The following is a 72089-nucleotide window of genomic DNA, read 5'->3' on the forward strand; positions in this document are numbered from 1 at the left end:
GGTGTAGAATGCTTGTGTAAGAAGAGAAGGAGCAGGAAAGCTGAGAAGAGTCGAGTGGCCCCTGACTCCCGGGCAAGGTCAAGTTCGGGTAGCCAGAGGGTGGAGGGGGTGGAGGATAGTGTGACAGGAGGAGCTGGTGGCCTAGGCACAGGGGTGAAAGCCAGCCAAGAAAGAGGAAGGAAACCCTTTATCGGAGTTCCTGAGAACAGGGAGGGAAGTCATTTGTATTTCCCAGCCTCAAATGGGCCTCTGGCCAGGCCAGGGCGTGGATGGGCCTTTGGGCAGTGGGTGCAGAGTGGCCAAGCCCTGCAGAGAGCTACTGGTGCATGGATTTGTGCACAGGGCTACTAGTAATAATAATAAATAAAATAAACTATAACTTCAGTACTATGTATTTTGTTTTCCTCATGTTTAATTTTTAAAAAAATTTATATGATTTGCTTTCAAGCTTTTTTTTTCCACTTTCTTTTTTTTTTCTTTTTTTCTTTTATTGATTAAGGTATTACATATGTGTCCTTATCCCCCCATTGCTCCTCCACGCACCTACTCATGCCCTCATCCCGCTGGTTTCTGTGTCCATTGGCTAGGCTTATATGCATGCATACAAGTCCTTTGGTTGATCTCTTCCCCTTACCCCCACCTCCCCTACCTTCCCTCTGAGGTTTGACAATCTGATCGATGCTTCTCTGTCTCTGGATCTGTTTTTGTTCATCAGTTTATGTTGTTCATTATATTCCACAAATGAGTGAGATCATGTGATATTTATCTTTCTCTGAAATGCTTATTTTGCTTAGCATAATGCTCTCCAGTTTCATCCATGCTGTTGCAAATGGTAAGAATTCCTTCTTTTTTTACCACAGCGTAGTATCCCATGCAGTGGGCTTTCTTGTTGTTTTGTTGATGGTTTCTTTTTCTGTACAGAAGCTTTTTATTTTAATGTAGTCCCATTTGTTTATTTTCTCTTTAGTTTCCATTGCCCTAGGAGCTGTATCAGTAAATATATAGCTTCAGCATATGCCTGAGAGTTTGCTTTCTATAGATTCCTCTAACATTTTTATGGTTTCCCGTCTTATGTTTAAGTTCTTTATCCATTTTGAGTTTATTTTTTGTAAGGTGTAAGTTGGTGGTCTAGTTTCATTTTTTTTTTTTTTGCATGTATCTGTCCAATTTCCCCAACACCATTTATTAAAGACACTGTCTTTTTTTTTTTTTTTTTAATATATTTTATTGATTTTTTACAGAGAGGAAGGGAGAGAGATAGAGAGTTAGAAACATCGATGAGAGAGGAACATCGATCAGCTGCCTCCTGCACATCTCCCACTGGGGATGTGCCCGCAACCCAGGTACATGCCCTTGACCGGAATCGAACCTGGGACCTTTCAGTCCGCAGGCCGACGCTCTATCCACTGAGCCAAACCGGTTTTGGCTAAAGACACTGTCTTAACTCCATTGTATGTTCTTGCCTCCTTTATCAAATATTAATTGAGCATAGTGGTTTGGGTCAATTTCTGGGTTCTCTGTTCTATTTCATTGGTCTATATATCTGTTCTGTGTTAGTACCAGGCAGTTTTGAGAACAGTGGCTTTGTAATACAGCTTGATATCTGGTATTGAGATAGTCTCCTTTTCTGTTTTGTTTTTGTTGTTGTTTTAGAAATAAATATTCTGAAGCCTTGAAACTCTGTTATATTTAAATAATTTTAGATTTTATAGACATTTATTTTCCTATTGAAAGGACAACAAAACAGTATTAAAAATAAGCCAATAATGAGACAATATAATGACAATTTTAAGTATTTTATTCACCTCAGTAATAATTTTCTCCAGACTAAAAGTTTTATATTTTTGAAACTATATCAATTTTTCATATCAGAACAAAGACAATGTGGAAGCATTTTTATAAAAACATTTGAGAGTTAGCCCTGATAGTTTGTCTCTGAAGCATTTGATTTCCCCTAATAGGGCATAGTTCATAGGTCTGAAGTAGATAAAGATATAAGGAATAAAAAGAAGTATATCTCCTCACCTCTGACTCTTCTGTCTTCCCAAGGTTTAAATTTCCCAATGAACAATTTTAGACAAGAGTGTCCCTGCTGTGGTCACTTCTGAGCTGGGGATTGCCATTTTCTCCTGTGGACAATGGCAGTAATGAGTGTGAATGTTCCCTGGCGCTCTCTGCATAGCCTCCACCTATGCTCCTCTAGGCACTGAAATGCTCTACTCCTTGCTCAATCTCCTTACTCTGTTTCCTGCTCCTGCCTCCTGTGATGATGTGAAACTCCTCTCCTTCAGGTTGCACTTCTCACTCACCTGGGAAATTCTCCCTACAATTTGTGGAAACTTTCATAGACTGCCTGGATGGTTTTTGATACATGTCACAGACAAGAAAATTGCAGAATTGATCCCATAGTGTGACACCTTGAAGTGAAACCTGAGGGAGATCAATGGCTTCCCCTCACAAGAGAAGTTGTAGATATGCAGTCTCAGAACATCACACTTCCTTCTCTCCTAGAGGAGCTGGCAGAAACCCTGAGAAAAGAGCTCAGTCTTCTGTATATTTTTGCATTTTGGCAATTCCTGCTGTTGCCCTCCAATATGCAGGATGATGAGGTGATGGACTTCCAGCATATGCTCCTACTGTTTTGCCCCCAAACTTTCCTAATTAATGAACATACCTGTCTAAACCCTGCAATTCAGTCATTTTTGTCAGGGAGGGAGAATTCCACCTAGTTCAGGGGCTTAGGGTGCATATTAAAGGCATATTAATATGTCAGCTCATTGCCCCATCACCCTGTGCTTTGTTGCAAAACAACCATTTTATTCCAACCCCTCAGCACTTGAAGGTTTTACAAGATCCAGGGTTTCATTTGCTTTTGATTTCTAACTTATAATTACTTTATACATGTGTGTGTTCTGTTAAAAACCTGCATCAAATAACTTGTTTCAGAAGCTTTAGCCCAACAGAACTACTTCCTGACTACTATTGTTCTTCATTTATAAACATCTGTTATCAAGCAAGTAATGCAAGCAGGGCAGCATTGAACGCACAGCATGCAAAGTGTTTATTTGGGCACTCCCTTAAAAGCTAGGCTGCATGGGGTAGAGTGTGGAATGGCCACAGCTCTTGCTGTCCAACATTCAAGAAGTGTGAGCTGATGCATTCCCATTGAACTTGATTGCATAAGTCTGTAACATTTCACAGTATGTAGGGATGTGTTAAATATCTTTAATTTAAAGTGGAGTCAGGCTGTCCCTAGAAACAGTGGATTCTGGGCAAGGAGCAATCTGTGTGTGACCTGGATTTCAGAGTTGAGGGCCTCCTACTCCAGACAAGCTATTAACAGTGCCTCCAGGGGAAACACAAAGGAGAAACACCAGAGGTTCAAACACAGGCAATGAGAAGTACATCCCAGATTTCTTTATTTTAAAAGACCTTTTATAGAAAAGTGTTAAAGGTAAATGTCCTGGCCTCTGTACAAGAGAGGGTCCATTAGCACTTTCAAAGGGACATCAGGCACCCGATGGGAAGAAGGAAACAGAATTAAATTCTCACACCAGCATTTTCTAATGTGTCACCACTGTGCGTGCATACAGCCACAGAGAGAAAATTCATATTTACCTTTCCTCGCTAATTTGAGAAGCAAAGAAGAGTCACACACAAAAAAGTGTTGGCTAAGTTTCTTGTGGCAATTGACATTTCTATTTCTCTGAGAACAGGATGAGGAAGGCAGAGGGTGTATAATAAATCTAGTCCTGCTCTGTCAGCGGGGAGACAGCATTGCTATGCTCAGAGTTCTGGGGGCATAATCCCATAACTCAGTGGTTTCACTCCAATGCGTGTTCCACTTCTTTTTCTGCTGAGCTCATTTACAGTCCCAAACAGTTTCTTCCTGTCACTTCCCATTTGTGCCACTGATTTCCATGTTTTCTTTCTTTCCTTTAGAGATCATACTTGTCACAACCCATCTTACTTCTGGTTTTTTGTCATCTTTCCTTGACTTTTTCCAACTCCTTTTTTCTGCTGTCTCCCTCAGTTGGTATGACCTGAAGGTTAATGAGGCAGACCTTCTCCCAGGTGAGAATACTGTGTGGACTTTTTATACCTTGCGACTCATGACCATCCTTTTTCAGTGTTTATGGCCTATCTCAGTTTCAGGAGTTGTGAGCTGTTCTGATTTTTCTTTAGTTATGTTGATCAAAATAATAGCGTTAGCCTTTGAAAAACCTAACATACTCAGAGACCTTTTGTGACTCTCTCCTTTTATTTATTTTGCTGTTTTACTGTAATGGAATTGGTGATGGCCTGTGTGTGCTTGTGTGTGCAGGAGGCATGAAAGGTTAGAGGTCATAGTTGTTCCTGTCATAGTCACGTGTGTCATGGATTTTAGCCAACCATACTTTTTAATTTGAAATGCAAATTTCTCACATTCTGACTTGTTCTCAATCTAGCAGGCTTTTAATGAAACCATGAAATTGTCCTCTCATAAATGTGGACAGGATTATAGTTGGTATTATATACTGCAGTCTCTAGAAGCTTGGTAAGACTTACCATTTAATTTCATTCAAGATAGTTTTTCCTAAATCCAAACTGATCAGTTACATTTATGATTAAAAAGTAAAACATGTAGTTCTGGCCAGTGAGCTCAGTAGATTGAGTGTCATCTGGTGCAACAAAGGATTGCTGGTTTGATTCCTGGTCGAGGCATATGTGTGAGGCAACTGATCAATGTTTCTCACATCTCTCTCTCTCTCTCTCTCTCTCTCTCTCTCTCTCCCTTTACCTTACTCTCACTCTAGAAACCAGGAAAAACATATTCTCGAGTGAGGATTTAAGAAGAAAAGAAAAGAAAAAAAGTAATACATGCATATGCATTCTAAAAACAGACATAGATGAATATAAAGACCAAATAAAAACAAAAATATTCTGTAATAGGTATTGTTTAAGATATATGTTTTACCACTAAGTAATTAAGTGAGTGTGGTACATACACTTATATAAGTAAATAGTATTAAAAATTTACTTTTTAAAAATGTGTGCTAAGATATTTTAGAATGCTATATAGAAGTAATGCATTATTTACTGTAATCATTTTCTTCTACCATTAATATTATCATTTGAGTTGTTACCCTGCTCATATAACATTGTGTTAAGAACTAAGCTATATATAGTATTATTTTATTTGTAAAGACATACAAATGTTTTACTTTAAGGCAGTGGTTCTCAACCTTCCTAATGCCGCAACATTTTAATACAGTTCCTCATGTTGTGGTGACCCTATATTTCATTGTTACAAATTGAACATAATTAAAGAATAGTGGTTAATCACAAAAACAATATGTAATTATATGTGTTTTCCAATGGTCTTAGGTGACCCCTGTGAAAGGCTCATTCAACCCCCAAAGGGGTCGCGACCCACAGGTTGAGAACCACTGCTTTAAGGACTACTGTATGAATACATTAAGAGTGTGAATCACAGAGCTAGATTTTCTGGGTTCAAATCTTAGCTTCTTCAATTATTAGCTCTGTTACCTTTGTCAAGTTACTCAGTTCCTCAGATTTCTTATCTTAAAGTAATGAGAATAGAAATTATAACTACCTCTTAAGGTTATTATGAAATTTAAATGTGTTAGCACTTATTAAATCCCAAAGCCTAGTATGTAGCAGAGAGTAATGTTTAGTACATTTTAGTTATTATCATTTTTATAATTACAGCTTCTCTAAGTAAGCCTACTTAGTATTTTTCAAGGTCTCATTTATTGCTTTTAACCTTTGCATAAGGCTCCATATTTCCTTTTGCTTGCTAGTTAAAAAACAAGATTTACTGTCATCATTTATTATGAAATCAATGGCATGGATTTGAAAGTGATATCGAATATCTCTCTTAGACTTTCCTCTTAACATAGAACATTTAAATCTTATGTAATCCTCCCATATAGCACTCTGAAAGCCCATCACCATACTGTAACGGTAAAATTTCTCCAGATGTTATGCTATAATAATTGTACTCACTGTCAGTAGAGTTTGAGCAACTAACAAATAGTGATTTTGTATTTACTTGCAATGTAGAGAATCAGGGTAGGAAGGTGAGACAGATTCTTAGTTCATTGAAAGGATGGCATTATCCCTAAAGGTGTTTATGAACAAATTCTCTGATATGATTTTTGCTTTTAAAAGTAGATGCAACTAATTTTGGAAGATTGGGTTATGAAATGCCAGTGGGGCTTCAGAAAAGTTCTGTAATGCGAAGAGGCTAAGAGGAAAAGAATTTCATTTTCTTATAATGGTCTTTGTTTATTCAAGTCTCAACCCCTGCCTTTTCAAATCTCTTGAAAATAAGCTTTAGAAAAAAAGTTTGAGCCAAATGAAAATAGGCTCTTTAATTCTGCCTTTTGATAATTCTGAAGCTACAACTGACCCTCCTCAATCTGGTCTTCCCTTTTAACATTAATTACCTTGTTATCTGAGAGATGCAGCAGCTCTCCCCTGTTTGCTTAGGAAGAATGCCAGCAGGGCAACAGTTGGAAGTGAATTACCATGATTGTTTGGGGCTTTAGAAAGCCCTCTCTGCTGTCTATTCTTCTTAGATTCCTGGTAGAGTCACTTGGGCATGTTTTCTAATTCAGTATTCCTATGACCACTGTCCAGTAAAGTATGTTTATACTCTATGTATATAACCAATTATACAGTGGCTAGGGGCAATGTCTGTTCTGGATCCTTCACATGCCAATGATTAGAAAACCAGGTGTAGAACTCCTGGGCATGCCCTCAGTCAAGAGGTAGGAGGGAAGGTTTATTCCAATTGCCGACATGTTTTGCTCATTCAGTTGATTGGTTATGACCACTGGGGTAAGCAAGCATATTGCTTTGTGTTCCCCCATGCTAACATTTTCCCACGCAGCAGAGACTAGTGCTTATTAGCAAAAATGTTAAGATTCAGAACCATCGTAAGGATATTGACGTGAACACACCCAGTCTATTTACTTAGTTTGATGATTTTGACTGCATCCATTTGTCACTTCAGCTTAAAGCCCGTTTGGGCAATTTGATTAAATTGACTGGTTCTTTCACTGAAGTGACCAGTCAATGCTAACAAATTGCTTGTGTTTGAAGAAACTCATTAGGTTTTATCTCTTGCATTGTGTCTGCAACAGATATAAAATCAAGAATTTGACACAGACTTTGTTTTTAGCTCTTAGAGCAAGGGGGGTGGGGGAAAGGATCATGTCTGGAATTTTATAGATTTGAGATGGGAAAAATAACCGTTATTGATTTAGGCTACAAGTTAGCCCTAAGGTATTAATGATTATCAAGGCAATCATGTCATTTTATTACATTGTGCTATCTTGAAAGGTTTTTTTAATAAGCATTTGTGTTACTCTCCTTACTCAGAGCACCTGGGTAGTCAATTAACGTATGACCAGGAGGAAAGTAATGTATACAGCAGTGTCATGCAAATTGTTTCTTGGAAGAGAAGAAACTGCTTTCTTGCCAAGAGGAGCAGTGCTGACCATCAACAGGATTCTAGTATTTGAGTTTCATTTATTTCAAATTTCTTGTTTGCTGTCTCAAGGGCCACATATCTTCAAGGCTTCTGCATGTCAGCTGTGTAATTGCTATAATAATAATCTGGGGGGGGGAAACAAAACACAAACACACCAAAACAAAACAAAAAAACAGTCAATATCTTTATACTATCCAGCAAAATAATTTCTATTCTGTGTCCAAGCAACAAATTTAGCTACTAGCTACATTAATCACATGGAATAATTCATAAGAATAAATTAGAAGATGAGTCTAACACCATCTTTTTGTGCTATTTCACTTTCATTTAAGTAAAATGTACTCATCTTAGTGCTTGTTTTTCGACACTACAGTATTAGGCAGGGAGAGCCATCAGTGCCTCTGGTGTGTATTAGGAATCTTGGACTGTAAAAAAGAAAAACTGAAACTAAAGCCAAGCGACATTTCATGGAGTGATTTATGGAGCTCACAGGCATAATCAGATTCTGAAAACACTGGGAAGCAACCAGGGAAGAACCTGGGGTCTTGGTAGCAAGAAAAAATGGGTATTTACTTAGGTCATCATTGGAGTAGTGAATCTGTGACCAGCTTGTCCTGTCTTTTTTCCAATCTTGATTGACCATATCATCAGAATATCCAGTAGGAAATTGTTTGTTCCCTAGCACAACATTGGAATGGTAATAGGAAGTATAGGAAATGGCTGTTGGAAAACAAACATAATAAATCTCCTCTTTATAGGGTCATGGGGTAGTCATTTGAAATAAGAGTGGAAAGTTTGTGTCATCAATTTCCAAATGGAGATTGAGACTCTGGCATTCCATCACATACAAACATTTATTTCTGGATGAACAAAATGGAACAATATGTATTGTTCTTAGGTGGGCAATGGTAACTTTACTCTTTTATTTAACAACTAGAGTCCTAACGCACGAAATTCGTGTGAGAGTAGGCCTTCGCAGCCATGGAGGCTGCCTTGATCCCTTCCTCGAAGCCACTGTGGCTTCCTCAATCCCGTGGCTGCAGCCCCACCCACATCGGGTTTGCCCAGAAGGACATCCAGTCTAATTAGTATAGTATGCTTTTATTATTAGAGATGATTCAAGTATTTAGACTAAAGAAAAAGAATTAAATGTACCCTTGCTTGAGAAGAGGGATTTTTGTTTGTTTTGTTTATTGTCATGTCCACTAAATATAGTACAGTGCCTGGAAGATATATATATAATTTTCCAATAAGCAACTCTGGAAATCTTGCTTACTTATTTGTTGATATTCCTGGCTTCTTAAAAAAGTAAGAAGTAACTACCTTTGCATATAAAAATGGAAGTTTTAATTAATTTATTTGTTTTTTATTATACCAACATTTTGCTATGCCCACAACACCTTGGTCTCAGGGAGAGTAATACTGAGAACATGCTTTCTTGGAAGTTCAACCTCTCCTGAGTTTGGTTGATAAAGTGAGAGCAACACCATTCTGCCCTCCATCTGCCACAGCCTAGGACTGTTCATATGACAGAATATGCCCACTTTTATAGAAGCATGTATCTAATATATGACATTACCTACACATTGCATTTGATAGCTTCTATCTCTTGGGGTTCTGAACATTCCATCTCATTAAGAAAAAAATCCATGTAGATTCTAGCCTCCCAAAAGGAACACATTAATTGGTAATTCTAAAACATACTTAATGGGATGTCCAACAAAATGGTCAACCCACATTTTAGTATTAGCATATAGTAATAGGAGGGTAGCATGCGTGTGAAGCTTTTATTGGTGTTGAGCAAGGCTTTAGGGATATGAGGAAGAAGGCTAGCAAAAGAGGTAAAAGTTATTTCAGGGCTTAGCTTGGGTTATGAGGTAGTGGAACTGATCACTAAGATGGAGACTCCATGAGGAAGACTCAAGACAAAGAATCTGATGACCACTCAGAGTGACCATCCCTATCAAATAATTAATCGTCGTCAGGTATCGTGCCTTTTTAGACAATTCTGACTTAATCATTTAAATGCCCATTTTAAATACCTTGTGTTTGTTTATCGCCACTTTAATTCTCAAGCAGTCTGCATTTCTGCTGGGATTTGTCCTATTTCCGTTTTACCGTGAGGTGTTGGGAGTGAAGCAGACCTGCCAGAGCCCCTGTGCTTCCATAGCCCAGCAGTTGCTACTTCCATCACATCAGGATATCACAGTGCCCTAGTTCAGAATTCATTGACTTAATGACACATTCTGGCAGTTCTACATCATAATTTTTTCATTCAGGTATGGAAATTATAAATCAATGCTTGGCATGATCTGGAAAAGTCTGTTTAATATTAAAGCCATTGTAATTTGAGAAATACACAATTTACTGAGGAAAAATAGTCTTACTAGAATGGGAAGTTTCATTTTAAAAACATGTTCTATAGTCAGCCTGCTTGTTTTCTAAAACAAGACGAGTTTTTTTCAGTATAAATACATTACATTGTGTGTTTTTTGTTTTCTTTTTCTGAATTATTGGTGCCTATAAGGCATATTTTGTTTCAAAGACCATCTGAGACAAATTCATTCTTTATTGTATTCACAAAAAATAAAAGTTTATTCCAAACAAAGTCTTAGTAACTTATTTGTATATGGGTGTTTGTTTTAGAGAGGCCTTCTCTAAAATTATCGCAAATATATATATTTTCCTAATGCTGAGTGGTCATTCTCATGTTTATCTGTTGAAAAAAAATGTATCTAATCCATCTGCTAGTGCTTATTGTTTCTACGTACCCAACACTGAAGCAGACAAAGTAGAATAAAGAAATCAGACTTAACCCTGGCCTTTGAATGATTCACAGATCTCCATTTTCTGGGTCTTCCAACCCAGTACCTTCTACTAATAAAGAACTTCCCCGGGGATGGCATGGACTGCAGAGTCTAGGTTGTCCTTATTTTTATCCTTAGTCATTTTTATTACAGCCCAAATTAACTATTGGAAACTAAAGAATAAGGGTAAAGTCCTTTTAGATTATTGTAGGTAGAATGATCACATAGTTTATCTTGGAAACCAGAACACTTTGAGAGTGAAAGCAGACAATAATAAAAGCAATAGGAGCCTAATTAGTCATAAGTAGATCATCCTAGGCAAACTAGGACATATGTGGACCCAATTTTTAGGTGGTATGTTTTTGGACAACCTGGCCAAGTATTTTTGACAACCTAATGTAGGTCACTGTACTTACTAGTAGCTATTGAACTGATATTTTTTTCAATCTAAAATAAGCATATAAAGTAGGAAGTCTTATGATGCATAGTCAGAAATTACAAAAGCCAAGGTTTTCCAAATGGTCAGTTTAAGGCAAAGTTCCTTCAAATATGCAATATTTTATTAAACTCTTCTGAATTCACCTACGCAAGTTTTCTAGTCTAGTACTTGAAGGTCATTATGTTACCCCTAGGTAAACATACACATGACAATTAGGACTGTTGCTTCTGCAACTTTAGTAACTATAGTTTTATTCATATAACATTCCAAATTTTATCTCTGCAGAATATATAATGCCAGCAAAAATTTAATGAAAAAACTAGTTTTTTTATGACCTTAACCTGAAATTATAGAAGAAAACTAGGAAATCACATTATAATAAAGCCCATAGTGTCTGAAAACTTATTCTAAATATATTTTAAAGCATGAAAATTTAGGATAATGTATTAACAAAAATGTTTCAATAAACTTTTTTATTTTATTTTAAAAGCCTAAGGAAGTAAAGTTCACTAACCAGAAATTCAGTAATTATAAATCTTGACATTAAATTCAGGTCTCAGATATCTTCCATGAGTTTAAGAAGGCAGATTTATATGGCACACTTTTTAATAAGAATGCCTATTACTAATACATGTAGAGTACCTATAAAAATATATTCAACTTTTATCAACAAAGTATTTAAGTATAACTCTGGAAATATAATCAAGATTTTTTGCATGAAAAGATTTACATTTTTTTAAGAAAGTCTACTTTTAAGGATTGATATTTCATGACTTCTATTCTTCTCAGAAATGATGTCCCAGTGGATAAAGGGATAATTTACATGTCTAATGTACTAAAACTCATTTTATCTTGCTGTTTCCCTAAGATTCCATTGAGCTCTTTTATACATATAAGATTTATTATGGAAACTTGGTGATTTATTTTACCATACTTTGTGTGCACAAGCTCTTTCAGGGAGATACGAGCGATTTGGAGAAGGCAGAGAGAATGCAATGATGTTGTCCACTGTCTCTGGAGAGTACTGCAGTCAGCCCCTAGATGTGTGTTAAGTCAGGGTCCTGAACCAGGGGCTGTAACTTCTAAGATAGATGAACAAGCCTCCTTTCTGTAGAGACCGGGTATTGGTATTTCAGTTTGCTGCCTCTATGCTGAGCCCTGGGAAGATAACCATCTAGGTCCTCACAAGCCAGTGAAAAAGCATTTCATAGTTTACTATAGGCTTGTGGGTCTTTTGGGCCCAAGCTCCATTGGCTTTCAGAGCTAAGTGGTTTGGGGGTCTGTCCCTCAGGTGGAAGTCTTAAAAGCTGTGGACCTAGATGTTAGGGCCAAATTCTTTACTCCTCAGGGAGAGATTGTGAGTTGTGAGTTCCTTTCAATTGTATGTTGCCAGGCCATGGGTGTAATTTATGGAGAGATTATATCTCTGCCTCTCCTACCTATTTTCAGGTGTGTATTTTTGTGTGTTTGTTTGCCCAATGTGTAAGGATAACTCAACTAGTTTCTGGATTTCTTTCAGAGGAAATTGTTTCATATGTATCTGCAGGTTCAGTGTATCCATGGGAGGTGAGTTTAGAAGCCTCCCATGTCACCATCTTGAACTGCAACCTGACAAATTATTCTATAAAGATTAAAATAATAAGGAAATGGCCCTAGCTGGTTTGTCCCAGTGTATAGAGCATCGACCTGTGGACTCAAGGGTCCCGGGTTCGATTCCGGTCAAGGGCACATGCCCAGGTTGCGGGCTCAGTCCCCAGTGGGGGGCGTGCAGGAAGCAGTCAATCAATGATTCTCTCTCATCATTGATGTTTCTATCTCTCTCTTTCTCTCCCTTCCTCTCTGAAATCAATAAAAATATATTTAAAAAAATAATAAGGAAATGGAAGAAGTGTGGAATCACCTAGTAAGTTAATACTACAGTGAAATAAATAATCAACTTTAAATCATTTGTCAGTTTTTCTTATTATATTGTCTAAAATCTTGTTTCATTCTTTAAAATGGTTTAAGAGAAGTCTAGTGACATCTTCTTTGTAGTAGTTTTGTTTTTGTAAGTTTTCACTGGACAGAATTAAGAACTCAGATAAAAAACATTTCTATGCATACTGGCAATGAGGAGAACATTGACAAAAGAAGAAATTTCAAAATTTCAGGCAAATAAGAAGACAAATGCAGAGTAAGACAGTTGTACTCAGGATTCTAATGATAATGGTGAGATGAAGTAGAAATCTCAGATTATGTGACTGTTAATTGCATGAATTTCCTCAAACTCAAGAATTAATGAGCAGCATTAAATACTAGAACTATAATTTCTAAGGGGAAAAAAAGGAAATATGATGTTTTTATGGAGTTCTTCATTGAACAGAAGGCATTTTGTCATGCATGTTTTATAATAAGGACCAGAGGCATGTTTTTTTTTTTTTTTTTTCCCCCTGGGAAAACATTCAACATCATATTCTATTTTTTACAATGTTTTTTCAAAAATGCATTCAATATATTTCATAAGTGGACAAAAGCTAAAGGTCAGTATGGATACAAAGAAAATATTGAATGGAAATTGATCACATTGAAGTGGAAAATAATTCATTGGCTTCTTTTATTGGTATTCATAAATCCAAAAATAAATACGTTTTGTAATTACGGAGCATAGATGATGGACATTCTCTCTTTTTTTGTAATTAAAAGTGGTCAAAATATTCAAAGGCATTATAATAAAATTACAAGAACAATGAGCAGTGACAAATTAGAACCCATTAGAGATGTACTTATGATATCACTATTTACAAGATGGTTATGTTTCAGGTCCATCCATAAAAGCTGATGAACAGTTAAATGCATTCAAAGCAGTTGTCCAATTTGGGTATGTACTTTCAAATAATTTTTTTAAAAGGTATAAAAATGTTAGTGTGCTACGTTTAAATAGGTCAGTCAAGAAAAGCTAACAACTAAATGATTTTACTTATATGTGGTATATAAAACTGAAATGCATGAACACAAATAGTAGTGTTGTGTCATTCCTTAAAATGAGAAGCTTGGTGCCACCTTCATTGTAGTACTTTTGTTTGTAAGTTTTCACTGGACAGAATTATAACTCAGATTAAAAAAAAAAAACCAAAAAAACATTTCCATGCATAATGGCAATGGGTAGAAGGAGGTGGGGGGAGAAGGAGGTCCTAATATATGGTGACAGGAGAAGATTTGACTTTGGGTGAGGGGCACAAGGTGCAGTATACAGATATTGTAACCTAGAAACCCATACCTAAAACCTGTATGATCATGTTGACCAATCTCACCCCAATAAATTTAATTTAAATTTTTTTCTAAAAAGCTATTTTTTTATTATACCTTACTCTTACATCTATAATGTATTCACAAAATGACTTAATTTTTTTTTAAGTTAACTGGACTCAGAAAATAAGTGAAGACAACTAATTTTTCTTGTATACTGGAGTTAACTTATTTTTATCCAGGCCCATCATGCTTAAGTATGTGTTATTGATGAAAATAAATCTTTTTAATTTTTATCCTCCTGCCTTTTTTCTCCTCTCCCATATATTAAGTGGAAGAATGTGATTATCAGAGGTAGGAACTGTGAATTCTGTGTTAGTACATTTTGAGAATTTCCATGGTGTTACAGTGTTTGCATTATGGAATTCATAGCTTGAAGTACACAGGTAATTATTCTTGAATTAATCAATTAATTATTGTTATATTTTAGGTATTGAATTGATTGTGAGTATGGCAGTAAATTGGCTCAAAATGTCTGGTATTAATATATGTATATGTAGTAAGAGTTGAGATAAGTGTCAATAGCAATATTTGTGTTAACAGTCTCCTATATAAACTAAAACAACTTGAGCAGTTTCTTCTTTCATTCTGGTGTTATTCAAATCCTTTTCATCTTTCTTTATATAAAATGACTGATTAATGTGACTATTTTCTCATATAACATGAAAATAGATCCATATCAAGATGGTTCATTATTATAGCTATACTGACTAGCACAATTCTCAGCAAACAATAGGAGCACAGTAAATATTGATCAAACTAATATGAGTTAATGAACAAATAAATATAATAACAGAATGCTACACCTTTTAGTTTATCTTGTTTTCTTATCCTTTGCAAATAAAAGAAGAAAAAAGTTTCAGAAATTCAGGTAGCACAGTAAAATATCAACTTCTGGGGACTTCTGACAACTTATAAATATTATTCCTTTCTCTCTGTAAAACTAAATCTATTTCTCATGCTTTCTTGCTTGCTTTCATATCCACACACAAACAATCGGATTTTCTTGATTTCCGACTCCAATAGAATCAGGTCAGCAGTGAGGATAGAAGCAATAAATCTCTTTATCTCTGTTGACTTTTATGGAACTGACATCTCTTAAAATATTTTTCTTGACTTTTTTTTTTTCACTGACTAATTAGGCAGTAGGGCACGAAGTCAATTGAATCTTTCTAAATCTAATATTAAAAGTGGAAAAGAAAAGACCTGAGGGGCAGCAGGATAAGTGAGGAGGACTAGAGAAGGCCCAATAAATCCTTTCCAAAAATTCGGAAATTGTATTTAAGTGTTAGCCTTTCTATCTGCCCGAGTTACTGTCTTTATGGCTCTGACATTCTCTGTTTTCTATCATCAAGACAGCATTCTGCTGTTTATTTTAGTGGTAGCCTTAGCTCTTGAAAATTGATTGATGATAAATGTATTACAAAGTAAAATGTACGTATCTAATGCCAAGTAGGAAGGAAAACATTTATCCATTGTGATGGAATAGACAAGTTATCTAAGATAATGGAATATGCAGAATAAAAATGTAAGTTCCAGGAAATTTTATTTGTGTTTTTAGATGAAGTTTTTGATATGGGCTTTCTGGCATTTGCAAGAATGAATACTAAGAAAAATCTTATTAAACTGCAGAGGAGCGGCACAAGCACCATCTCTTTTAACTTTTAATAAGTATGGATATAGATGACACCAAGGGCAGCAATCGAAAAGTATTCAGATGCTTGAAGACATAATTAAATTTTTGAAAGCCACACAGAGATTTTTGCTAAAGCATTATGTCACTTAGCTGGCTCTTTGTAATTTCCAAAGTTGTTTTATTTAAATCCTATGGACAACATGAAAAGGGAAAACAAACAACAATGAAAACTCATCAATGCCCCTCCCACAAGGAAATAAATATCTTTCTTATCTTAAGAGCTAGTCAATGAAATGCTGCCTGGTATGAGGAAGTATGACAACTTTATTTAAGAGCTTCTAATTTCTTATTCTTTTCATGCAGTTCTTTTTAAAAAATATATATTTTATTGATTTTTTACAGAGAGGAAGAGAGAGGGATAGAGAGTCAGAAACAATGATCAGCTGCCTCCTGCACATTCCCTACTGGGTATGTGCCTGCAACCAAGGTACATGCCCTTGACCAGAATTGAACCTGGGACCTTTCAGTCTGCAGGCCGATGCTCTATCCACTGAGCCAAACCGGTTAGGGCCTTTTCATGCAACTCTTTACTGTGCAGCTCATAGAGAAGACTTAAGTTGTAAGCTGTCATAGCACTTCATAGCTTCTTGTTTATTTGTCCGGAAAAACCCAAGAAGGCTTGGAAAAGGACCATTCAGTTTCACTTTCTGTATCTTTTTTGCTGTAACAGCTTTCCAAAAATATCAGTAGACACCATGAAGAGAGGTAATTAAGAAACATGATTGCATGATAAAAAATAATTAATCTTATATCCTTTATTCTTATCATATAAAGATTTTCATAATTGCAAAATTTGCAGATTCAAATTAAACCTGAATAACTAGAAAGGTTAAAGTCATTTAAAAGATTTCATATAGCCATAGTCAAAACAAAAATTTTGCCAGGGTTCTTGTCCCAGCATCCAGAACGGTTCAGGAATCTGGAAAAGGCTGTGCGTAGATGACATAGGAATCCAGAGACTAATAAAGAATCCAGAGACGAGATATAATTTTGAAAGGCATTGGGGGTCAGCGGACCAGCTGAAGGAATTGAAAACTCCCTCCTTGTCTAGGACCCTTGCTTTTATTTACACAATTTGTCCTAAGGCAAGGCGGAGATAATACACTTCTAAGGGTAAGGTTTCAAAGGGTACAGAACCATTGTCAGTCTGGGGAATAGCCTATGGCTATTCAGGTGTTTGGCCAGTAGGAGGCAATAACATGTAGATTAAGATGCCCTTTAACAGTCTGGCAGCCACAATCAGTTTCCTATTCAGGTTTGGTGAAATGCCTTTAGCCATTCCCAACAGGTGACTACATGTGTGACTCAACCTTGTTGAGTCCCCAAGTCTCATCCACCTTTTGATGAAACTCTTGAAATTATGACATGCTGGAATTGGTTCCCAGCAAAATATAACCATAAGTCCCTAGGTTTGTCAATCTACTTAATCTTAGATAGGTAATCATAGGAATGGGTTTAGCTGATAGAATATTTCTCCTTTTAAGATCTTTTAATAGAAGAGAAAAATATTTACTATTTAATTATTCTAACATTAAAGAGAACTTGGTATGGAAATTATGATTTTTCTTTTTAAATTTAAACGACTTAACTCTGGACCAATTTTGATATAGTTTTGAGGTTGTATAGACATTCCCTAAAGGAAAATTCCAGAAAACCTTAGTATGGAAGTGGTCCAGCAAGACATATCTAAGTTTATATCTTTCCTGGTTCCTGATCAGTGATGCTCTAGGGTGGAACTTAAATTATCTCAAAAATTCCAGCATGTACTACACTCTAACTTGCCTTGGCATAGACTCAAGTTTTATTCCAATAACCTTGAGCTAAGTGCTTTTTTGGTTGTTTGTTTTCTTTTTTAATATCATAGACCTTGTTGAACTCACAAAAGAAAGAAAGGAAGGAAGGAAGGAAGGAAGGAAGGAAGGAAGGAAGGAAGGAAGGAAGGAAGGAAGGAAGGAAGGAAGAAAGAAAGAAAGAAAGAAAGAAAGAAAGAAAGAAAGAAAGAAAGAAAGAAAGAAAGAAAGAGATTTGAAATGGAGAACTTCATTGTCCCTTTCCTCATTGGACTCTGCATGTCCTAGAAGTTAAACACAGACAAAAATTAAGCATAGAACTATGATGAAAATGTTAGGTGGACTACTGATGCCTTGTTTTCATCTCATTTCCTCACTTTCAATTTGTGATGAAGAAATGAGATCTGAAAGAGTTAATATACAAATTTTTAAACTAGTCAATATTTGGTCACAGTAATCCAGCAACTGAAACACAGAAATTATTTAAAATATAGACAATTATATGAAAAGCACTTTTTAAAATGTCTCTGTTTACTCAATCTTTACTTCCAACTTTTTAATTCTTTCATTGCAATTGTACATTGCTACCTTAATTTTTAAATTATTTCCACAAAATGACTTACAATGAAATAGTAATATTAGATGTGTCTAAATATCACACCGTATACTGTAAAATCATTTTGTGCATTTATTTCCATATATATCGTTGCTTCAGAAGCTGCAGGCACTTGATAGTAGCACTTGCCAAGCTCCGAACTCTAAATCTTGGTTGAGGAAGATGTGTACCATTTAAATTGCTAATGTCAACTTAAATTACTTAAACTCATGCTACAGATATTAATGTTGCCATAGGGGAAAGCAGCATTATATTTGCTTCTCAGGTAGTTTTGAGGATTGGCTATAAATGAACCAGAAACATATTAATCCAAGAGGGAAAATATTATTTTTAACTACTTTTATTTATACTTACTCTTAGAAGTAATACAATTTGATGAGGTTCCATAATTCTAAATTGATCCTTACAACCTATTTTACAGTCCACACCATCAAAGTGATGATTCAGCTTCCTTTCCTTGATAGATGAACTGTTTTGTGTGAGGTTCTTCCCCTAGCATTGCTCATGATTGTTATTAATTTTAGCTTGGTGGCAATGAAGAATCCTGGTTTTCTCACCATCTGCTGAAGAATTATTCATTAGGTAGGACACTGTGAGAAACAAATAAGTGTCTAAGTATAGATAATTAAAAGTTGTTGCAATTCCCCTCAAATACTTTGCCCACCTGTCAGGCTCTATGGCATAACAAAATTATTTTTCTGTCAATGTTTAGTTTTCCAATAGCTCAGGAGTTTCTGAGCAAATAGCAACCTCTTTAATTGTTGAAAAAATGTTTTCAGAACATCAGCATTTTCTGTTTCTCAAGGAAAATTATTAATTTGCTAAATATAAATAGAAATCCAATTTGCCTGATACTTTGGAATATCTTAACATAAATATGCAAATTGGAAAATTTCTTTCACTACAGTTGCATTATAATTAGGCCAAGCTTTAAAAGAAAGCAAAACAAAATAGTGAATTTGAAGTCATTTTAATAAGTTTTCTTAGCTCCTTCCCCTCTCTCCACATCTGTATCAACCCCTATCTTTGCTTTTTCTTCTTCCCTTCAACCTTCCTCCCTATGTAGTTCATGGTTTTGAAACACAGTTATTATCTTATCTCTTATCTTTCCTTTCCAGCAGCTGTTTTTCTATTACCCTCTTGTTAGATAGCTAGGGGAATTTGTGTTTTGGGGTGCCCTCTGAGTGGTTTTTGGCTTCAGGGATATATTTCTGTTTTCTTAGCCTGGCTATCTGGGAGAAAGGGCTTGAAAACCTGGTAAGTGAATATTGATCAACTTTGGCTTGGTAATCATTTTTCTCAGGTTCAGTTTAGAAGTATTTTCAGCTATATATGTATATTACTTCACTATAGTCTCTTCTAACTGATAATTTCTCCATTCTTCAATTTATAATTAAGTAGAAAACCAGACCACAGAAACCCCAAACTTTAATTTTAAAATTCCAGCCCAGCATTTTTCTCAAAAATGATACTGTATCTGTCCTTTCTTTTAACTTCTCTCACTTAAACCAAACTGGAGCTTTCACCTGGTCATCTTGGCTGTTTAGCATGTTCTTCTCTGCACATCCGGAGCAGAGGAGGGCTCTAGCTGGGGCATGTCAGTGCTGGGTAGTGGCATGCCTCTCCAACTTTCCCCGTTAATCTAGACCCTGTGCTCAATCAGCAATCCATCACATTAACTTTTTATCATTGACAGTTCATTTTTAACCTTGTAGTCAACCATATTTCCAGATAGACCCATCCTGTAACTTTCACAAGCAATATTTGAACTAAATGTAAGACTTTATTGTATTATTCCTGTTAAGTTTAATGTTGTTTCTTTGAATTAAGTATTCCAGCTTGTTGAGATACTTTTTTATAGGATTCTTTCATTCATCAGCTTTCTCAACTATATGTCATTGTAAATTTGATAGGCATATCTTCTGTGTCCTATCCTAGTTATATATTTTTTTTCCAAACAAAAGAAGATCAAAGACAGAATCTTCCATCAAACTAGAAGGACCTTCCAGTCAGGTTGACATTAATCAATTATGTTCTATATATTCCTCCACCAGTTATTTCTGACCCCAAGAATATTAAGAAACACATGTCAAATATCTCAACAAAATTAAAATATACTACATGGTATTTTCCAAATCAATATTATCAGTTAAAACTTCTAAAAAATAAGTAAGTTAATTCTGGTGTTACTTCTTTAATAAATCATTGCTATTTCCAATTATTTTATTTTCAAAATGCCAATAAACTTATTATTTAATAATTCTTCCTAGTCCAGCATTTCATGTGGCCATTGTATTAATCACTTCCACATTAGAGATGATTAACACAGTCTGTAAAGGCCTAGTTTTACATGTAATATTATAATGGAGGTCATCCAGGAAAGGGAATACATATTATAATTAGTTTTCCTGAGATGCATCTAATTTGTTAAGCAATGATAAATGAATAAATGTACTAGAATGCAATGTGTATTTTAAAAATTATAGATTAGGTTTTTTAATCACTTTATGATTAAATCCATCAGATGATTATTGTGTATTCAATGCTATATAGTAGAGAATATGAAGTAAAGGTATGTGGTTTGTTTTTCTTTTATAAATTCAGTACCCTTAAGGGTTGTAAAATCTAAATAAGATCAAAATAGCAAATTAGCAATAATGCATAAATAAAATAATGTTTTACATTCTTGCTATTTGGCTGGATGAAGACAATAAGAAAGCTATACTGGACACGGAAAATAACATCTTAGGTTAGTATATTAATTAAAACATCATAACTGTGTATTTTAAAAGATAAGACATAACTATGGAGTAAGGCCATTAAATGTGCTGCTGTGACTTTCTGCAAGTCCCCTCTGTACTCTGCTCCTGCCCAAACATGGTTCTCTAGCCAAACAACCCTCCTCATTAAAGGGACCAGGTACATTTCTTGCATATTCCTGAGTAGCAGGTTTAAGTTCCCTGCCAGCCCATGGAATTACTTCCAACAGCCAACCATATCCTTCCTTTGGAACCAGGGAACACCTCACTCTCACCCTCTTGATAATACAGAATCCACCTCCCACAGCCTCTGGATGTTCACACCATTCCTAAAGGCCACACCTGAGTTGCCCTGCATGGCACGTGGTACTCCCAGTCCCTGTTGGTGAGCATACCTGGTACATGATTAACCTGCTGCTGTCACTGATCCAAAGTTGGGTGTTGTGTGTTCAGTCATTCCCTTAACCTTCTGGTGAGAGCCCTTCCTCACCACTGGGTTAATAGGAAGTATTTTAAGCATGAAGCCAGATCTTGAAGAATGCAGATATTAGCCCAAACAGAAAAGGAAGAAGGCATTCTAAATGGGTAAGTGGAGGCTGGAGTATGGGGGTTGGAGATAGGCACAAGGTGAAGACTGTCCTGGCTAGAATGGAAGGTAATTTTGAAGGATAAATGCATTTAAATAGAGATCACAAACCATAAAAAAATTCAAAGGGACTTGATTTAATATGGTTTAAATTAATGAGCCTTTGCCAAAGGAAGTTCCTGATGAAAACAGTCTTTGAGGACAATTAGAAATATGGAAACCGGAAAGTCATAAATCTCAGGATTAGTAGAAATTCTAGTCCTATATTCATTACATTTCTTGGGTTTCCTCTACCAGATTCCATTCCAGCCATGTGATTTTTTAGTATGAACTTAAATATATATATATATATATATATATATATATATATATATATATATATATATATTTGCCTGCTTCCCATGCCATCTTTGGGCACCTCTAACTTGTTAAAAGTTCTATCTTAAATTTAATGCTTATACATGTTAGTCCTACTTACAACTACTGGGATCCAGAGAAATAAATTTAATTACTCTTCCACGGGATAATTTTTTAATGAACCGTTTCTTGTACTGCAGCTAGGATCCAGAGAAGCTAAGTGAACTTTCTATCACTTTGAGCAGTAAGCTACAAAACAAGAGTTAAATCCAGTTTTTCCAATTAGGAGTCTTTCATTACACTACTGTTGTCTGAAAACATCTATCTATCAATTAATTTACCTTTGCAATTGAAAAAGCATGATCTAATTTTATGGTGAAAAGCTTAAAATAAAATGACTTTTTTTTTTTAACACATCGGTATTCAGATTTTTTTCTTATGAGGATTACTAACTTTATCAGCCTAGAAGTATATAAAATAACAAGAGTAATTATTGTTTGTTTTTTCAATATAATTAGCTAAAGAAAATTCCTATTCTTTTGTTTTGAAATAATTAACATAGAGAATCCTTTGCATAGATGAATATTCTCCAAAGGGAATGTACCAGCAATAATGATTCTATAATCCACCTTTGCATTAGTCAAATTCCCACATGGGACATATGCATTCAAATGTTTTCAAATACTTTAGATTCCCAAACTACAGAAAATGATGCTTTCTTTTTGTTTTTTTATTTTTTAATTTTTTAAAATATATTTTATTAAGTTTTTACAGAGAGGAAGGGAGAGGGATAGAGAGTTAGAAACATCAATGACAGAGAAACATCAATCAGCTGCCTCCTGCACACCCCCTACTGGGAATGTGCCCGCAACCAAGGTACATGCCCTTGACTGGAATCGAACCTGGGACCCTTGAGTCCGCAGGCCAAGACTCTATCCACTGAGCCAAACCGGTTAGGGCTCTTTTTGTTTTTTAATTAATGACCAGCATAATTAAATTAAAGGTACAGGTCAAAACTTAGGAGGTGTAGCTTTCTTACGTGAGAAGTAGTGATGGCTCTACATTTTGTGTTAGGCACTTTGGCATTGATAAACACAGACATTGTCAAACAATGAGTATTTCTGGTATGTGAAAAGGCATCTACCTTTTTTGTTTCCATGTGAAAGATTACTTTATAGGTTGAAATGTCAAATATATTTGGGATGTGTTCAAGTGTAATTCACCTACTTTTCTCTGTCTAAACTGCAGTCATGAAGTTGAATATCACATTAAGGTCTGCATTAGTTATTCAGGGATAATATTTTTTTATACAGAAATGCCCTGGAGCATTATCTATTTTGTACTCATTTTTGTAACTAGAAAAAGGACTTTGTAGTGATTGCTTGAAAATGAAAGCTGCTGGGAAATGAGGGAGAGGAGATGTATGCAGTTCTTTGTCATAAGTCTCAGCTGGTGGGGCACACAATTCTACCAGGAAGAATGAGTTCTGTGGGATTTTTATGCCTTTATTATAGAAAATAGAAGTTTGAACTTGGGGATATTTTCCCCTTTTTTATGACATTGTAATGTTCTGGACAGATAAATTCCAAACCCTAAGGAGCTATCTGAAACCTTTGAAACATAAAGATGGAAAGTAACAGTAAGTTACAAACAAAAGGAGCTTTGTAAACTACAGTGGGAAGTCAGTTCATCACATTACCTTTCATATTTCTCTTCAAAGCAGACTAACCTTCCCAGTCTGAGTATATTGTTAAAAAAATATAACACCAATTCCCATGACAGTTTCTTGATCTACACTCACCTCTATAATTATCAAAAGAGTTTTCAGAAAACTTCAAGACTTGGTGCAACATGATGATGGGGATGGAGGTGGGAATTGGAATAAATGGAAATATGTAGGAAGTAATAAAAGCTCTGAACAAGGACATGACTTATCTTATTCATAAGTTAATATTGCTCAAATGAGCAAATTATAGGTCTAACAGAATATATTGAGAAGCATCTTGGTACAACATACCTCTACTGGTATTAAAGGATGTGTCAAGTTTCTCTTTGGAAGTAAGATGAGAAATTGGTATAGGCATAAACAGATCTACTACAGGCATAAACAGAGGTAACAGACAAATGTTTCACATATTTGGGAAAAGGGCAATTTTCAGGGATATTTTAGCCCCTCAATTATGGATAACTTTGGGAATGGCTAGAAAGCATCTTTGGCAACAAACCAGCATTCAAGAAATGAGAGATAGAAACATCAATGATGAGAGAGAATCACTTATCAGCTGCCTTCTGCATGCCCCACAATGGGGATTGAGCTGCAACCGAGGCTTGTGCCCTGACCAGAAATCGAACAGTGACCTCCTGGTTCATAGGTCAGCACTCAACCACTGAGCCACGCTGGCTGGCACAGATAACAGGTTCTTGACCTGATATATTAGGAATAGAAAGCATCCTTTTTGGAATTACCAGATTTAATATAATTACAGATTTGCATTTAAGACTTGTAAGAATAGAAGCAGGAAGACCAGTCTGAAGGCCACTGCAATATCCACTTGGAAGAATGTGGTAGCATGATTCAGAAGGGTTGCTGTTGAGATAAAGTCTAAGAAATAGATTTAGGATGAATTTGTACATAAAATTAACATGATTCTCTGATGGATCAATATGTGATGTTAGAGGGACCCAAAATGACCCTCCCACACACACTTTTTTGTATCTGAACAAGTAGGTGAATGGAGGAATCTCACATGGAATTGCACACCACCTGAGGAGGAGCAGATTTGTGAGAGAACATTCAAATATTTGGCTTCAAACATATAAAGTTTGAGATGCCAGTTACACATTTAAGAGAAGATGTGAGCAGGTAGAAAGATGAATGTGGTATCTGGTGATAGGTGGAAGGTAGGTAAATAGTGATAGGTGGAGACTAGAGACAGATATTTGAGTGCCATCAGAAGAAGGATATTTGTAGTCATGAGGCTGAGTGATAACAAGAGAAAGTTTGTGGTAAATACTTTACGTTGTGAGTCAAAATCCTGCCATGAAAATCTGTCACAAACATGAACATTGCTACACTTCCCCAGTACCAGTACCAGGCTGATAAATCTACTACAATTCTATCTTATAATCTTTAATGATGCATTTTGTTTCTCTTAACTAAATACAATTGATAAAAAAATAAAATACAGGTAGTCAAAAACTTTAAAAATTAGCCATCAGTTTTTCAGGTAAAGCCTCATAAGCAGAAGTCAACTTTTTATTGATTTACAGACTTGTAAATCCATATCCATATATGTCTGAGACATGCCTATGTTGCATTACCTTCAGACCTCTAGGCAACTGATGTCTCTCCTAAACAATGAAATGAGACCGGGGCTTTACGGCCCTGTCATTGACTTCATGAAAAGTGAGCTGATTGCCCTGGCAGAGTGGCTTGGTTGGTTGGAGTGTCATCCCACACACCGAAAGGTTGTGGATGTGATTCTGGTCAGGGCACATATCTAGGTTGTGGGTTGGATCCTGGTCGGGGTGCAGACAAGAGGCAACCAGTTGGTTTCTCTCTCATATCTATGTTTCTCTCTCTCTCCCTTCCTCTTTCTCTCTCTAGAAATTAATAAAAACATATCCTTGGGTGAGGATTAAAAAAAAAAAGTGAGCTGCTTGATGTTATTTACTTGTTTCCCACTCTACCTGAGAAGGTTGGAGGCATGGGAATTAGGAAATAATGTGTCTCCCACCAAATCTTGATGGTACGGAAATAATGCATTTCATGAGTCGAATGGGGAGGAAAAGTAATTTCCCCTTTTTCGTTTTAAGTTTATGGATAAAACTCCTATAATAAAAGGCAGATTAATAAGAGAAAAACATAATTTTGTTAATATGTATGCCTCATGTATACATGGGAGACACCCAAGGAAAATAAGCAGCTCTCCACGGTAGTTTAGAATTCAGGATTAAATATCATGTTAATAGGAAAAGCAGAGGGGGGATATAGGACTCTTACAGGAGAGTAAAGAATTTTTAGGAAAAATGAATGGGCTCCTAGAAGCATATATGGGAAATATGATAGTTTGTGACAAAGTTTTTCTGGGTGTGGTGTTGACTTTTAATCTCCTGTCCTGGTATATGAGTCAGTCTCCCTTGTTGATAAAACTCCTACAGAGAGGATTTATGACAATTGAGTTCCTTTTGGAAGATCTGTCTTTAGGTCAATAAGGATAGTTTAGAGAAAGCCTCTCTATATATTTACTGTTTTTTGAGTGATTACAGCTTTAAAAAAATCAGTATAACAAAGCTGTGTATTTTGGGGTGGCATGTCCTGATACCCTTCAAGGTTACCAGAGTTATTCCTTATAAACAGTGTCTGAATATCTTTCCTTGTGTGCCCCATATAGAAAGGACTTCTGGGAGTATCAAGGTTGGTGCTAACACCTACCAGTGTGCTGTATGGTAAATGTGTGGTCTTCAATGTCTGAGCTCCCAGAGGTAAGTGCTCTGAGCATGTGAGCATGAAACACAAGGATGCTTTGCTTCAAGACTGGGCTTGCTCCTATTGTGGAATACATTTTATGGTCCTGTGCTTCTGTTGTTCTAGGAATTGAGACTCCTAGTAAGTTTTCCTGGTTCTCTATTACTATAGAACAAAATGCCACAAAATTTAGCTGCTTAAAATTTAACCCTTTTATTAAATCCTATAAATGCATGGTCAAGAATTTGGGAAGGCTTGGCTGGGTGATTCTTTGGCTCTACATGGCATGAGTAGGTGTCACAGCACTAGCCTGGATAGTCACAGGTCACAGATTGAGAGGTACTAAACAAAAAGCTGATAGTAATGAAAATTCTGGACTTTGAGCTGCTAGGATAATGAGACTTCTGGGGACCTTGAAAGGGGATGTTTACATTTGTAAAGGACACAAATTGTTGGAAGCCTGAGATTAGATTGCAATAGGAAGGCACTTGATATTACTTCCAATGATCTCCCCTTCCTGATATTCCTGCTTTTGTGTAATCTCCCTTTGAATATAAGCTGGAACTAATGATTAGTTTCTAAAAAATAGAATATGGGGAAAAATATGCAATACCATGTCAATGATGAGGTCTTAAAGACTATGACTCTCTGATAGACTGTCTTTGTTGCCTTCTTGGCATCCTGTATAATAAAAGGCTAATATGCAAATCTACCGAATGGTGAAATGACCAATCACTATGACACGCACTGGCCACGAGGGGCAGACGTTCAATGCAGGAGCTGTCCCCTGGCGGTCAGTGTGATCCCACAGGGGGAGCGCTGCTCAGCCAGAAGCGGGGCTCAAAGCAGTCGGACATTCTCTCCCCACCTTCTCCCCAGTGCACGAAATTCATGCACTGGGCTCTTCTAGTGTTTTTATAAAGCAAGCTGTTTTCTGGAGAAGCTCCTGAGGCAAGGAACTAAGGGCAGCCTATAGCCAAGTAATGAGACTGTCAGTTCAATGACCTTTCAGGAATGAAGTTATGCTATCAACCACATGATCCTGGAAACAAATCTTCACCAGCTGAGATCTGAGATGACTGAAGCTCAACTGACATCTTGCTATGCCTATGAGAGATCCTGAAATAGAGGTCTAGGGAAAGTTTCACCAAATAGTTGACCTGCAGCAACTATGAGAGAATTAATGCATGTTCTACCCTTCTAAGATCCGAGGTAATTTGTTATGTAACAATAGATAACTAATACAGAAACTTTACTATCTTCAATATTTGGTTGTCTCCAGTTGATAGCTTAGTTTTTAGAGTGGTTTGGCTTCCTCCACATGGTGGGGGACATCACCTCAAACTACTTTTGAGCTTTACATACCATAGTTTTTGCCACCAGAGGACTAACACATTCTGTCTTTGACTAATGAGAATAAGCATTTGGATATGTAAACCAAGTCATATAACTGACCTTCTAAAATCCCTCATTCCAAGTAGCTTCCCAATTATACTTTGAATGAAATATAAATGTTCCATAGACAGAGACCTTACATGAGCTGGCTGTTGCTTTTCTCACTCCTCACTTCATCTTTTTTTTCCCCACCCCCACTTAATCCTGTGAACTCTTCCCTAACCATTTTCAGTCCATTGTTGTCCTTGTTTTTCCCCCTCAAACATGCACACTCATTTAACCCTCTCTCATCACATTAGACCATCTGAACATTTACATAACTGCTGTTTTTCTCATCTTTGTTCAACTGGATTTTTCCATCCTGGTCTCAACAAAAATGTGGCCTCCTTAAAGAGCTATCCCCACATTCAAGCTAAAGTAGTACACAATTCCAGGACAATCTGAATACATTTTACATGATTTAATTTTCTACATAATATTTAACTGCTATATGAAATCATATTATTTGTACACATATTTGTTAGTTGTTTTTCCCCTATTAGACTGTAAATTCCACAAAACCAGAGGCCTATTTGTCTGAATTTCATTGCTGTGAGTTTAAGATTCATTGAACAATGAATAAATGAATGAATACTGCAAGTAATATTGTGCTTACAATGATATTTACTCTGAGTTCAGAGAGTTATGATTTTTTGCATGAGAAGTGAAAGTTTGAGGAGCCAATGTAGGATTAGAAGTGGCCTGTCATGGAGATTTGTTAAAAGGAATATAATAGAGAGGAATATTGTCTGAAATATATCTTCTATAATGTTCATAGGGATTCTCTTTGTGTTGGATACAATTCCTTTTTTTTACTAATACTCAAGAAATGCTGATTTGCACATCATTTTGCAATCCATTTCCAAAGAAAAAGATCATGAGTTCACTTTTGGACATGGAAGCTTTAAAGGCATTGGAGACATCCATATATATGTGTATATATTTGACAAATAATAGTGGTATGAAGTTTCTCATACACAGAGAAGTGGTTTAGGATAATATTTGGTTGTGTGTTCAGTATAGAGAATGAAACCGAAGCCATGGAATGGATGAGATCTCCTGGGAGAGAGCACAGGGAAAGCAAAAAATAGATAAGGGCCAACCTGTGATGCAAACCATTATTTAAAGGTCTGGAGGAGGGAGAAGGAGACTGAAAAGAAGACAGAACTATCCAAAGAAAATTATAAATGGAAGCTGAGGGAAATAATATTTCAAGAAGAAAGTAGCAGCAACATAAATTCACAGCTGAGATGGCAAATAAGATAAGGAGAAACTGTTCATTTACTTTAAAGTCATAAAGGTTAGTAAAAGAAATTTCTGTAAAATAGGGGCTAAAACCAGACTGAAGCGAATTGAAGAAATGGAAAAATTAGAACTAAAATTTTGTATCTGAAGAAAAATTGAGAAAAGTGGAGATCAATGTGTTGGTGGTGATAACGTTATTGACATGATTTATATGTACCATCCTCCTCTCTCCTTTAGGAGAAAGTCTGGCCATTTTATTTAATCTAGACTCTGAAACATATTTTCACCTCAGTTCTTTATTTGGTTGCGTTTATTAGTCTTTGTTTCCCAGCATCTGTTTCTTCTTCTTTACTCTTTAATAATAGACTGAGAATAGAAATCATCCAGGAAGTGACACAAAATTAAAATAAACCTAGAAGTGAGACTCTACATTCAGCTTTAATATGAAAACACTGTTCCTCTGAAGAAACTACCTGTAAAATAAGCGAGTTTTACAAACTCTCTTAGCATTCTTCATTCTCCCTAATTTCTTGTGAATATTTGAAACCACATTTCACTTATAGACATGCTGAGTAATTTGCATTTTTAGTTGTGAAATACAGGCATAGATAAATAACTATCTAACATTCTAGAAAGCTTTTTAATTCAATTATTAGAAATCTACTCATTTGTTTTCAACTGAAAAATAATAAACAGATGTTATATTTCTCACATAAATTTTAATTTTCTGCAAATAAGTTTGACATTCTGTCTAGGCAAACATCACAGGCATATCAAGATGAATTAATTCAAATAAAACCAGATGAGAGTGTATTCTCTTTTTAACTAAATAATATATAATTAATATTTTATTTTAATATGTCTAAACCTATCACTTTCTACATAGAGAACACTATTAAAAACAAACAACCCTGACATTTTGTTTAAACATAAAAGTTAAGTAACCACAAAGTTGTCCTAACATTCAACAAAGAAGTTTATCCCTAATTATGTTTCATAACAACAATTATTTTCTCCTGTGAGGAATAGAGACAAAGAAAGACTTGTGAAAATACAGTTCAACATTTTTAAAATAAATTTATCAGTATGGGAGAAAAAAGACAATGCAGCCATCTATTTTTCCTGACACCCACTGTGCTTTCCAAATAAGGATTTTTGGCATTTGTGTTGTTGTAGGAAAAAAATAAGTAAAAATAAGGTTCAGATAAGGTCCAGTTCTATGATATTATCTGTAATTTCTAAATGACCAAAATAAGGCAGAAAAATGTCCACATTAATATGTGGCATCTCATAGTTTCTTCTCTAGACTCAATGATGCTATAAAGATGATACATTTTAGAATCAAGTCTTTTTATTACATTTATGACTATTAAGATGATGTTTAAATGTGTTAAAAAACAAAAATCAAGAAATCTTGCTTCCAGAGTAAATGTAGATTATGTTATCTCTTTGATAACTTTAAAAAATCAGTTTATATGATAGTGCCATAGCAGGAGTATTATAGCTCAATAATTTATTATAAAAAAGGTAAAATGTACCTTCAGTAAATACCTAGTTAATCTACCCAAGTTCACCAGTATAAAGGAAAAGCCTAACACTTTTCATAACTTCCTTGGGACCACACAGTTTTCTTGGGGCACATCCAGAAGTTGTTCCAAATCTGAATCTTCACTTGGTCATATTGTGTATTACATATCAACATTAATTATCCAGCAGAAGTTGATGTTATTCTTCAAAATACAAATGTCAGCCGGGGGTGGTGTGGCTCAGTTGGTTGGGCATTGTCCCATGAACCAAGAGGTTTCCAGTTCGAATCCCAGTCAGAGTACATAGCGGATTTCGGGCTCAATCCCCTGTAGGGGATGAGCAGGAGGCAGCCAATTGATGTTTCTCTCTCTATCCCTCTCCCTCTCCCTCTCTCTCTAAAAATGCTTTTATCAAAATGTTAAAATATAAAATTTAAAAATTTAATTTAATTTAAAAATTCTTTTCACAAATTATTTTTGATTTTTGGAGAAAGAGGAAGGGAGATTGATAGATAGAAATATTGATGAGGGATGAACATCACTGATCAGCTGCCTCCTGCAAGCCCCCTACTGGGGATCATGCCTGAAGTCCTGGCATGTGCCCCAACCAGGAATGAAACCAGTGACCACTTGGTTTCTATGCCGATGCTAAACCTGATGAACCACACAGGCTGGACTCTTGTTTTTTATTATTGGCTCTATTACAGCCGTCTCCCATTTCCCCACCTTTGCCTCCCTCCACCCTGCCTCTGCTCCTCTTCCCTAAATTATTATCTGTGTCCATGGGCTATGTATCCTATATAATAAAAGCCTAATATGCTAAGTGTCTGACCACTCATTCAACTGTTCCAACAGTCGCTATGACATGCACTGATAACCAGGGGACAGACAGTGCAACTGGTACATTAGTTTGCTGCTGGGGTCTGGCCGATCCTGGGCAAGACAGGCCAGACAGGACCTGGAGCCTTCCCGCAGTCCCTCCCCGGCCCCGATCATGCACCAGTGTGAGGGACCCCACCAGTACACAAATCCAAGCACCAGGCTTCTAGTATATACATATATATTATTTGGTTAATTTCTTCTCATCCTCTCTACCAGAGGGAGGCCCTCTGAGATCTTTCAGTCTATTCAATTTATCCACGCCTCTGGTCCTATTCTGTTAATCAGTTTATTTTGTTCTTTAGATTCCACATATGACTGAGATCAATGTGATATTTGTCTTTCTCTGACTGGATTATTTCCCTTAACATAATTTCCAAGTCCAAGCATGGTGTCTCAAAGGGTAAGAGTTCCTTCTTTTTTACAGCTTCTTAGTATTCCATTGTGTAAATGTACACAGCTTTTTTATCTCCTCATCTACTGATGGGCATCTGGATTATTTCCAGATCTTAGCTATTGTAATAATGCTGCTATGAACATAGGACTCCATATATTCTGCCTGATTTGTGTGTCTAGATTCTTAGCATATATACCCAAAAGTGGGATTGCTGGGTCAAAAGGCAGTTCCATTTTTAATTTTTTGAGGAAACTCCGTACTGTTTTCCACAGTGGCTGTCCCAGGCTACATTCCAACCAATAGTGCATGGGAGTGTTCCATTTGCCCCATATCCTCGCCAGCACTTGTTGTTTATTGATTTATTGAGGGTAGTTATTCTGACAGGTGTGAGGTGATAGCTCATTGTGTTTTTTATATGCATCTCTCTGATGATTATTAACCCTGAGAATTTTTTTCATATGTCTATTGGCATCTGTATGTCTTGTTTGGAGAAGTGCCTATTTAGGCCATTTGTCCTTTTTTTTTTTTTTTACAGGAATGTCTGCCTTCCTGGTGTTGAGTATAAGTTCTTTATATATTTTGCAGATTAATCCCTTATTTGATGAATTATTGGCAAATATGTTCTCCTATATGGGGGGTTCCCTTTTTGTTTTGTTGATAGCTTCTTTTGCTGTGCAGAAGCTTTTTAGTATATTTTTTCCTCCTCCTTGTGCTTGCCTTTCCATTGGAGACATATTTTCAAAAATATTGCTCCAAGAGATACCTGAGATTTTACTAACTATGTTTTCTTCTAGAATTTTTATGATTTTACAACTTATACTTAAGTCTTTTTATCCATTTTGAGTTTCTTCTTCTGTAAGGTGTAAGTTGGAGGTCTAGCATTTTTTATTTTCCATGTTGTTGTCCAATTTTTTCCACACCATTTATTGAAGAGACTATTTTTACTCCATTGTATGCTGTTACCTCCTTTGTCAAATATTAATTGAGTGTAATGGCTTGGGTCGATTTCTGAGGTCTTTGTTCTCTTCCATTGCGCAATGTACCTGTTCATGTCCCAGTACCAGGCTGTTTTGATTACAGTGGCTTTGTAGTATAGTTTAATATTTGTTATTGTAATCCCTCTTTGTTTTTTGCTGGGAACCGGCCCATGCTTGCTCTTTCAAGGGACCTGGCATATATGGCATACTGTTCTTAATATGTTTGCTCACCTTCTTGGCACTATGTGTTTTAACCAAGGTCTCTGAGAAAGGTTGTTTCCCCAGGTAGGGATTTTCCCCTGAAGTTAGGGAGGGAATAAAACCTCTTAACTAAGTGCCAGGCGGGTAATCAATCACTTTAACTATGAACAATCATGCTTAAGCTACATAATCTTTACTCCCTGGAATGGAGATAAGAAATGCCCTAACCTTTGTAATAGAGATTGATAAGATTGAGTCAACTGGTATAAATACAGATGTAACGAGACAGAAAGAGACAGAACTTAGAACACAGAACTTAGAACACAGAACTTAGAACACAGAACTTAGATTAAGAGAACATGGCAAAAGATCCTGGACTGAACCTGACTACAGAAATTGGCAAGAGAACCTGACTAGAATCTGGTGACTGAACCTGGCTGGAGAACCTGGACAGAACCTGGCTGGAGAACCCAGCGAGGGAACATGGCTACAGAACCTGGCTGGAGAACCTGGAGAACCTAGCAAGAGAACATGGACACAGAACCTGGCTGGAGATCTGAAGCAGAACCTCTCTGGAGATCCATACCAGAACTTGGCTGGAGATCCTGGCTGGAGATCCTGGCTAGGCTGAACCTGGCTGGAGATCCTAAGCAGAACTTCGCTGGAGATCCAGACCAGAACTTGGCTGGAGATCCTGGCTAGAGATCCTGGCTAGGCTGTTGATCAACTGAACGCTGTCTCTGTGTCATTCCTTCTTCGCCGACTCCATCCACACCTTTGGGGACCCCTGGACCTGCTGGGGTTGGACCCCGGCAGTTTTTCTTTCTCAAGATTGCTGAGGCTATTTGGGATCACTTTTGGTTCCATATGAGTTTTTGGAATATATATTCTAGACCTGTGAAATATGCCATGGGCATTTCAATAGGGATTGCACTGATTCTATAGATTGCTTTGGGTAGTATGGACATTTTAATGATGTTAATTCTTCCAACCTATGAACATGGTAAATGCTTCCACTTGTTTGTATCTTCCTTTATTTTTTTTTTCCAGTGGCCTATAGTTTTCTGAATACAGGTCTTTTACCTCCTTCATTAAGTTTATTCCTAGGTACCTTATTATTTTTTGTTGTTGCAATGATAAATGTGATTGTTTTCTCATCTCTTTCTGAGAGCTCATTATCGTAATAATAATAGGCCAAGAGGCATCACAACCAAAACGACCAAATGACTGGACACCAGGAGGTGTATGGAGCACCTCTCGGCCATAGCAACCTAACAACCGGTCACTATAACACCCACTGTGGCCAGCGAACTAGCCCGATCATGGGATGGGGCCAGTGGCCAACCTCATGGCCATGCCCCCTGCCAGCTTGCCCCTGATTGGACTCTCCCACTCAGATCAAGAGCCAGGCCTGCTGGCAAAATGCCTCCCCCCTTCCCCCTCCAGCCATGTCCCCATCATCCTTCCCCACCACCATAGGCCCTCAGCCACTCCCCCTTGCCTCCCCACCCTGATCACAGCTCCACCTCAATAGGAGGTGGGGCTGTCCAGCCACACTCCTGATGGCCTCAACACCCTAATTGGCCTGCATTCCTTCCCCCTGGCCATCCCCACCCCTGATTGTTACCCCACCTCAATAGGGGGTGGGGCTGGCCAGCTAACCTCCTGCAGCCCCTTCCTGCACCTGGCCACACCCCCGATAGGCCCCCACCATCCTGATCAGCTGCAGCCCCTTCCCCTGGATGACCCCAGCAGCCCCTCCCCTGACCTGGCCCCATCCCAGATCGACCTCCCTACCCCAATCAGGGCCAGGGATGGCCTGCCAACCACCCACAACCCCTCCCCATGGCTGGCCCCACCCCCAACCCCAATCGGGGGCAGGGCCCACTGGCCAATTGCCTATGGCCCCTTCCCCCAGCTGGCCCAGCCCTGATTGGGGCCCTGACCAGGTCCTGATCCAGGTGGGCTGGACAGCCAACCTCCTGCCATCTCCTCCTCCCGACAGGCCCAGCCCTGATCTGCCCTGATTGTGGCCGGGCCAGCCAGACCCCACCTGTGCACGAATTCATGCACTGGGCCTCTAATTGTTGTATAAAAAAGCCACTGATTTCTGAATATTAAATTTGTATCCTGCTACTCTGCCAAGTTAATTTATTAAGTCTAGTATTTTTGGTGGATTCTTTAGGGTTTTCTATATATATTATCATCTTATCTGTGAACATTGACAGCTTTACTTCCTCCATTCCAATTTGGGTGCCTTTTATTTCTTCTTGTCTGATCACTGTGGCTAGCACTTCCAATACTATGTTGAACAAGAGTGGTGAAAGCAGACATCTCTGTCTTGTTCCTGTTCCGAAGGGAAATGGTTTTAGTTTTTACTTATTGTGTATGATGTTGGCTGTATGTTTTTCATATATGGCCTTTATTATGTTGAGGTCTGATTGCTCTATTCACACTTTGCTGAGAGTTTTTATCAAATGTGGGTGTCGGATTTTGTTGAGTGCTTTTTCTGCATATATTGATATGATCCTGTGATTTTTATTCTTCACTTCCTTTATGTGATGTATTACATTTATTGATTTGTGGATATTTTACTATCCTTTCATCCCTGAAATAAATATTCGTCCTGGTTTATGAACTTTTAAATGTATTGCTGGATCCAATTTGCTAGTTTTGTTGAGGATTTCAGCATCTGTGTTCTTCAGGAATATTGGCCTATAATTTTGTTTTTGTGTAGTGTCTTTTTCTGGTTTTGGAATTAAGATAATGCTGGCCTTATAACAATAATCTTACCTAATAATAGATAAACATGGTAATTGACCGTACCTTCACTATTCCTTCCATTGGCTAATCAGCACGATATGCAAATTAACCACCATCTTTATTGGTGGTTAATAGGTTCCAAGTGGTGGAGTGAAGTCTGACAGCCCGAGGCTGGAGCAGCGAGGCCACATGGCCCCAGGATCGGCAGAGCAGAGAGGCCACAGGGCTCCGGGATCGGCAGAGCAGTGAGGCCTCACGGCCCCGGGATCGGTGGAGCATAGAGGCATCACGGCCCTGGGGCCTGCCAAGCAGCGAAGCCTGACGGCTCTGGGGTGGCTCCAGCTGGAGCCCTGCCAGAGTGAAGGCCTGGGTCCTGGTTGCAGGAGGAAAACCAGTGCCAGCAGCCAAGGGAAGGGAAGGCCTATTGCACGAATCTCTTCGTGCAACAGGCCTCTAATCTGTTTATATTCTGTTTTGGTTTATTTGGTTATTCCAAATAAATAAAATATAGTTTTTACTTACTTTTTAAGAGTTTAGTTTCTCATAGGTTTAAAAAAAAATTGTCAAAACCTTACAATAGCCCTGACCAGTGTGGCTTAGTTGGTTGGGCATATTCTTGTGCACCAAAAGGTCACCAGTTCAATTTCTGATTAGGGCACATACCTGGGTTGTGGGCTGGATCCCAGTGGGAAGTATGCAGGAGGCAGCTGATAGATGTTTTGCTCTCACATCAATGTTTCTCCCTCTCATCAATGTTTCTCTCTCTGTGTTCCTCCCCCTTCCTCTCTCTCTGAAAGCAATAAAAATTTTTTTTAAAAAATATATTATAATTCTTAATTGTTTAACTCACCGTTTTTTTTTTCCTTGCTGATTTTTTTTCTTGTTATGCTTATTTTGTAATGTGTAGTATATGGTTCTGTGGCTTGCTACTTTAAATTCACTACCCATATGCAAGAAGTTGAAGAGACTGAGTATCTGTAATTAGTAGGTAGCTTCGATCTCTTAGAATATGAATCAGGCTGCATATCCTTTTGAGGTATACCTGACCTATAACTTAAACATGTAGGAATTAACTGGAAATGATAACTCAGGGAGTGTGGGTGAGATTTCAGCATAATCTGAATTATTTATGCCTCATTCACTTCCATGGAGATAAGTTTCCTGATAACTTCCTGTGTATTATTGAGAGTTGCACTAAACTTCTTAAAGAGACATTTCCTTTATAAGCCATATAGTAATTTTAGGGAGAAAAAGAAAAGATAAGCTACTCTACTGAAGTTTGTCTTGTAGGTGCAATTACACACACACACAAATATATCAAAAACAAAACAATGACACACACATATATATTCATTGTGATATATGTTTAAAAAAGAATTAAAGCAGCAAAGATCCATTTCAAGGTTTTATAGAATTTATTTTTAAAATTTTTAAATGAAATGTCAATAAAATTGTTGATATGACAGAGTATATATTTCTACCTCATTGGGAAACTTTAAAAATTCATATACATAGTGTGAAATTATTTTGGATTCAACAATAACTCTATTTGAATTTAGTTGACATTCCTGGTTCTGACCATATTAATGTTAATTTGATATAGTGTTTTAAATGTAGCATTTAGTCTTCCTTAATTCTTAACAGGGAAAGTCTCTTTATTCCCTTCAGAGAAGAACTCTTGTGCCACTTAACCTGTAAAAGAAAGAACATCTTGTAAATCAATGTGTGTCTTTTATCTGTCGAGGAAGCATTTCTGTAGGCTCCATAGGCCTTTAGTGGTAGGGGATTATATAACCATTATGTATAAAAATTTATAGTTGAAGGCTGTATAGCTTGAATCTCTTGAGGTCTTTTTTCTGAAGCCAAACACTGTGACTTAATTTTCTCAGCCCTTTGAAGTGAATATTTCAATGGCTCAATGTGTCCTTGATGGACAATAACATAGTGTTTTAAATCACCCCAATCAAACCTCCTAGGATTAATGGGAAGGCTAAATATGAACACTGACCCATCCAAGCTTTGACCCTTCAACCTTACCTTTCCCCATTCTATGCAACAATACAAATTTGGCTACTGTCTAATTTGATGGCCAGTTAGGTAATTTCCAGCTAGTAAGGTAGCACTTATTCAAAAATTAAATGGTTGGAATGAGTCATTAAAATACATAAAACATATTCTAGAGGCCCCGTGCACGAATTTGTGCACCGGTGGGGTCCTTTCACCTGCCCTGTGGGGATTGGGCTGGGACAAGCTCTCCAATATTTTCTGAGGGGTCCCATATTGTGAGAGGGCACAGGCTAGGCTAAGGGACCCTACCAGTGCATGATCGGGGCTGGGGAGGGACCATGGGAAGGCTCCAGGGCATGTCAGGCTCATCTCGCCCAGTCCTAAATGGCCAGACACCAGCAGCAAGCTAACCTACCATTCGAAGCATCTGATCCCTGGTGGTCAGTGCGCCTCATAGTGACTGGTCAAAAGGTTGAACGAACGGTCAGGCACTTAGCATATTAGGCTTTTATTTTATTGGATATACACTTCTTTGTTCTTATGAATGATCTGAAGATTGAGAGCACACAGAAGACACTGCAAACTCTTTAACTTCTAATTAAGGGAACTTCTGTAGGGGACTGAGTGCATTCTGGAACATACTTCCACTTCTACAAAGCTTCATATCTTTTTAAGCTTCAAACACATAACAATAAAATATTTTAAAAATATATTATTGTCAATGAAAAATTATAGCTTAAAACATAAAAAGAGTAAAGAAAGAGAAATAGTCAGGTGCTGAAAGTGACATTTTAGCTGTGGCAGTAGAGTGGAAGTTGAAGCCATATGACTTACAGAGGTATTGGGGCTGGTACAGATTTGAGAGCCTAGAATGATCATGTACTCAGAAATCCAGAGTTGTAATTTGGTATGGAAGAACTATATATGGTCTTTCCTTATTAAAGCCAGTAGCTTGGAAAGCAATTCATACTCTCTAAAACTTCCAACAGCTGGTTCAATTGTACCTATGAGAAAAATTTGATCTGAGGTATGCCATTCAAGGGAATGAGTACAGTTTTACAATACCTGTGCAACTTGTATTAGGATATTTTTGGTCAGATAGGAAGGCTTCATAACTCATGAATGCCTTCGGAGTTTTGGATTTTTAAATTTTATTTTGTTTTATTTCTGTTTTTATTTTTGTTTTTGTGCTAAATCAAAAGAACACTGCTTAACACTGTGAAGGGACTATCCTAGAAGAGAGGACCACTCAGGGTGCAGTAAGAACACTGAGCCACAATGAGTAGAGAAATATCTGCATCTGCTCATATATTATCTTCTTAGAAAAGATTTTTCTAAAAAAAATTAAAAATTTCTGGCTACATTATATTAACAATGATGTGTCACCTTATATTCTACTCTTCACCATGTGCTGATTTTATGTTCCTGGAATATATCCACCTGATATATTTCACATTTGTTTATTTCTATTCCCTTGTCTTATATAATAAAGAGCTAATATGCTAATTAGACCGAACAGCGGAATGACCATCCAGATATCCTTCTGGAGGACCATACGGATGACTTTCTGGACAAAGCCGGAGCTACGAGAGCTGAGCAAGGCTGCAAGGGGCTTTGAGGGCCAGCTGATCATGCATGGGCCAAGCCCCTTGCATGAATTTTGTGCATTTGGGCCTCTAGTTAGAATATAAGCATCACACATCAGTGTTATTGCTGGTTTTAGACATTGCTACATATTCAGAATCTATGCCTGGCATCCAGCATTCACTCAATAAATATTTGTTGAAATTATTGAATGAAAGTTTGAGCCAAAAACAGTGAATATACAACATGTTGCCAGCTAGTGTGGCTCAGTAGTTGAGTGTCCACCCATGAAACAGAAGGTCACTGTTTAATTCCAGGTCAGGGCACATGCTTGGGTTTCAGGCTTGATCCCCAGCAGGGGCATGCAGGAGGCAGCCAATGAATGATTCTCTCTCATCATTGATATTTCTGTCTCTCTTTCCCTCTCCCTACTTCTATCTGAAATATAATATTGAATCAAAGAACAAGATAATGGCCAACACCTGTAACTCTCTATGTTTTTCAATATATAACAGACTTGCAAAATAGTCAGAGAAAGGAATTGGAAAATTAAATAAATTTGAATTAAAATGAAATTGGCATTTTATTGGATATTTTCAAGTATTAATCACCTAGTCTGAGTTTCCATGTAACATGAGAATTGAGAATAGTCAAAAGAGCAGGTGAGAAGCTTTTGCTATGGAAAAAAAAAAGTGATTTGTCTAACCTAGCATACATGATTAAAAAGATTTGTCTAAGATATTTTTCACCACAAAATGAATTTTTAATCTCAATATGTATTAATAATTTTCATACAATTGAGTTAATAATCACATTATAGTCATGTTCACCATTTACATTATGTATTTTACCTTATTTTTTAAAAGTTATTTTTGTTTTTCAATTACAGTTGAGTTTTGATATTTTGTTAGTTTCAGGTATACAGCATAGTTGTTAGACATTTATAAAACTTTAGAATTGAACCCCCCCACCCAATAAGTCTAGTACCTATCTGGCACCATACATATTTATTACTATATTCCCTGTGCTGTACTTTACATCCTTGTAACTGGCTATTTTTACTTTTTAATCCCTTTACCTTTTTCACCTAGCTCCATATCCCACTCGCATCTGAGAACAGATAGTTTGTTCTCATATCTACGAGTTTATTTCTGTTTAGATTGTTCACTTATTATGTCTTTTAGATTCCACATATGAATAAAATAATATGGTATTTGCCTTTCTCTGACATATTTCATTTAGCATAATATCCTCTACATCCATCCATATTGTTGCAAATGGTAAGATTTTATTCTTTTTGATGGCCCAGTAATATTCCATTGTATAGGAGTACCTCTTCTTCTTTATCCATTTGGGTAATGATAGGCATGCTGATTGCTTCCATATCTTAACTATTGTATCTAAAAAGTCTCTCTTTGTCTCTAGCCTTTGTTTGAAAGTCTATTCATCCAATATAAATATTGCTACCCAGCTTTATAAAAATTTTCACTTGCACGAAATATCTTTTTTCATACTTTTACTTTCAGTTCTTGTGTCTTTCAATCTGAAGTGGGTCTCTTATAGACAGCATATGTAAAGGTCTTCTTTTTACCTCTATTCAACCATCCTATGTCTTTTAATTGGATAATTTAAAACATTTATATTTAAAGTAATTATGGATAGGTATATATTCAGTTATTGGCATTTTTTGTTCATATTTTTATGTTTTTTGTCTTCTTCTTTAAAAAGCCACTTTAACATTTTTCATAATACTGGTTTAGATACTGTTATAATAACTTCGTTATTAAATAACAGGAAGGGAGCAAAGGGAAGACTAAATAATAAAGACATTTCATCTTTGCCAGAAAACTGTAGTTAACATTTTTTAAGTCTGTTCCTTGTGGATTGCTGAGGGAAGGGACTGAACAGTAGAGGCATGCCCAATAAGGTCTTGGTGACATGGGAAGATGTTTATCTGTCAGTCACACCTGGGAGCAAGTCAGTGGCCAGAAGAGGCATGGACACTACTGAAATACTTAACTCCTCAACAAAGGAGCCCTCTCCCTCTCTCTTGCTCCTCATGACTGACTCCTCTTGCAAGGGGCACACTTCCCTACATTGATCGATGTGGCTCATTCCATGTGGAACCCATGTGGACAGAACCTAGCCTTATGCTATACTAGACTCAATTCCACAATGGAACATAAATTCTGGACACTGGCCCTACTTTTGGCTCTGCTGGAGCCCAGCTACATATTGTCCAGGACTGGTTCAGGAACAATGGTGCTTTGCAACCTGAGAAATATAATTCCATACCAATAAAACCATTCATTCTCCCATTGAGTCTTAGAAAATTCTTTTTCTGAAGCTATCATAAGAACCCCACTCTCACTAGCAATGGAGAAATCCACTTCTCTGGCAACAGCTTGGTGATGATGAACTCCTTTAGCTTTTTGCTATCTAGAAAGCTATTTATCTGTCCTTTGATCTAAGTGAAAGCCTATCTGGGTAAACTAATCTTGGGTTTAGGTCATTGCTTTTTATCACTTTGAATATTTTGTGCCAATCACTTCTTAACTGCAAAGTTTCTATTGAGAAATCAACTAACAGTCTTATGGGAGCTCCCTTGTACATGACTAACTGCTTTTCTCTTGCAGCTTTTAAAGTTCTCTCTTTGTCTAATCTCTGGCTTTTTAATTATGGTGTGTCTTGGTGTAAGCCTCTTTGGGTTCATTTTGTTTGGGACCCTCTGTGCTTCTTGGACTTGTATGTATATTTTCTTCAAGTGGTTAGGTATTTTTTAGTCATTATTTATTCAAATAGGTTTTTAATTCCTCATTCTCTCTCTTCTTCTGGTACATCTATGATGTGAGTGTTGTTATGCTTGAAGTTATCCTGGAGGTCTCTTAAACTATCCTTATTTTTTTAAATTATTTTTTATGTTTTGATTGAGTATTTATCAAATTGCTAATTTCATTCTCTGTTTTATCTAATCTACTATTGATTACAACTAATGTATTCCTCATTTAAGTTATTGTATTCCTCATTTCTGACTTTTTTATTTTAATGGTTTCTATTTCTATGTAATAAGTTCTCACTGATTCTATAAATTCACTCCCTAAGTTCATTGAACATTCTTAATAACCAGTGTTTTTAACTCTGTATATGTTAGGTTGATCTCCCCTATTTTGTTTAGTTCTTTTTCTGGACTTTTGTCTTGTTCTTTAGTTTGGAACATGTTTCTCTGTGTTTTTTTTTTTTCATTTTGTTCCCTGAGTGTTTCTATGTATTATGTATATCTCTTACATGTCCTAGTCTTGGCAGAGTGGCCTTATGTAGTAGGTGTCCTAGAAGGCCTAGTGCTGCAGATTTCCTAGTCACCTGGCCAGTTGGTCCAGGGGTGCCCCTTCCATACCCTCCAGTTGTAGTTGAGTCTTGATTGCTATTGGCACAGCACATGGAATTGACCCTAAAGTTGACCGTGACTACAGCAGATGAGCGGTAGTGTAGGGACTGACCCCACATAGTGGGATTTACTCTAGCAGGGCTCCAGAGCCTGTCAAGTCCACCCTTTGGGTGTGCCATTTGTGGAGCCAATTGGGGGTTCTTTGACATAGTCTGAATCCAACCACCAAGTGTATTGGTTCTGGGCCTCTTGAGAGAGGCTCTGGTCAGGCACAGGTCTGCCACTGTCTTTGCCCAGCCCAGAGCCACTGAAGCTACAAAGAGATATAAACTGGTTCCTGCTTGTGCTGGACTTGGAAGTGCCTAGGAGAAGCTATAATGCAAACTGAGTCTGACTACCATTAGTACCAGTAGCAGCTTGGCAAGAGGTGCAGGGAAAGCTGAGGCCATCTGCTGACTAATGTTTGGGGAACTTGGAGAGATTTTTAGGAAAGTCTTGAAAATGGGCTGTGGCCAAAAGCTTTTGAGGAACTGCTGCTAAAATAAGTGTGGGCTAGTGTATGTGTCAGGTAGGGTTGGTTCTCAGGGAATCACCAGGGTGGGCAAGTTTGATGGAGATTCAGAATTGGTGCCCATTTATGACTGCAGGCTAGATGGTGGGAGGGCTCAGCCAAGGAACAATGGAAGTTGCCTGCTCACTGTGTGGGGGATGGATCAAAATGGTACCTGCTGGCAGTTCACCAGAGAGAGCTGCCCCTCAAATCCTCACTCTGAAGCCAGACATTTTAGTTCCTCCCATATGTCTCCTGCACTTTTCAAACTGCTGCCTCAGTGATGGAGCTCAGAGAGAGTCAGTAGCAGCTAAATCTATGTCCAGGTACTTTAAGAGGAGTGCCTGGGAATCCAGCAGCCCTTCTTCTCACCCACCCCAATGGAATCACTGTTGATTTTCATAACTAGATATTGTGGGGACTCCTGTTCCTGGTGCCAGACTGGGGAGCCTGGACTGGGGCTGGGACCCCTTACTCCTCAAAGAAGACCTCTACAGCTAAGATAACCCTCCTGATTCTTAGGTGTGGGACCAGTCTGTTTCACACCTCCACCCTCCTATCAGTTTCAGTGTGGCTTCCTCTTTATATCCTTGGTCAAAGGAGTTCTGTTCAGATAGTCTTCAGGTGGTTCTTAAGAGTGGTTGTTTAATAATTTAGTTGTAATTTTTATGTGTTCTGGGAGGAAGGAAACACAGTGTTTACCTACTCTGCCATCTTGACCAGAAGTCTCCACCATTTATTTATATTTATTTTTTTTCATTATATTAATTGACCCACATTTTTGACTGTTGTTTAATTTTGATATTTTTAGATATCAATGTCCTTAAAGCTGATTTCTATAGATATTTTTGCACCTAATGATCTTCCCCTTCCTGCCCCTTCTTTTTTAAAAATATATTTTATTGATTTTTTACAGAGAGGAAGGGAGACTAATAGAGAGTTAGAAACATCGATGAGAGAGAAACACCGATCAGCTGCCTCCTGCACACCCCCTACTGGGGATGTGCCGGCAACCAAGGTACATGCCCTTGATCAGAATCAAACCTGGGACCCTTCAGTCCGCAGGCAGACACTCTATCCACTGAGCCAAACCAACTAGGGCTTGCCTCTTCTTTATAACTTAAAAGTTTCTTCATTATTGAAATGCATAATCCACTTAGTTTTGCCAGCCATTCTTTTATATAATGCTTATTGGAATATCTGCATTTTGATTTAGCTGAGATTAAGGACCACATCTATTTAACCTTAATTATCTTCATAAAAAATGTTATGAAAAGCTAAACCTGAAAAAAATTCAAAGTATTGTCTCTCAGGAATTTCTTCCAGTTTGCCTTATATTCTGAACTGAGGGTTTCACACCCTTTAATAATGGCTCTTAGTGTGTAATCCGAGGTTAAACAGCATGAGAATCATCAAGTGAAATGTTGACAAAGTGGTGTCCTATGTCTCATTATTGACCTACTGATTTGGAGTCTCTAGAGGTGGAGCCTATAGTGATTGTAATGAATACTATACAGTCATGCAAACCTGATGGGAACATGTTCTAATAAATGCATTGTTGGGTGATTTTTTTGTATGTGAATCGTGTGCATTTACACAAAATTAGATGGTATAACCTACTGTACAACTAGGCTATATTATATAGTCTATTGATCTTAGATTATAAGTATGTACAACATGCTACTGTACTAAATACTGTAGGCAATAGTAGTACAATGGTAAGCATTTGTGTAGCTTAAATATATCTAAACATAGAAAAAGTATAGTAAAAATACAATATAAAAGATAAACATGGTATATGTGTATAGGGCACTACCACAAATAGAGCTTATAGGGCTGTAAGTCAGTGAGTGAGTGGTGAGTGAATGTTAAGGCCTCAAACATTATTGAACACTACAGTAGACTTTAAAAACACTCTGCTGTATACTTAGGCTACATTAAATTTATAAAACAACACGAGATTAAATCAAACACAAAAAAAATAATATAATCAAGAGATGTGGCAAACACAAGTACATGAGGCTGATGCCAGCATAACATAGCAAAAAAAATTTTTAAGTAGAAAAAGTAAAAGCACACTATAAAAGGTATAGTATAGTAAATACATAGACCAGTAACAAATGTAGTATTTTCATTACCAAGTATTTTGTATTGTACATAATTGCATATGCCTGGAAGTGCAGTAGATTTGTTTACACCCACATCATCACAAATTGATGAGTAATACATTGCACTACCATGTTAGGATGGTATTGACATCTCTAGTCAATAAGAATTTTTCAGTTGCATTATAATCTTACTAGTGGCTCAGTGCATGAATTCATGCACATTAAAAGGGAATTAATTAGAAGAACTATTTTAATATTGCTATTTTTTCTTTCTCTATAATAGAAGTGTCATAGATGAAAGAAAATTAGTAAAATGCGTATGAAAATAATATATAAATCTCTTAATAAATCGTGACAACAGAATATAACAACAACAAAGACATGATATAAAAACACTGATACAATGCCTGATAAATTGATTAAACTTATTCTAATATCTCCTTGTATACCACATTAAGAGTAAAAACACTTTTAAAGTGCTTGACTAATTTTCCTTGTGATGAAGTATTTACAACTTTAACTTTAACATCACATGCTCACCGAACTCGAGAGAAAGCAACATATAACTGACCCTGTCTGAAAACTGGTTCAGGTAGGAATATTCCTACTCTGTCTAGAGTTTATCCTTGTGATTTATTAATAGTTATAACAAATGCTGGCATCACAGGAAACTGTATTCAAATTAATTTAAGTGGGAGTCCAGTGTCAGATGGGGACAAATCAATTCTTGGAATCAGAGTTCCTTCCATAGATCCTGTTAATACTTCAGCTTCTATTATGTTAGGTTACAATCTTTTGATAATAAATCTACTACCATTACAAAGACCCCATTTACTATTAAGATTTCTCAGTAGCATGATGATTGCACCTCCTTTCAATTTTAATTTATGACACGGCATTCCTGAAGGAGTAATACTATTAAGAAATTCGATGGGGAAATTTTTCGGCATCATTTGTTGAGTCAATGGAATCATCACTCAAATATGTGTGAAAATATCCATCGAGTATATCCAAAATTTCTTCATTTACTTTTTGAACATGCTCATTTTTTTGGACAAAGAATCGTGTGTTTAGATATATTTTAATATTATCTATAGCTATAGTATTTGTAAAGGTAGCTTCAATAATAGATCCATTACAAATCATTTAATGTGTGATTTCAATGATATCCATTCCTAAATGAAAACTACTATCAAGTTTGCCATCTCCAAGTTTTACTAACCATTCACTATAAGTAGAATCCTCTGATCTCATATTTGTTTTGAGACAACTTTCTGAAACATTCCCAAACACTACAGTACTTTAAACTCGTTTGTACTATGGCCAATCACATAGCATGCTGTACACCACTGAGACATTGTCAAAAACCCCCTCTGAGAAGAACTTTCCCACCAAATGCAACATTTTAATTCATAATTTCTCTTAGTAATGTATCTATGGCATTTATAGCATGACTGGATGTCATGGTGCATTCATCAATAATGAGAAGTTGGGCCTTTTTAATGGTTTTAGCAACTTCACTCTTTATATTGAGTCTACAAATTGAAGTTTCATTTAATAAATTTGGTAATTTATATTAGGAATGAAAGGTTCTTCCACCAAGAAGCAAATTTGCAGCAATTCCTGTAAACACTGTGGGTAAAATAGTACCACTACGACCTCTAATATAATGTATCAAAACTTTATAAAGATATGTTTTTTTTCACTACCACCTGGACCACCCAAGAAAAAGCATTTGGGGTGTACAATTTGATCTTTGATGGTGAAACTTATAGTCTGAAAGGCTGCCAACTGTTCATCATTCAGAGAATTTATCAAAACCTCTGTTGTTGCTTCAACACGATTCATCACATGTATTTGTATCTTTTAATAAAGGATAGTCTGGAAGTTTGAAATCTGAGCACTTCATTCCATGCAATGTGAATACTTCTTGAATTTCATTAAGGGCATGCATTTCACAGTTCACACAGGCACCTTCTCTTCTGTGTAATTTCCAACAAAAATCTTCAATAAACTGAGATTGATTCTCATCCCATAATTTGTCTGCATCAGAAGGACATCCGGACACGCATATAAATGCAAAAAGTTGCAGTAGTTGTTTGGGCATATTAAGGATGATTGCACCATCAATCATATCTTTCCAGATAGTATTGTCAATTAATAATCCTCTATGTTTAGCATCTTCATGAAATGTATCATAAATTAGACCTCCTATAGTTCGCAGATCAGCAAAACTTATCACACCTTTTACATGCAGAAGCAAAAGTTTAAGGTAATATCGTTCTAGCTCTCTAAAGCTCACAATGAACAGTCTACCTGATACTTTATTACCACCTATTTGGCATTTTCTCCACGAAGAATTATTAAACACATAATGCTGTGGAATCTCCCGATAATAATAATTATGCTTCTCAGAATCTTCTCTATCCAATAAGAACCAAGCCATCAAAGTTGAGTTATGCCTTTTATCCCTATCTAAAACTTCAGCAAAATCATCGGTATGGAAGTGCAAATTCTGGTCATTTGGCAAATGAATAGCTAATCTTGCGATTGCATGAGATTGGTCATGCATTCGCATTGCAAAAGTCTCCAAACAGCCTCAGGAGCACTCACATACCTAGAGTCAATGAAGTCCTGTACTTTGTCATGATTGATAATTTTTTTCCAAAAATTTGAATATTTGCACAATTATGCCCTTTACAGATGTATTTAAATAAATATTTGACACTCTTAATCAATGTGCAAACTTCAATGTTTATATGGCAGTTATATTTAAAGCAGAAATTCGGGTTATAAGGGACAATCCAAGTGTTACCGACAACTTTATTTCCAATAGACATAGTGCAACCAGATCTTCATTTGTATTTGGAATATCCATCAATATTTTCAATGGTCGCATTTTGAAATTCTTTCGGATATCCCTTTGAACATTTCCCATACATGGACTATTTGGATTTTATATTCCACATGGTCTATGTACCATATTTGATTTTACAATTTGAAAAAGTTGAGGACACTGGTCTTCATCTAGAATTTCTGCCTTAACTATATGGTCAATATCATCTTCCGTTCGTAATGTGGATTTACTATCTAATATCAATAATATGTGAGCATGAGGCAGTCTGCGTTTCTGAAATTCGATGACATTAATTTAGGTACTACTTTTCCAAATAAATCTAATTTACATATGTCATATAAAAGAGCATTCAGCTTAATATTAAAAACCCTGGCTACCAAGTCAGGTCTGTTTTCAACTTTTTTGCCAGCATTTTAAATTGTTTATAATATCTGCCCATTTGGGTTGCATGTCATGGTTATGAATAAATTGGGTTTGCCATACTTTGTTACAATTGCCATAGCATCCTCATATCACTGCTACATATTTCTGGGACTACCCTCAAAAGATGACAGAAGTATTATCATTTTACCAATTGGCACATTGTTATTTTCAGATCCAGATGTGAGATAATCCATCAAACCACTATATTTTTCAACTCTCAACTTAGATTGGTTTGCTTTAATAGAATTTATCCCATTGGCTATCATTTTTTAATATGAATCGACAATAAACTGTTGAGTTAATTTTCCTGCATTTAAAATAGGATTGAATGTGTCCCGGATGAAGAGATGAAATCCATAATACTGCATTTGTGTGACTCATGTCCTTACATTTTGCCTGGTATTATTGTCGATTACATTGTAGTCTCTGAGCCTTAATGCAATATCTGTACCCCAGCCTTTTTCACCATGTGGAAAAAGAATAGGATACATAATTGCATCTAATGTAGGAAACATGATACTCTTTTGTTTCATTTTAGTGGCATTTATATTATTGGGATCTGGTTTACATGATTGAGAAAGTCCCTTTCAAAAGGAGGTTCTCCATCTTCATTTCTGAATATGACAGCAACTTTGGTTACGCGGGGATAATTATATCTACCTGAATCACTATTACGATCATATTTAAACACCATTGTTACTTCCATAGGAGCAATACCTTTCATTGCTGCGTCACATTGGGCTTCCTTTTCTACCTCATGTAGCATCTTCTATGATTTTGTTAATTCATTGATTTCATGCATGAGGTTGTTGATGTTGATCATGAGGATTTCTGAGCAACCTTGGTTTTCTAGCATTGCTAATCTTTTAATTGTTGCTTCAGCCATATCTAAAATATAGAGTTGAGCAAACTTCCAAGAAACACCATCAGAGGAATGTAAAGTTCCAGTACGGTGATAAACTTGTCCTTGTATTCTAAAACAGTATGGCCCATATCCTGGTGGTGATGCAATATTTGCACCCATGGAAGCAAAAGCAAAAGAACTGTTTATCGAACAAATATTTTCCATGAAATTTTTTACTGTCAGAATATTTATTTATTATTATTTTTAAACTAGAGGCCCGGTGCACAAAAATTTGTGTACTGGGGGGGGGGGGGTCCCTCAGCTCGGCCTGTGCCCTCTCGCAGTCTGGGACCCATCAGGAGATAACGATCTGCTGGCTTAGGCCTGCTCCTGGGTGGCAGAGGGCAGGCCCAATCCCTAGGTGCAGCCTCTGGTCAGGCTCAGAGTAGGGCGACTGGGGAGTTGGGGCGCCGCCCCCTATCATGCACAGAGCAGGGCGGATCAGGAGGTTGTGATGCCACCCTCAGTCATGCCCAGGATAGGGCTGATTGGGGGGTTGGGGCACCATCCCCTGTCACACTCAAGGCAGGGTCGATGGGGAGGTTGCTGCGCAACACCCTGTCACGCACAGAGCAGGGCCCATCAGGGGGTTGGGGCACCGCCACTGTCACACTCAGGGTAGGGCCAATGGGGAGGATATGGCTCTACACCGTCACACACAGAGCAGGGCCCTGGGTGGGGGGGGGGGGCTGCACCCTGTCACACACAGAGCAGGGCCGATCAGGGGGTTGAGGAGGTCCCCCCTATCAGGCACAGAGCAGGGCTGATCACAGGGTTGGGGCGCCTTCCCCTGTCACAAACAGAGCAGGGTGGATAGGGAGGTTGTGGCCCCTTCCCCTGTCACACACAGAGCCGCAGGGCGATCAGGGGGTTTGGGCATTGCCCCCTGTCACACTGATCCCGGTGTCAGGAGGCCTCTCAGCTCCGCTGATGCCGGTGCTGGGAGGCCTCGTGGCTCCGCTGATTCCAGTACTGGGAGGCATATTACCCTTTTACTATATAGGATAGAGGCCTGGTGCATGGGTGGGGGCCTGCTGGTTTGCCCTGAAGGGTGTTCTGGATCAGGGTGGGGGTCCCCACTGGGGTGCCTGGCCAGCCTGGGTGAGGGGATGATGGCTGTTTGCAGGCTGGTGGGTGACTGAAGCTCCCAATCGCTCCTTTTTTCTTTTCTTTTTTTATTCTGGGCCAGCTTTAGCTCTGGCTCCAGCTCTGAGGCTTCTGCTGCTGAAAGCAGGTATCTGGTTTGTTTGGGTTCTATTATCAAAACACTGTATCAACTCCAGCTCTGAGATCCCGGCTGGCTGAAAGCAGGTTTCTGGGGTTTTGTTTAGCTTCTATATTTGTAAGAATGTTTCAAACTGCAAGTTCAGAGGCCAGCAAGGCAGGCGGGGAACATTGGAGTCCTCTGTCACTGAAGCAAGCAAGCCTCATGTTAGTTTCAAGCTGCCTGGCTGCCGGACGCCATCTTGGCTGGCAGTTAATTTGCATATCTTGCTGATTAGCTAATGGGAAGGGTAGTGGATGTATGCTAATTACCATGTTTCTCTTTTATTAGATAGGATATGCTGGGTAATCTGGAAAATGTCTATCATTTGGACAAACTGTACCTTCACTACAACATGGAGTAAATTTCCCATCAGATGGTTTTTCATCAGAGAAATTTAGTGATAGGCAGGATTGACAATTCACAGCCACAACTATGTTTGATAATTGCATCCTCATTTACTTAATTTTCTCTGTGAAGGCAGTTCCTATGAGTATTGATAGTACTTGTTGATGACTGTTCTTCAGACATATTCTGTTGATGATGCCGCTTCTGTTGGCTTCAGAGGTACATTGTGTCAATAGTTGGTCTTCAGACATATTCTGTGATGACCCTGCTTTCTTTTGGCTTCAGAGTTATGTGTGCCGATTGCTGGTCTTCAGAAATATTCCCTCCTTCCTCCTGTCTGGGTCTGGGGTGTAGGTGAACCAGATTTGGAGCTGTCAGGGCCTCAGCAGCAAGGTCTGGGTGTGTGCATCATAGCTATTAGCTGGTCGCCCATTATGGTTGTTTCGGTCGTTTGGTTGTAATGGTCTCTTAGGCTTTTATATATATACTAGAGGCCCGGTGCACGAAATCGTGCATGGGGGTGGGGGAGTGTTCCCTCAGCCCAGCCTGCACCCTCTCACAATCCAGGACTCCTTGGGGGGGATGTCCGACTGCTGGTTTAGTCCTGATCCTGCAGGAATCCCTGCTGGATTGGTCCTAAACCGGCAGTCGGACATCCCTCTCACAATCTGGGGCCGCTGGTTCCTACCCTCTCACCTGCCTGCCTGCCTGATAACCCCTAACCACCTGCCTGCCTACCTGATTGCCCCTAACCACTCTGCATGCCTGCCTGATCTCCCCTAACTCCTTGCCTGCCTGCCTGATCACCCCTAACCACCTCTGCCTCGCCCCCACCTGCCACGGCTTCGTCTGGAAGTACGTCTGACTGTCTGGTCTAATTAGCCTTTATTATTATAGACTAGAGGCCTGGTGCACAAAAATTTTTGCACTCGGGGGGGGAGGGGGTGTCCCTCAGCCCAGCCTGTGCCCTCTTGCAGTCTGGGACCCCTCGGGAGATAACGACCTGCTGGCTTAGGCCTGGTCCCGGGGGGCAGAGGACAGGCCTAATCCCTAGGTGCAGCCCCTGGTCAGGCTCAGAGCAGGGCTGATTGGGGAGTTGGGGCTCCACCTCCTGTCATGCACAGAGCAAGGCGGATCAGGAGGTTGCGATGCCACCCTCAGTCATGCTCAGGGTAGGGCCGATTGGGGGGTTGGGGCACCGCCCCCTGTCACACCTAAGGCAAGGTCGATGGGGAGGTTGCAGCACCACTCCGTCACACACAGAGCAGGGCAGATCAGGGGGTTGGGGCGCTGGCCCCTGTCATGCACAGAGCAGGGCTGATCAGAGGGTTGAGGAGCTCCCCCCTGTCACTCACAGAGCAGGGCTGATTAGGGGGTTGGGGCACCGCCACTGTCACACTCAGGGTAGGGCCGATGGGGAGGTTATGGCTCTACCCCATCACACACAGAGCTGGGCTTGTTGTGGGGGGGGGGGGGGGTTGGGGCACTGCACCCTGTCACACACAGAGCCACAGGGTGATCAGGGGTTTGGGGAGCTCCCCCTAATCAGGCACAGAGCAGGGCTGATCAGAGGGTTGGGGCTCCATCCCCTGTCATGAACAGAGCAGTGCGGATAGGGAGGTTGTGGCCCCGCCCCCTGTCACACACAGAACTGAAGGGCGATCAGGGGTTTTGGGCGCTGCCCCCTGTCACACTGATCCCGGTGCCGGGAGGCCTCGCGGCTCTGCTGATCCTGGTGCTGGGAGGCATATTACCCTTTTACTATATAGGATAGAGGCCTGGTGAACGGGTGGGGGCCGGCTGGTTTGCCCTGAAGGGTGTCCTGGATCAGGTTGGGGGTCCCCACTGGGGTGCCTGGCCAGCCTGGGTGAAGGAATGATGGCTGTTTGCAGTTGGTCACACACCCTTCAGGGTGGGGGTCCCCACTGGGGTGGCTGGCCAGTCTGGGTGAGGGGATGATGGCTGTTCTCAGGTTGGCAGGTAACTGAGGCTCCCAACCACTCCTTTTTTTCTTTTTCTTTTTTGTTCTGGAATTTATTTACTGTCTATGGCTGTCACTGGGGCTGAGAGCCGGTTTTAGCTCTGAGGCTCGGCTCTAGCTATGAGACCTCTGATGCTGAAAGCAGGGATCTGGGTTTGTTTGGGTTCTATAATTGTAACACTGTTGTGATCCTGATGGCTGAAGCCCGGCCAACTGAAAGCAGGTTTCTGGGGAATGTTTACCTTCTATATTTCCAACAATGTTTCTTAGAGTTGCAGCTCAGAGGCCGGCAGCAACAGGAGGGGAACCGTGACTTCCTCCGTCACTGGAGCTAGCAAGCCTCCTGTTTGCTTCAGCTGCCTGGCTGCCGGCCGCCATTTTGGTTGGCAGTTAATTTGCATATCTCCCTGATTAGCCAATGGGAAGTGTTTGGGGCCACGGTCGATTTGCATCTTTCTCTTTTATTAGATAGGATAGATGTGGCCACTGTCACATATGCAATTCCTCATTGACTGAAATGTTGCTTTATGGCAAATGACTATATTTAGAGAACCTATGACTCCAGCAGCTCTAGAATGTTCACACAAAGAGGAATAAAGGAGAAGGAAATTACTATTTCAATTGTGATAGAATTTTGCTTTCTAGCATTCTCTACAGAACTAAAATGGAGTGAAGAGGTACATATTTAGCCTTCACAGCCTACCATAGCAAGATGATCATTCAAGTCCCAACTAGGTGTACAGACACCATTAAACATGAGCTAAAATTCACCAGATCTTATGACAAGGTAACACTTACCTTATGATAAATATATCATAATTAATTTAGTAGGTCAACTGGATATTGTATGCTCTGTAAGTTTGGTGTAATATGATTGCTTTAGAATTTATTTATTTTTTTTATTTTTTTTTTTAATTAAATCTTTATTGTTCAGATTATTACATTTGTTCCTCTTTTTTTCCCCCCCATAACTCCCCTCCTCCCAGTTCCCGCCCCACCCTCTGCCCTCACTCCCCACCCACTGTCCTCATCCATAGGTGCACGATTTTTGTCCAGTCTCTTCCCGCATCTCCCACACCCCTTTCCCCCCCAGGAATAGTCAGTCCATTCCCTTTCTATGTCCCTGATTCTATTATAATCAACAGTTCATTCTGTTCATCAGATTATTTATTCACTTGATTCTTAGATTCACTTGTTGATAGATGCATATTTGTTGTTCATAATTTGTATCTTTACCTTTTTCTTCCTCTTCCTCTTCTTAAAGGATACCTTTCAGCATTTCATATAATCTTGGTTTGGTGGTGATGAACTCCTTTAGCTTTTCCTTATCTGTGAAGCTCTTTATCTGACCTTCAATTCTGAATGATAGCTTTGCTGGATAAAGTAATCTTGGTTGTAGGTTCTTGGCATTCATAACTTTGAATATTTCTTGCCACTCCCTTCTGGCCTGCAAAGTTTCTGTTGAGAAATCAGCTGACAGTCGTATGGGTATTCCCTTGTAGGTAACTGAGTTTCTTTCTCTTGCTGTTTTTAAGATTCTCTCTTTATCTTTTGCTCTTGGCATTTTAATTATGATGTGTCTTGGTGTGGTCCTCTTTGGATTCCTTTTGTTTGGGGTTCTCCGCGCTTCTTGGACCTGTAAGTCCATTTCTTTCACCAGGTGGGGGAAGTTTTCTGTCATTATTTCTTCAAATAGGTTTTCAATATCTTGCTCTCTCTCATCTTCTGGCACCCCTATAATTCTGATGTTGGTACGCTTGAAGCTGTCCCAGAGGCTCCTTACACTATGCTCGCATTTTTGGATTCTTTTTTTATTTTGCTTTTCCGGTTGGGTGTTTTTTGCTTCCTCGCATTTCAAATCATTGACTTGATTCTTGCGCTCCTCTGGTCTGCTGTCGGGAGTCTGTATAATATTCGTTATTTCAGTCCGTGTATGCTTAATTTCTAGTTGGTTCCCCAATATACGATCGAGGGTCTCATTAGTTTTCTTGTAGATCTCATTAAGTTTATCGGCGGCTTCTAAACAGTTCTTGAGAGACCTTAAAAGTGTGGTTCTGAACTCTATATCTTCCATTGACAATTTTGTCCTGTTTCTTTGTCTCCGCATTTTGTTATGCTTCCTTGGTGCACCCCCTAGTGGTCTTTGTTCGCAGTCTTATAGTTAAATCTTGATTGTTGTAGCTAATACCAGGGAGGGTTTGACCTCCAGGCCAAGTGGCTATGAGAATCAGCTGTGTCAGCAGTGAGAGAACTTCTGTCCTCTAGGGAGGTGCTAATCTGGCGTTTGCCTGAGGCTATCCGGCAAAAGCCTCTGTGCAGGGCTTGGGCGGGGCGGGTCGCACAGGATCAACAGGGTGGGCTGGAGAGAGCAGTTATGGCGGCTCTCAGTCCTGTCCCCAGGGGCTCTGCCTCTTTGAGTCCCAGCACCCGCTGCAAAGCTCGGAGAGAAAGCTGCACTCGCTCTGACCGAAGCCAGACAGTCCCGCTTCTCCCGTTTGAGTCTGGGTCCCTAAAGACTCGCCCGGATCTGGAGCTCAGAGTCTGCGACTCCCTCCCGATTGAAAACGCCAACCGCGCCCTCCGCCGCCAGCCCGCTCCGCGCACTCCGCACCTCAGAATTTGACTTCAGCACTGCGCCTCCTCTGAGTGTCCGTATGCGTTTCTCTTTCCTCCTAGTTGTAGGACTTCCACTCAGCCGGCGTTCCTGTGGTTCTGGGTGATGTCCCTTCCGTTTTTTGGTTTCACTTTTGAAGTAGTTGTTCAAGGCAGCAAACTCCGGCGTTAACCTATGCCGCCATCTTGGTTCTCAGAATTTATTGATATAATAATTGTGGATATACAAGTAGTATCAGGGAAACTAAATCACAGATAATAATTAATGAATAGTAGGTATTTTCTTGGTAAAGAAATATTTAAAAATATTTTAATCTCACCAGAAATTGTCATGAAAACTAATCTTTCATAGACACAAGTAAGATTTGTAGTAAATTCAGAGTTTTTAAAATTTACACATTTAATTGGTTAAATAATCTCCCAAACATTTTCAAAAAGTGGTGTGGTGGAATTAAAACTGTCCAAATATGGCATTGAAAATCAAAAGGCATTATTATTCACTCATGACTGAAAGAATTCCAGAAATTATGATAATTGAAAATGGCTTTGAGCTATACCTTGGGAGTTTAGCTTTCTCCTAGGGAAATTAATGTCTTATTTGTTCACATAGGGCCATGAGACATGGAATCTAGTGTAATTAATTATGACATTTATTAAATACGTGTTTTCATAGACATTACATGATAGAAGTAGTGAATGTGGCTTATCTTAGCTACATAGGATTTTCAGAAAGCCCAAAAGGATTATTCTGAGGTTGTGGCTGTGCTGATAGCAAAACCAACTTCATGAAAAGTATGGGGATGCCAGGCTGGAGTGGCTTAGTGGTTGAGCATTGACCTATGAAACCAGGAGGTCACGATTCCATTCCTGGGCAGGGCACATGCCTGGGTTGTGGGCTCGATCCCCAGTGGGGGACCTGCAGGAGGTAACTGATCAATGATTCTCTGTCATTATTGATGTTTCTATCTATCTCTATCTCTCTCTCCCTTTCCCTTCCTATCTGAAATAAATAAAAAAAAGTATGGGGACAACTCTGAAATGCATATACTTATATTTTAAGTTAAATTTATTGGGGTGACATTTGTTAATAGAAGTATATAGGTTTCAAGTGTACAATTCTATGATACATCATCTGTATATTACATTGTGTGCCCACCATCCAAAGTCAAATTTTCTTCTGTTACCATATATTTGACCCTCTTTACTCTTTACTACCCCACTGCCTTCCCTCTGATAACTGCCACACTTTTGTCTGGGTCTATGGGTTTTTGCCTGTTTGTTTTTCTTGTTTGTTCATTTGTTGCTTTCTGTTTATAGCCCTCATATAATGAAATCATATGGATCTTGACTTTTTTCTATCTGACTTATTTCACTTAGCATAATATTCTCAAGATCTATTCAAGTTGTCATAAATGGCAGTATTTCATCTTTTCTTATATCTGAGTAGTATCCCATTGTTTATGTGTGCCACATCTTCTTCATCCAATTATCTATCAAAGGACGCTTTGGTTGTTTCCATGTCTTGGCCACCATGAATAAACTTCATTGAACATAAGAGTGTATATTTCTTTGTGAATAAATGTTTTCAAATTGTGGGGGTAGGTACCTAGAAGAGGGGTTGCTGGGTCATATGGTAACTCTATTCTTAATTTTTTGAGGAAACTCCATACGGTTTTCCATAGTGGCTGTAGCAGTTTATATTCCTACCAGCAGTGAATGAGGGTCTTGTTTTCTTGTTTTTCTCTCATAGTGTCTCCAACACTTGTTACTATTTGTCTTGTTAAAATGGCCATTGTCCCCAAAAACATACAGATTTAATGCAATCTCCATCAAAATCCCAATAGCATTTTTTAAAGAAATATAACAAACTAACAAAAACATAAGATTTTTATAGAATCACACACACACAACAACAACAACAACAACAACAACAACAACAACAACAACAGCAAAAAACCTGAACAGCCAAAAAAAAAAAAAAAAAATCTTAAGAAAAAGGAATGAAGCCAGAGGTATCCCAATCCCTGACTTTAAATTATATTACAAAGTGACTATAATCAAGAGAGCATGGTATTGGCAGAAGTATAGACGAATGGAAGATAATTGAGATCCATATATAAACTCACATGTGTATGGGCAAATAATTTTTGACAATGTAGCAAACAAATGTTTAATGGAGAGGAAAAATAAAGCCTCTTTAATAAGTGGTGCAGGCAAAATTGGCAAGTCATGCAAAAGAATGAAACTAGACTACTGTTTGTCCCCATATACAAAAACAAAGTCAAAATAGATCAAAGATCTAAATATATTACCTGAAACAATAAATTGCAAAGAATAAAATAAAGTACTAAACTTATGAATATTGGTCTTAGAGAGGATTTTATGAATTTGACCTTAAAAATAAGGGAAGTAAATGCAAAAATAAATGAATGGTACTATATTAAACTAAAAAGCTTCTGCACAGCAAAAGAAACCACCAACATAACAAAAAGGCAACCTCTGAATGGGAGAATATATTTGCAAACAACAGCTCAGACAAAGGGTTAATATCCAAGGTGTATAAAGAACTCATGTAACTCAACACCTAACAAACAATCCAATTAAAATGGGCAGATGACCTGAACAGACACCTCTCCCAAGAAGACATACAAAGGGTCAAAGGATATATGTAAAGATGCTCAACTTCACTAGCTTGTAGGGAAATGCAAATCAAAACTACAATGAGATACCTCACACCTGTTTAAATGGCTGTTATCATATACTTACCTTTAGAGAACCCTCAAATGCTCAATCTAAAATATTTACAACCCAAATACTGAAGGCTAAATTCCATTACTGAAGTTGGGAGAGAGAGAGAGAGAGAGAGAGAGAGAGAGAGAGAGAGAGAGAGAGAGAGAAGGAAGGGAAGGGAAGGGAAGGGAAGGGAAGGGAAGGGAAGGGAAGGGAAGGGAAGGGAAGGGAAGGGAAGGGAAGGGAAGGGAAGGGAAGGGAAGGGAAGGAAGGAACCATGGAATATGGTGTTGCCGCAGAATCTACCTTTTCAGGAAACTCCAGAAGCAAGTTTTGGGCTCTACTGTTAACTATGTCAAAAACTAAGGAAAGCCACTATTTTCTTCCCAACCAAATCTCCCACCAGACTTTTTGTTTCCTTTTATTGTCCCTTTGTAATGTATAAGTAGTAAGAATTACATCTAGAACATATTTTTAATGCGCTTCAGCATTGAAATAATGAATATGTAATTAATTATGTAAACAAATTAATATGTAATTTAATTGAAGACAAAAGAAAGGTAAATATGTGACTTGAAAAAATCATTTACACTATAACTTTATTGAGTATCAGGTACTAAGCAAAGCATTGGGATAAAGAAGTAAATGATATGATCCCTGCTACCAATGATCACCATCTAATGAGGGCACAGGACAGTTATAACTAGAGGAATATTGGGAAAAATATTGTGGAAGAAGATAATTTTTTGTAAAATTTGAAGAGCAAATAAGAACAAAGGAAAGACAGTGAGGTAGTATATTCCAGAGAAGGTCATAGCAAGTGTGCAGACAGTTATATATATAAATCATGGGACACTGGTGAGAATTTAGCTTTGGGGCTATGCTCTAAGAACAGTCTTAGAACTCATGAAGATGAATCAGTACCATTAGTATTTTTTCAGTTCCTGGACAAAAAAAAAAAAAATGTTATGTGAAATTAGATTGCACAGCCCAAGGAAAAGGACATTTTTACTATTAATTTGTTTATGTCCAATAAATATTTACCAAAATGTTAAAAGTGTATAATAAATTTAAAACCACAATCGAGGTTTTATTGACTAGGTTGCTAAATTCTAAAATAGAAATTCGGTGCCTCATACTGTGGAGCAATGCGTGGATGGTCTTTCTCCATTTCTAGTGGGAGTGGAGTCCTTGGAGAGCCGTGAGAATAAGCATTTTTGGAGGCTCCGAAAGGAGGATGAGATGTGGTAGGAAGCTTTAGTTTTATGGACTTACACCCCTGTATTTCTAAAGTCCCATTTTCCTTAATCTAGTCCTAAAAGATGTGCAGCTGGGGATTCAATAGAGATAGAAGCAACACCAGTGTCCAACATTTTCATTCCATGGTGGAGCTCGGTCTGGTACAGCATTAGGCTAGTCAAAGTCCATCAGTTCATTGTGTGAGGTCCACATGGCTGTGGGCCATGTGGGCAAATGCAGGAGCTTAGCTCACAGCCAGGAGCGGGAACCAAGAGGCAAGAGCACAAGCAACAAAACTCCTTTGTTTAGGAGATTAAGTATCTTAAATTTTCCCATACTTGCCATGGGCATGCCTACTCTGGCCAATGATCTGTCCCCAGGTGTGACTGACAGTCGCCAAGTCCCTTCCCTATGCCACCCAGACTTTATTGTGCATGCATCTGTTCTTTCCCTGTCCAGTCCCTTCGCCCAGTGATCTGCAAGGAATAGAACGGGGTAGTGTTAAACTACAGCTCCCTGGCAAAGCTGCACAAATAACATGCCAATGGTATTTGTCCTTTCTTTTTCTCCTTTCCAGTTACTAATAAACTAGGTTAATTGCAAAGATATCAAAACTAATAAAGTATTCAGGATAAATATCTTATTTGTCATATAGGTTTCTATATTCTGGGAGTTTTTAAGAGAAAAGAAAGAATGGTGATTACAGCATTATTTTAGCTTTTGTTCTGATACTTAAAAAATCTATAATAATAAAAGCATAATATGCTAATAAGACCAGGCAGCTTAACGACCTTCTGGATGTCCTTCCAGGTGAAGCTGGGGCTGTGAGGGCTGAGCCCCCTGCATGAATTTCATACATCGGGCTCCTAGTATATATATAAATTGATCCAATACAGAACACTAGTTGTGTACTATATGAATCAAATAATTTTTAAACTAAATAGATACATTTCTAATGAAGCTGTAAATCTGAAATGTGTAGTGTGAAGATAGGGAAAAGTATAAATAATAAAAGGAAAATAAGTCAAGCCAAACATGGAAATTAGATCATGAGGGAAATCCTCCTATCTAATAATAGACAAACATGGTAATTAACCATACCTCTGACACGGGTTCCCATTGGCTAATCAGGGCTATATGCAAATTAACTGCCAACAAAGATGGAGGTTAATTTGCATAACCTGCAATGAAGGGAAGCGAAAGGGGAAGGATGGAACAATGATGATCAGAAACCCAGGCGGCAGGCAAGAGCTGGGGGGCAGTCAAAGGCGGCTATCAGAAAGTTGGGCTGGCCTGTGGCCGCATGACCCAAGCAGCAATGGGGGCGAGTGGGAGCCCGGGTGCAGGCTGGCCCCGTGATCCCCTCGGCGATGGGGGCCAGCAGGAGCCCGGGCGCAGGTCGCGTGATCCCTGCGGCAATCTGGATGAGCGGGAGCCCGGGCGCAGACACGCCCCGTGATACCGAGGCAATCGGGTGAGCGGGAGCCCAGGTGCAGGGCCGGCTGTGTGATCCCCACGGTGATGGGGGCCAGCGGGAGCCCAGGTGCAGGCCGGCTGAGTGATCCCCATGGCAATGGGGGCGAGCAGGAGCCCAGGAGCGGGCTGGCTGGCAACCTCCAACCTCCCAAGTGTCCTGGGTTGGCCAGCCTGAGGCCTGTGATCCCCACGGAGATCAGGGAAAGAGGGAACCTGGGCGCAGACCAGGCGGCACCCAGGCACCCCAGCACCTGACTTGCAAAGGTCGGGGATGAAATGACTTTTCCCAACCACATCTGCAAATACCCTGAGGAAGGCATCACTGAAGAGTTCACAACTCTCTTACTTGGCAAGGAAGAAAACAGTTGGCAATGGAAACAATCCCTCACATCAAAGTTAAGGTCCGTCTGGGTAAAAAAGAATATTTCCCAAGTAAAGTAGGGAGCAGGCAAAAATAATATGTTCATGACTTCCACTGAAGATTGAGCATATGACAGAGTCAAAACGAACATACAAATTAAAACAGACAGTGGACATTCAGATGACCCGAATCAACTGTCACTGTTTGTGCCAATAGCAGCAATGCTTATGTGATAATATAGTTTAACAAACATACAAAACAAGTCATATGATAAGAGAGGTTCTGCTTCTAAAATAAATTGAATATGTTCTTTAAAAATTCTCATGTCCTCCCCTCTGACTATAATTCTTAATTTTCCAATCAGAAAATTACCCCAGGTGATCCAGTAACATGTAGAACTCCAGTAACTTAACTTATTTAAAAAACAAACATCCAAACCATCTTTAAAATATTTAAATTGATATTTTAGGGTTAAAATTATAGAAGATATTTAGATCCAAATATATTTTCTGAATAGAAAATATTTCAGTTTTTGATTAAAAAAAAACATAAAAAAATATATAAGTGACACATTTTCCCAAGGAACTCTGAATTAGTACCTTTCCCTCTAACTTTCTTCAAATTAAGAGAATCTATGGAGTTCCCTATACTGCACAAGTTTTAATGAAAGAAAATAAGACTTTCTAAGAGCATCAAATACATGTTTTCTTATTTACAAACATATATACTCTTTTCTCTCTCTCTCTCTCTCTCTCTCTCTCTCTCTCTCTCTCTCTCTCTCTCTCTCCCTGTCTTTAAAATATATTCTTACTGATTCAGAGAGGAAGGGAGAGAGAGAGAGATAGAAACATCATTGATGAGAGAGAGTCATTGATTGGCTGCCTCCTACACACCCTGTACTGGGGATCAAGCCCACAACCCGGGCATGTGGCCTGACCTGGAATCAAACTGTGACTTGAGGTTCATAGGTCAATGCTAAACCACTGAGTCACACTCGCTGGGCTCAATTCTTATTTATAAATTAATTCCAAGGACATATACAGCTTGAAAAGCTTTGGAAGCAGTTTCAGAAAAAACTAGCTTTTAAGTAACAAGAAAGCAGTTATAGAAGAAAATTTAAATTAAAAGAAAAAAATTGTTTTAATTTATTCAAGAGTGGGAACATCCTTGGGTGGTCTTATCACAACTTACGAATTCAAATGCTTTTTATAATGACAAGAAAGAGAGTTTCATCTCATTTCTCTCCCAGGGTAGATGTCTGTCAACAGAAGGTGGACATCAATAAAAAAAAGGGGCTTGCACAATCAATCCAGAAAGTCAGCAATCTATGAATAATCCAGAGCCGAGTATTTATCTCCTCTGCCACACACCCTCCCTCCCAGCCAGTGAGCAAGATAATTACTCTCAAATCAAGCTAAATGTCCCCCAGTCACAGTGGCCCAATGCTGACATACAAAGCATACAAATAATTCTCACTCTGGCATAAAAGTGACAACTTCCTTGGAAGAAAAGCAGATACTGTAAATTTCTCAAAGTCTTCCTGAAACATTTTTTAAAGTAATTTTTACTTCTTTAGAAAAAATTCATACATGGCAAACCATCTTTAATAAAAGGACCATTCAATAAAAATTTACCTGGTCCTACTCATATCTGCAATCATAATCATATTTACAGACAAATGTATCTATACTAATAAAAGGGTAATATGCTAATTAGACTGGGAGACCTTCCAGGAGACCTTCCAGATGTTCTTCTGGACAAAGCCATGGTGGCGGAGCCAAGGTAGAGGTGGTTAGAGGTCAAGAGGGGAGGGCAGTTGTGGGTGATCAGGCTGGTGGGGGGTGGGGCCATTGGGGGTAAGCAGACCAGCAGGGGGGCCAGTTGGGGGCAAGCAGGCCATTAGTGGGGGTCAGTTGGAGATGATCAGGACAGCAGGGGTTCAGTTTGGAGTGAGCAGGCCAGCAGGGTGACTGTTGGGGGTGAGCAGGCCAGTGGGGAAGGAAAGTAGGGGCCAGCAGGCCGGCGGGGGGGTTGGGGGCAGTTGGGGGTGATCAGGCTGGTGGGGGGGCATTTGGGGGCAAGCAGGCCGGCAGCGGGGGGGGGGGGGTGGGAATTGGGGGCTAGCAGGCCAGCATGCAGAGTGGTTAGAGGCAATCAGGCAGGCAGGTGAGTGGTTAGGAGCCAGCAGTCACGAGAGGGATGTCTGACTGCTGATTTAGGCCTGATCCCTGTAAACTGGCAGGACATTTTTTGAGGGGTCCCAAATTGGAGAGGGTGCAAGTCAGGCTGAGGAACACACCCTCCCCTGTGCATGAATTTCATGCACCGGGCCACTAGTATATAATAAAGAGCTAATATGCAAATGGTCATCATGCTATCGCACCATTGCTCTGTAACTGCTCAGACACTCAACTCTGGGGAGAGAGGAAAGGGGACCAGCCAGGCACAAATGAGCTCATGAGAGAGGAATGGGGATGAGCTAGGCTGTGGCCTGGGAGAGGGATAAGCCACCAGCCCCATGGTCCTGGGCACCAGCAGCTGCACTTGCGCCTGTGGCCTGGGAGAGGACAAGACACCCACCCCATGATCCTGGGTACCAGCAGCTGGGGCTGCAGCCTGGGAGAGGGACAAGCCACCCACCCTGTAGTCCTAGGTGCCAGTACCTGTGGCTGCAGCCTGGGAGAGGGTCAAGCTGCCCACCCTGTGGTCCCAGGCACCTGTGGCTGTGGTCCGGGCAAAGCCGCCCGCTCATGGTCCCCTGCAGCTGTGGCCATTCCGGGAGAAGCAGGCCTGGGTCCTGGGTACCTGCGGCTGGCCAGAGTGACAGAAGCCCGGGTCCCAGATGCCTGTGACCAGCTGGAGGAGGGAATCCTGGGTCTCGGGTGTAGGGAGATGCAGATGCGGTTAGGGGCTATCAGGCCAGCAGGGGGGCAGTTAAGGGCGATCAGGTTAGAAGTGATCAGGCAGGTAGGCAGAGGGGTTAGGGGTGTCAGGTAGGCAGGCATGTGAGCAGTTAGGAGCCAGCGGTCCCAGATTGCAAGAGGCAGTCGGACATCCCCCAAAGGGTCCTGGATTGGAGAGGGTGCTGGCCGGGCTGAGGGACCACCCCTCTGTGCATGAATTTTGTGCACCAGGCCTCTAGTAAATATATATGATCCTTGGAATTCACAAATGTTAATAAGGGTATTGGATGTAGGGTGGCTGATACCATGAGTTACATGATTAAAAGTGTTCATAAACTTGCTCCTTAATTATCTTAGTCATGCAGACTTGAAATAAATTATTTTATGACATATAAATACAATTTATAAATCATTTTATAACAAATATTTATAATCATTTATAACATATATAGATATATCTTTAGAATTTATAAATTATTTATAATAAGTATCTATAATCATTTATAACATATATAGATATATCTTTAGAATTTATAAATTATTTATAATAAGTATCTATAATCATTTATAACAGATATAGATATATGTTTATAACAAGATTTTAGCAAATAGAAAATAAGGTCAATATTTTGTTACTCGGGAAATTAAATTTACTGTCTCCCTTACTGTAAAAACACTTTTACCATAAGCAATGAATTTCACTTGTGAGGACGAAATTTTAGGAATGGAGCTGATGACACTGGTAACAGTGGGGTGCTTGCATGACCTGAAAATAAAAGTAATCTTTTTTTTTTTTTTTTTTTTAAATATATTTTATTGATTTTTTACAGAGAGGAAGGGAGAGAGATAGAGAGTTAGAAACATCGATGAGAGAGAAACATCGATCAGCTGCCTCCTGCACACCTCCTACTGGGGATGTGCCCGCAACCCAGGTACATGCCCTTGACCGGAATCAAACCTGGGACCTTTCAGTCCGCAGGCCGATGCTCTATCCACTGAGCCAAACCGGTTTCGGCAATAAAAGTAATCTTATAACTGGATCTCATTTTATGGATGACCAGAAAGTATTTGAGTATCCCCTATTTTGAGGACAAGTGTATAGGAGTCTATTAAGAACACAGAAAAATAAAAAAGCAATTAAGGGAGCTGATAAAGGCATTGCCCTGCATAATTTCCACATATATTGCAACAGTAAATTCTATTCACTGTCTTGAATAACATTTTAAATGTCCCTTATGACACCTTCATTATTGTAAGTAGCATTTAAAAATATTAAATTCATCTAAAAATCTAATTTGAGACTCTTAGAGTAACCTCTATTTCTACCATTTTCAAGTACATATTATTACTTTATATACAATAAACTTACCCTTCCCTTATGATTATATTCTCTAGGACATTTAATCTCTAGGACAATTTCATAACATGATTATATTCTTTTTGTTCATTAAATACAATTTTGCTTTCTCTTGCCTGACAAAGAAAGTGTTCTCATAACTGTTCTCTGTTATAAATGATGAGTTTAAAACACACTTGCTGAGTGGATTAAAAGCAAAATAGTTAAAATTAGCTTATTCTTCAGCATTCTGAACTTATTTTTAGAAACATACTAAGCCATGAGTGTCCTAATGGAAGGAATTTCTGCAGAATTCATATAATTGAGCATTTCTATGAACTCCATTAAAATATTTTTAAATGCTTACTTTTTAACAGTTTACTCTTATAAAGGAAAATGTTTTAATTTACATATTTAGCTATGTAAGAAATATGAAGCCTTAAAAATGCATGTGCTCCTATACCTATATAAATATATTGAAAGACAAAAATCAGCTCAATATTTAAAATTGTTATCTTTTGCTGAAATAGAAAACCCCATACTATTTTAATTTTTATTTCAAGAGACTGCATATAGACAGAAAAATCTTGAAAAAGAACAGAGTTGAAGGATTCACATGGCTTAATTTTAAAACTTCCTTAGTATCTACAGTAATCAAAAGAGTGCAGAACTGGCATAAAGGTAGACATATAGACCAATGGAAATGAATAGAGAGCTCAGAAGTTAATTCTTACAAATATGATTAAATGGTCTTCAACAATGTTGCTAAGACCATTCAACAAGGGGAAAAAAGGTGCTTCATCAAATAGTTCTGAGAAGAATGCATATTCATGTACCAAAAAAATTGGACCCTTACCTCACAGAACATACAAAAATTAACTCAAAATAGGTCAAGGACCTTAACATAAGAGCTAAAACTATAAAACTAATAGGAGGAAACATAGGGTAAAAGATTCACTAGAGTCAGTAATGATTTCTGGAATATGACATTAAAAGCATGGACAAGGAAAGAAAAACAAACACATAAAGTGGATTTCATCAGAATGAAAAAGTGTTTTCTTTGCATCAACAGACACCATTAACAGTGAAATAGCAATCCACAAAATGGACAAAAATACTTGCAAATAATATATATGATAAGTTTAATATTCAGAGTACATAGAGAGTTCCTAAAACTCAACAACCAAAAACCAATGCCCAATTTTTAAAATGATATAATATCTCATATTCATTAGTATAGCTAATATATATATATATATAATGATTTTTACTTATATGAGCTAAATAAAATAATCAAATTCATTGAGACCTAAAATAAAATAGTGGTTACCAGGGGCTGGGGACAGAGAGATATGGGATTTACTTTTTAATGTCAAAAACCAAGAAGTTCAAAAATCCCAAATAGAAGAAATATAAATAAACCACACTAAGACACACCATAATCATATTGCTGAACACCAGTGACAATGGCAAAAATCTCATAAGAAGCTAGAGAAAAAAGACACATTGCATTTGAATTCTATAGCCAGAGAAAACAGGGTTTTTGGTTTTGTTTTGTTTTGTTTTGTTTTGTGTGTGTGTGTGTGTTTAAGAGGCCAAATGATGACTTTTTTTCAGACAGAAAATAGTAGTAAAAATTCATCACCACTAAATTGCACTACTAAATTTATTATAGCAACTGCTTCAGCCAGAAGGAAATTATATTGATAGAAATTTATAACTACCTAAAGAATGAAGAGTACCAGCAATGGTAATATGGATAAAATACATTATGCTAAGTGAAATAAGCCAGTCAATGAAGGAAAAATACCACATGATCTCACTCATTCATGGATAATAGAGACCATTATAAACTTTTGAACAATAATAGATACAGAGGCAGAGCTGCCTCAAACAGATTGTCAAACTGCAGCAGGAAGGCCGAGGAGGGTTGCGGGGCAGGAGGTAGGGGGGTAAGAGATCAACTAAAGGACTTGTATGCATGCATAGAAGTATAACCAGTGGACATAAGACATGGGGGGATAGGGGAGGCTAGGGGACTGTCTAGGGCGGGGGGATAAAATGGACACATATGTAATACCCTTTGTAATACTTTAAGCAATAAAAAAAAAAATATGGATAAAATAAAGTATATTTTATCAGTTTTTTTCTCAAAAGGTTAAATTGGTCAATTTTATGGTATGTGTATTTCCCAAATTTTTTTTTTTTTTTTTTTTTTTTTTTTAGTATGGAGGAAAAATCTAGACTGTTAATTATCTGCAGTTATGATAAAGCAAGGAGGAAAATTTGCTAATATTTGTAGAGATACCATTGTTAGCCAGATACAATCTGGGTCCTTAAACTGAAGTTTTTTTCATGTAACTCTCATAAAAATCTACACGACATATTATGACTGCCTAAAAAGGAGGATGTTGAAGCTAACAATTTGACTCAAAATCACATTACATGTAAGTATCATATGGGAGATTTAGAAAAATGCTTCTTTGACCTCAAAATTCATAGTTTTTCCAAGCATATTTTTACAACCTTAAGGGGATATATTTTCCAACATTTAAACCATAAAATGTTTTTCTCTACTTAAATTCTGTTCATTTTGCAAATGAAATTGTTTATAATCATAAAAAAATTGTGCTATCATGAACCACTAAACTTTCACAAGCAAAGGGATGATTACAATTTATTTATGATAATTATTTTCATTTTCTATATGTACCTGATAATTATAGCAAATTTATTATTTGTTATACTAGGATAAAGTATACTTATTTAAATTTATTTAATTGCATATGCTTAAAGATCATTGTTTTTCTAACACATATAAGAATGTTTTAAATTTCCTTAATTTGGCACTTGATGTTTGCTAGAAGCACACATAGTAACCCAATCACACAGTGTTACAGAAAAAAAAAAGTTTTGACTAATGCATTATTTTTGTAATTGTGTATTGTATTCAATTTTCTAAATGGGTACTTGAGGATAATTAAATCTGTTTGTCACTATTAATTATTAAATAGATCATAAAGTGATCACAATCCATGGAGAAATAAATGTTTAATAAATGTTGAGGAACATGGATTTCTAAGTAGAGATCTTAGAGCATAATATATATATCTAAGTATATGAGGACTAATATATTATCGTTGTAAATCACTTTCTAAATAAGTCACTTAGCCTGGATATCCTATTTTCTTAAAATATCATGTTAAAATGGGATGTCAGGGAAAGAGGAAAATTCTTAAAAGGTAACTAGAAGATGATATTCAAGAAATATATTTTTATCCACTCATCCTACTGATGGGCACTTGGACTACTTCCAAATCTTGGCTATTGTTAATAATGCTGCAATAAACAAAGGAGTACATATATTCTTTTGAGTGCTTCGGGTTTCTTTGGATATATTCCCAGAAATGCAATTGCATGGTCTTAAGACAGTCCCATTTTCAATTTTTTGAGGTAACTCCATACTGCTTTCCACAGTGGCTGCTCCAATCTACATTCCCACCAAAAGTAGTATACAACTCTCTATAAAAAAGAAGGAAGAAAATTTTACCCTTTGTGCCAGTGTGGATGGACCTGGAGAGCATTTGCTAAGTGATATAAGCCAGTCAGAGGAAGATAAGTACCATATGATTTCACTCATATGTGGAATCTAATGCACTATCAAGCAAAATAGAGACAGACCATAGACAGAAAGAAGGCTGACATCTGTCATTGGGGCTTTGGGGGCTGGGTGGAAGGATTCAAGGAGAAAAAATAGAAGAAACTCAGGGACACTGACAACAGTCTGGGGATTGCCAGGCAGAAGTGTGTAGGAGAAGATGGAGGAGAGTAGAGAGGGGATAAATGGCGATAATGGAGATTTGACTTGGAGTGGTGAACACACAATAAAGTGTACAAATGATGTGTTGTGGAATTCTACACCTGAAACCTGTATAATTTTATTAACCAGTGTCACCTCAATAAATTTAATACTAAGAAAAATAAATAAATATATATAGGAAATTATATCTATAGTCATCAGGACCTTTGATTTTCAACTGTGTATAATTCAATCTTTCTCTCAAATTGGTAGTAGATCAAATGGCTTTTGTGGCACATTTTAATGTTTTACAAGGATTAAGTAGTACGTAAGGGTTATGGTTCCTTTGGAAATTAAAAACAAGTTGTCCTATTAAGGTCTTAAATGTCCCATACATTTAAGCTATGTGCTATTTTCAAATATACTTAAATCCTTTATAATAAAAGCCTAATATGCTAAGTGTCCGGTCATCCACTGACCAGTTGACTGTTCAACCAAAGCATAATATGCTAATGATATTCTAAGGCCACTCAACTGCTCGCTATGATGTGCACTGACCACCAGGGGGCAGACAGTCGACCAGTCAACCAGTCACTATGATGTGCACTGACCACACGGGGGCAGACGCTCCGACTGGTAGGTTAGCTTGCTGCTGGGGTCAGGCTGATCGGGGACTGAGCGAGATGGGCTGAACACGCCTTGGAGACCTTCCATGTCCTTCCCCGGCCAGATGGGCCCCGGATCAGCCCGAAAAAGTACTGGGCAAGACAGGCTGGACACGCCCTGGAGCCCTCTTGCGGTCCCTTTCTGGCCCAATCGTGCACCAGTGGGGTCCCTTGGCCTAGCCTGTACCCTCTCACAATCTAGGACCCCTCATGGATGTTGGAGAGCCAGTTTCAGCCCAATCTCACAAGCCACTCCCCTCAGGAGTTCTGCCAGATGTGGAACTCACAGCTGGCAAGCGCTGTTGTGGCAGCGCGAGCCTCTCCCAATCAGGACTGATTGGGCACGAGCCCGTGGCAGGTGCAGTGGGGCCAGGATGAGCGGGAGCGGAAGGTAGGAGCTGCATGTGGTATTGGACTGCAGGTTTCGGCCCCATCCCACTGGCCACCCAGAGGGACCCCACCCATGCACAAATTTGTGCACCAGGCCTCTAGTATAAATATAAGGGAATATGTATTCTCACATACCAAGCCTGCTGATAAAATGAGTTTTGAAATAAACTTTGGGTGAATACTAATCAATTATATTTACCAAAACCATCCCCAATTGACCAATAGAGGAGAACTGGGCTTCACTTCCATTTTAAACTCTGGTTCAGAAACAAGACAAAATATGAGCTGAGCATTTCAATTCCTAATGAGGAGCAGCTGTGTCAATTCTCATTTCATTACCTCATCCTGCGGGACACTAGGTCTTCTTTATCCATATGCTTTTTATTTTTTATTTTTAGGTTCTTACTTGTTAGAACCATTGCTAGTACATTTTGATTGAAAGACTGAATTAACAGAGGGACTAGAGAGATATTAAAAACAAATAAACAAAAACAACAATCAAAACTTAATTTACATATAAAAACCTAAGTTTAACAGGCTGGATGACAAGAGATATGTTAAATAATATAACATATTCTTTCCTCCTTAGCAGAGAGGGCCTCATATAAAATTGATATTGTAAAGTGTTTATATAATGTGCACAAAAATCAAATCTCTTCACTATGTTATGTTTTTCTTTCTAAAGTATTTAAGTCTTTGACAATTTAAATATCTATATATATATATAAAACCCTAATATGCAAATAGACCAAATGGTGGAAGAACCAAATGACTTGCTCCAGCTCCGTGGCTGCTGGCCACCATCTTGGTTGGTTTAATTTGGATATAGTTGCTCTGATTGGCTGGTGGGCATGGCTTGGGCATAGCAAAGGTACAGTCAATTAGCATCTTTGTCTTTTATTAGTGTAGATAATAATAGAATTAGAAGACAATGAGTGATACAGATGAATGGAGTAGCTCATTAATGGCTAGCAAAGAGATCATCAACAAATGAAAAATAAGATGGGTGACACATTATGTAAGTGCAGAGGAAAATAAAAGTTTGCTCATATACTGATTATATTATTTAATTCCTAAAATTTAAAGTAAAGTATAATGTTGTGATATGTGAGCAAATATGATAAACAGTTTATAGTGGAAGATGTATCAAACACATAAGAGAATGGAATTGTTCTGTTAAAAAGGGAATGATCCCATTTCTTATGTGTATATAATTCCCTATCTTGATTGCATCATAGTTTCTCTTTTGTAAATGTATAGCTATTGTTACCAGAGAGAGAATTATCATCACAGGAATAAATTATGCTCTTTCTTTAAATTTTAGATTGCTATATAAAATTTTTCCACAATGAAAGTCACTCAAAGCATGTATATATTTATAAAAATTTACATTGAAGCTCAGATTGATTTTAAAAATAGTTTTATATGTTGTGAGTCCTA

This window comes from Myotis myotis, unplaced genomic scaffold, assembly GCF_014108235.1.
Source record: "Myotis myotis isolate mMyoMyo1 unplaced genomic scaffold, mMyoMyo1.p scaffold_m19_p_2, whole genome shotgun sequence".
NCBI classification, from domain to species: Eukaryota; Metazoa; Chordata; class Mammalia; order Chiroptera; family Vespertilionidae; genus Myotis; species Myotis myotis.